This window comes from Dama dama, chromosome 3 (assembly GCF_033118175.1).
Source record: "Dama dama isolate Ldn47 chromosome 3, ASM3311817v1, whole genome shotgun sequence".
NCBI lineage: Eukaryota > Metazoa > Chordata > Mammalia > Artiodactyla > Cervidae > Dama > Dama dama.
This window is the reverse complement of record NC_083683.1, coordinates 6,361,066-6,433,154: the sequence shown is the minus strand read 5'-3', so window position 1 is coordinate 6,433,154 and position 72,089 is coordinate 6,361,066.

The window sequence follows — 72,089 nt, the reverse complement described above, 5'->3', positions numbered from 1 at the left end:
ATTTTTCACACCTTTTGAAGCTCTTCATATTTTTCACACCTTTTCAGGCTCTTCATGTTTTTCAACACCGCTTCATGCTCCTCCTATTTTTCAGACCGTTTCATGCTCCTCATATTTTTCACACCTTTTGAAGCTCTTCATATTTTTCACAACTTTTCAGGCTCTTCATGTTTTTGAATACCGCTTCATGCTTCTCCTATTTTTCAGAACGTTTCATACTCCTCATATTTTTGACATCTTTTTAACCTCTTCATATTTTTCACACCTTTTCAGGCTCTTCATGTTTTTCAACACCACTTCATGCTCCTCCTATTTTTCAGACCGCTTAATGCTCCTCACGTATTTCACACCTTTTGAAGCTCCTCATATTTTTCACACCTTTTCATGCTCTTCATGTTTTTGAACACGGCTTCTTGAACCTCGTATTTTTCAGACCGTTTCATGCTCCTCATATTTTTGAAACCTTTTGAAGCTCTTCATATTTTTCACACCTTTTGAAGCTTTCCATATTTTTCACACCTTTTCAGGCTCTTCATGTTTTTCAACACAACTTCATGCTCCTCCTATTTTTCAACCGTTTCATGCTCATGTAATTTTTGACAGCTTTTGAAGCTCGTCATATTTTTCACACCTTTTGAAGCTCTTCATATTTTTCACACTTTTTCAGGCTCTTCATGTTTTTCAACACAGCTTCATGCTCCTCCTATTTTTCAGACCGTTTAATCCTTCTCATGTATTTCACACCTTTTGAATCTCTTCATATTTTTCACACCTTTTCAGGCTCTTCATCGTTTTCAACACCGCTTCATGCTCCTCCTATTTTTCAGACAGTTTCATGTTCATCTCATTTTTGACACCTTTTGAAGCTCTTCATATTTGTCACACCTTTTGAAGCGCTTCATATTTTTCATATTTTTGAAGCTCTTCATATTTTCACACGTTTTCAGACTCTTCATGTGTTTCAACACCGCTTCATGCTCCTGCTATTGTTCAGACCGTTTCATGCTCCTCATATTTTTGACACGTTTTGAGGCTTTTCTATTTTTCACACCTTTTCAGCTCTTCATGTATTTGAACACCGCTTCATCCTCCTTCTATTTTTCAGACCATTTCATGATCCTCATATTTTTGACACCTTTTGAAGCTCTTCTAATTTTTCACACCTTTTCAGGCACTTCATGTTTTTGAACACCGCTTCATGCTCCTCCTATTTTTCAGACCGTTTCATGCTCCTCATATTTTTGACACCTTTTGAAGCTCTTCATATTTTTCACACCTTTTCATTCTCTTCATGATTTTCAACAGCATTTCATGCTCCTCCTATTTTTCAGACCGTTTCATGCTCATCTCATTTTTGACACCTTTTCAAGCTCTTCATATTTTTCAAACCTTTTGAAGCTCTTCATATTTTTTACATTTTTGAAGATCTTCATATATTTCACACCTTTACAGGCTCTTCTTTTTTTTCAACACCACTTCATGCTCCTCCTATTTTTCAGACCGTTTCATGCTCATCTCATTTTTGACACCATTTGAAGCTCTTCATATTTTTCACACCTTTTGAAGCTGTTCTTATTTTTCATATTTTTGAAGCTCTTCATATTTTCACACGTTTTCAGACTCTTCATGTTTTTCAACACCGCTTCATGCTCCTGCTATTTTTCAGACCGTTTCATCCTCCTCATATTTTTGACATGTTTTGAGGCTTTTCATATTTTTAACACCCATTCAGGTTCTTCATGTTTTTGAACACCGTTTCATAATCTTCCTATTTTTCAGACCGTTTCATGCTCCTCATATTTTTGACACCTTTTGAAGCTCTTCATATTTTTCAGACTTTTTCAGGCTCTTCATGTTTTTGAACACCGCTTCATGCTTCTTATATTTTTCAGACCGTTTCATGCTCCTCATATTTTTGACACATTTTGAAGCTCTTCATATTTTTCACACCTTTTGAAGCTCTTCATATTTTTCACACGTTTTCAGGCTCTTCATGTTTTTCAACACTGCTTCATGCTCCTCCTATTTTTCAGACCGTTCCTTGCTACTCATATTTTTGACACCTTTTGAAGCTCTTCATATTTTTGACACCTTTTGAAGCTCTTCATTTTTTTCACACCTTTTGAAGCTCTTCATATTTTTCACACCTTTTCAGGCTCTTCATGTTTTTCAACAATGCTTCATGCACCTCCTATATTTCAGAACGTTTCATGCTCCTCATATTTTTGACACCTTTTGAAGCTCTTCATATTTTTGACACCTTTTGAAGCTCTTCATTTTTTTCACACCTTTTAAAGCTCTTCATATTTTTCACACGTTTTCAGGCTCTTCATGTTTTTGAACACCGCTTCATGCTAATCCTATTTTTTAGACAGTTTCATGCTCCTCATATTTTTCACGCCTTTTGAAGCTCTTCATATTTTTCACACCTTTTCAGGCTCTTCATGTTTTTGATCACCATTTCATGCGCCTCCTATTTTTCAGACCGTTTCATGCTCCTCATATTTTTGACAGATTTTGAAGCTTTTCATATTTTTCACACCTTTTCAGGCTCTTCAAGTTTTTCAACACCACTTCATGCTCCTCCTTTTTGCAGATCTTTTCATGCTCCTCATATTTTTGACACCTTTTGATGATCCTCATATTTTTCACACCTTTTCAGTCTCTTCTTTTTTTTCAACACCACTTCATGGTCCTCCTATTTTTCAAACCGTTTCATGCTCATCTCATTTTTGACACCTTTTGAAGCTTTTCATATTTTTCACAACTTTTCAGGCTCTTCATGTTTTTGAACACCGCTTCATGCTCCTCCTATTTTTGAGACCGTTTCATGCTCCTCATATTTTTGACACCTTTTGAAGCTCTTCTACTTTTCACATTTTTGAAGATCTTCATATTTTTCACACGATTTCAGACTCTTCCTGTTTTTCAACACCGCTTCATGCTCCTGATATTTATCATACCGTTTCACACTTCTCATATTTTTGACACGTTTTGAGGCTCTTCATATTTTTCACACCTTTTCAGGCTCTTCATGTTTTTCAACACCGCTTCATGCTGCTCCTATTTTTCAGACCGTTTCATGCTCCTCATATTTTTCACACATTTTGAAGCTGTTCATATTTTTCACACCTTTTCATGCTCTTCATATTTTTCAACACCGCTTCATGCTCCTCCTATTTTTAAGACCGTTTCATGCTCCTCATGTATTTCACACCTTTTGAAGCTCTTCACATTTTTCACACCTTCTCAGGCTCTTCATGTTTTTCAACACCGCTTCATGCTTCTCCTATTTTTCAGACCATTTCATGCTCCTCATATTTTTGACACCTTTTGAAGCTCTTCATATTTTTCACACCTTTTCAGGCTCTTCATGTTTTTCAACACCGTTTCATAATCCTCCTATTTTTCAGACCTTTTCATGCTCCTCATAATTTGACACCTTTTGAAGCTCTTCATATTTTTCACACCTTTTCAGTCTCTTCATGTTTTTCAACACCGATTCATGATCCTCCTATTTTTCAGAAGGTTTCATGCTTTTCATATTTTTGACACCTTTTGAAGCTCTTCATATTTTTCACACTTTTCAAGCTCTTCATGTTTTTCAACACCACTTCATGCTCCTCCTATTTTTCAGACCGTGTCATGCTCATCATATTTTTGAGACGTTTAGAAGCTCTTCATATTTTTCACACTTTTCAGGCTCTTCACGTTTTTCAACACCTCTTCATGCTTCTCCTAATTTTCAGACCGTTTCAAGCTCTTCTCATTTTTGACACCTTTTGAAGCTCTTCATATTTTTCAAACCTTTTGAATCTCTTCATATTTTTCACATTTTTGAAGCTTTTCATATTTTTCACACGATTTCAGACTCTTCCTGTTTTTCAACACCGCTTCATGCTCCTGCTATTTATCATACCGTTTCACACTTCTCATATTTTTGACACGTTTTGAGGCTCTTCATATTTTCCACACCTTTTCAGGCTCTTCATGTTTTTGAACACCGCTTCATAATCCTCCTATTTTTCAGGCCGTTTCATGCTCCTCATATTTTTGACACGTTTTGAAGCTCTTCATATTTTTCACACCTTCTCAGGCTCTTCATGTTTTTCAACTCCGCTTCATGCTCCTCCTATTTTTCAGACCGTATCAAGTTCCTCATAGTTTTCACACCTTTTGAAGCTCTTCATACTTTTCATAATTTAAAGATCTTCATATTTTTCACACGATTTCAGACTCTTCCTGTTTTTCAACACCACTTCATGCTCCTGCTATTTATCATACCGTTTCATACTTCTCATATTTTTGACACGTTTTGAGGCTCTTCATATTTTTCACACCTTTTCAGTCTCTGCATGTTTTTGAACACTGTTTCATGCTCCTCATGTATTTCACACCTTTTGAAGCTCTTCATATTTTGCACACCTTTTCAGGCTCTTCATGTTGTTGAACACCGCTTCATCCTCCTCCTATTTTTAAGAGGGTTTCATGCTCATCATATTTTTGACACATTTTGAAGCTCTTCATATTTTTCACACCTTTTGAAGCTGTTCATATATTTCACACCTTTTCAGGCTCTTCATGTTTTTCAACACCACTTCATGCTCCTCCTATTTTTCAGACCCTTTCATGCTAATCTAATTTTTGACACCTTTTGAAGCTCATCATATTTTTCACACCTTTTGAAGCTCTTCATATTTTTCACACCTTTTCAGGCTGTGCATGTTTTTGAACATCGCTTGTGCTCGTCCTATTTTCAGACCGTTTCATGCTCCTCATATTTTTGACACCTTTTGAAGCTCTTCATATTTTTCACACCTTTTCAGGCTCTTCATGTTTTTCAACACCGCTTCATGAACCTCCTATTTTTCGGACCGATTCATGCACCTCATATTTTTGACACATTTTGAAACTCTTCATATTTTTCACCCCTTTTCAGGCTCTTCATGTTTTTCAACACCATTTCATGCTCCTCGTATTTTTCAGACCGTTTCATGCTCCTCATATTTTTGACACCTTTTGAAGCTCTGCATATTTTTCACACCTTTTCAGGCTCTTCATGATTTTCAACACCACTTCATGCTCCTGTTTTTCAGACCGTTTCATGCTCATCTCATTTTTGACATCTTTTGAAGCTCTTAATATTTTTTACACCTTTTGAAGCTCTTCATAATTTTCATATTTTTGAATCTCTTCATATTTTTCACACATTTTCAGGTTCTTCATGTTTTTCAACACCACTTCAGGCTCCTCCTATTTTTCAGACCCTTTCATGCTAATCTAATTTTTGACACTTTTTGAAGCTCTTCATATTTTTCACACCTTTTCAGTCTCTGCATGTTTTTGAACACCGTTTCATGCTCCTCATGTATTTCACACCTTTTGAAGCTCTTCATATTTTGCACACCTTTTCAGGCTCTTCATGTTTTTGAACACCGCTTCATCCTCCTCCTATTTTTAAGAGGGTTTCATGCTCATCATATTTTTGACATATTTTGAAGCTCTTCATATTTTTCACACCTTTTCAGGCTCTTCATGTTTTTGAACACCGCTTCATCCTCCTCCTATTTTTAAGAGGGTTTCATGCTCGTCATATTTTTGACATATTTTGAAGCTCTTCATAATTTTCACACCTTTTCAGGCTCTTCATGTTTTTGAACATCGCTTCATGCTCGTCCTATTTTTCAAACCGTTTCATGCTCCTCATATTTTTGACACCTTTTGAAGCTCTTCATATTTTTCACACCTTTTCAGGCTCTTCATTTTTTTCAACATCACTCATGCTCCTCCTATTTTTCAGACCGTTTCATGCAGATCTCCTTTTTGACACCTTTTGAAACTCTTCATATTTTTCAAACCTTTTGAAGCTCTTCATATTTTTCACACGTTTTCAGGCTCTTCATGTTTTTCAACACCGCTTCATGCTCCTCCTATTTTTCAGACCGTTTCATGCTCCTCATATTTTGACACCTTTTGAAGCTCTATATATTTTTCACACCTTTTCAGGCTCTTCATGTTTTTCAACACCGCTTCATGCTCCTCCTATTTTTCAGAATGTTTTATGCTCCTCATATTTTTGACACCTTTTGAAGCTCTTCATATTTTTCACACCTTTTCAGGCTCTTCTTGTTTTTGAACACCGCTTCATGCTCCTCCTATTTTTCAGAATGTTTTATGCTCCTCATATTTTTGACACCTTTTGAAGCTCTTCTAATTTTTCACACCTTTTCAGGCTCTTCATGATTTTCAATACCACTTCATGCTCCTGTTTTTCAGACCGTTTCATGCTCATGTAATTTTTGACAGCTTTTGAAGCTCTTCATATATTTCACACCTTTTAAAGCTGTTCATATTTTTCACACCTTTTAAAGCTCTTCATATTTTTCACAGGTTTTCAGGCTCTTCATGTTTTTCAACACCACTTCATGCTCCTCCTATTTTTTAGACAGTTTCATGCTCCTCATATTTTTCACACCTTTTGAAGCTCTTCATTTTATTCAAACATTTTCAGGCTCTTCATGTATTTGAACACCGTTTCATGCTCCTCCTATTTTTCAACCGTTTCATGCTCATGTAATTTTTGACAGCTTTTGAAGCTCGTCATATTTTTCACACCTTTTGAAGCTCTTCATATTTTTCACACGTTTTCAGGCTCTTCATGTTTTTCAACACAGCTTCATGCTCCTCCTATTTTTCAGACCGTTTAATCCTCCTCATGTATTTCACACCTTTTGAATCTCTTCATATTTTTCACACGTTTTCAGGCTCTTCATCGTTTTCAACACCGCTTCATGCTCCTCCTATTTTTCAGACCGTTTCATGCTCATCTCATTTTTGACACCTTTTGAAGCTCTTCATATTTGTCACACCTTTTGAAGCTCTTCATATTTTTCATATTTTTGAAGCTGTTTATATTTTCACACGTTTTCAGACTCTTCATGTGTTTCAACACCGCTTCATGCTCCTGCTATTGTTCAGACCGTTTCACGCTCCTCATATTTTTGACACGTTTTGAGGCTTTTCTATTTTGAACACCTTTTCAGCTCTTCATGTTTTTGAACACCGCTTCATCCTCCTTCTATTTTTCAGAACATTTCATGATCCTCATAATTTTGACACCTTTTGAAGCTCTTCTAATTTTTCACACATTTTCAGGCACTTCATGTTTTTGAACACCGCTTCATGCTCCTCCTATTTTTCAGACCGTTTCATGTTCCTCATATTTTTGACACCTTTTGAAGCTCTTCATATTTTTCACACCTTTTCATTCTCTTCATGATTTTCAACAGCATTTCATGCTCCTCCTATTTTTCAGACCGTTTCATGCTCATCTCATTTTTGACACCTTTTCAAGCTCTTCATATTTTTCAAACCTTTTGAAGCTCTTCCTATTTTTCACATTTTTGAAGCTCTTCATATATTTCACACCTTTACAGGCTCTTCTTTTTTTTCAACACCACTTCATGCTCCTCCTAATTTCAGACCGTTTCATGCTCATCTCATTTTTGACACCTTTTGAAGCTCTTCATATTTTTCACAACTTTGAAGCTCTTCATATTTTTCAAACCTTTTCAGGCTCTTCACTTTTTTGAACAACGCTTCATGCTCCTCGTATTTTTCAGACCGTTTCATGCTCCTCGTATTTTTGACACCTTTTGAAGCTCATCTAATTTTTCACACATTTTCAGGCACTTCATGTTTTTGAACACTGCTTCATGCTCCTCCTATTTTTCAGACCGTTTCATGCTCCTCATATTTTTGACACCTTTGAAGCTCTGCATATTTTTCACACCTTTTCAGGCTCTTCATGATTTTCAAGACCACTTCATGCTCCTGTTTTTCAGACCGTTTCATGCTCATGTAATTTTTGACAGCTTGTGAAGCTCTTCATATATTTCACACCTTTTAAAGCTGTTCATATTTTTCACACCTTTTAAAGCTCTTCATATTTTTCACAGGTTTTCAGGCTCTTCATGTTTTTCAACACCACTTCATGCTCCTCCTATTTTTTAGACAGTTTCATGCTCCTCATATTTTTCACACCTTTTGAAGCTCTTCATTTTATTCACACATTTTCAGGCTCTTCATGTATTTGAACACCGTTTCATGCTCCTCCTATTTTTCAGACCGTTTCATGCTCTTCATATATTTCACATCTTTTGAAGCTCTTCATAATTTTCACATTTCTGAAGCTCTTCATATTTTTCACACCTTTTCAGGCTCCTCATGTTTTTCAACACCGCTTCATGCTCCTTCTATTTTTCAGACCGTTTCATGCTCCTCATATTTTTGACACATTTTGAAGCTCTTCATATATTTCACACCTTTTGAAGCTGTTCATATTTTTCACACCTTTTAAAGCTCTTCATATTTTTCACATGTTTTCAGGCTCTTCATGTTTTTCAACACCACCTCATGCTCCTCCTATTTTTCAGACGGTTTCATGTTCTTCATATTTTTGACCCCTTTTGAAGCTCTTCATATTTTTCACAAGTTTTCAGGCTCTTCATGTTTTTGAACACTGCTTCTTGCTCCTCCTAATTTTCAGAGAGTTTCATGCGCCTCATGTATTTCACACCTTTTGAAGGTCTTCATATTTTTCACACCTTTTCAGGCTCGTCATGTTTTTCAACACTGCTTCTTGCTCCTCCTAATTTTCAGAGAGTTTCATGTGCCTCATCTGTTTCACACCTTTTGAAGCTCTTCATATTTTTCACACCTTTTCAGGCTCTTCATGTTTTTGAACACTGCTTCTTGCTCCTCCTAATTTTCAGAGAGTTTCATGCACCTCATGTATTTCACACCTTTTGAAGCTCTTCATATTTTTCACAAGTTTTCAGGCTCCTCATGTTTTTGAACACTGCTTCTTGCTCCTCCTAATTTTCAGACAGTTTCATGCGCCTCATGTATTTCACACCTTTTGAATCCTTTCCTATTTTTCACACCTTTTCAGGCTCTTCATGTTTTTGCACACCACTTCATGGTTCTCCTATTTTTCAGCCCGTTACATGCTCCTCATGTATTTCACGCCTTTTGAAGCTCTTCATATTTTTCACACCTTTTCAGGCTCTTCATGTTTTTGATCACCATTTCATGCTTCTCCTATTTTTCAGACCGTTTCATGCTCCTCATATTTTTGACACCTTTTAAAGCTCCTCATATTTTTCACACCTTTTCAGGCTCTTCATGTTTTTCAACAACACCTCATGCTGCTCCTATTTTTCAGAACGTTTCATGCTCCTCATATTTATGACACCTTTAGAAGCTCTTCTTATTTTTCACACCTTTTCAGGCTCTTCATGTTTTCAACACAGCTTCATGCTCCTCCTATTTTTCAGAACGTTTCATTCTCCTCATATTTTTGACACCTTTTGAAGCTCTTCATATTTTTCACACCTATTCAGGCTCGTCATGTTTTTGAACACCGCTTCATGCGCCTCCTATTTTTCAGACCGTTTCATGCTCCTCATATTTTTGACAGATTTTGAAGCTTTTCATATTTTTCACACCTTTTCAGGCTCTTCAAGTTTTTCAACACCAATTCATGCTCCTCCTTTTTGCAGACCTTTTCATGCTCCTCATATTTTTGACACATTTTGATGATCCTCATATTTTTCACACATTTTCAGTATCTTCTTTTTTTTCAACACCACTTCATGGTCCTCCTATTTTTCAAACCGTTTCATGCTCATCTCATTTTTGACACCTTTTGAAGCTTTTCATATTTTTCACAACTTTTCAGGCTCTTCATGTTTTTGAACACCGCTTCATGCTCCTCCTATTTTTGAGACCGTTTCATGCTCCTCATATTTTTGACACCTTTTGATGCTCTTCATATTTTGCACACCTTTTCAGTCTCTTCTTTTTTTTCAACACCACTTCATGCTCCTCCTATTTTTCACACCGTTTCATGCTCATATCATTTTTGACACCTTTTCAAGCTTTTCATATTTTTCACAATTTTTCAGGCTCTTCATGTTTTTGAACACCCCTTCATGCTCCTCCTATTTTTCAGACCGTATCCTGCTCCTCATATTATTCACACCTATTGAAGCTCTTCATATTTTTCACACCATTTCAGGCTCTTCATGTTTTTCCACACCACTTCATGCTTCTCCCATTTTTCAGACCGTTTCATGTTCCTCATAATTTGACACCTTTTGAAGCTCTTCATATTTTTCACACCTTTTCAGGCTCTTCATGTTTTTCAACACCAATTCATGATCCTCCTATTTTTCAGAAGGTTTCATTCTCCTGATATTTTTGAAACCTTTTGAAGCTCTTCATGTTTTTCACACTTTTCAGGCTCTTCATGTTTTTCAACACCACTTCATGCTCCTCCTATTTTTCAGACCGTGTCATGCTCCTCATATTTTTGACACCCTTAGAAGCTCTTCATATTTTTCACACTTTTCATCCTCTTCATGTTTTTCAACACTGCTTCATGCTCCTCCTAATTTTCAGACCGTTTCACTCTTCTCATTTTTGACACATTTTGAAGCTCTTCATATTTTTCAAACCGTTTGAATCTCTTCATATTTTTCACATTTTTGTAGCTCTTCATATTTTTCACACGATTTCAGACTCTTCCTGTTTTTCAACACCGCTTCATGCTCCTGCTATTTATCATACCGTTTCATACTTCTCATATTTTTGACACGTTTTCAGGCTCTTCATATTTTCCACACCTTTTCAGGCTCTTCATGTTTTTGAACACCGTTTCATAATCCTCCTATTTTTCAGACCCTTTCATGCTAATCTAATTTTTGACACCTTTTGAAGCTCTTCATATTTTTCACACCTTTTGAAGCTCTTCATATTTTTCACACCTTTTCAGGCTGTGCATGTTTTTGAACATCGCTTGTGCTCGTCCTATTTTCAGACCGTTTCATGCTCCTCATATTTTTGACACCTTTTGAAGCTCTTCATATTTTTCACACCTTTTCAGGCTCTTCATGTTTTTCAACACCGCTTCATGAACCTCCTATTTTTCGGACCGATTCATGCACCTCATATTTTTGACACATTTTGAAGCTCTTCATATTTTTCACACCTTTTCAGGCTCTTCATGGTTTTCAACACCACTTCATGCTCCTCGTATTTTTGACACCTTTTGAAGCTCTGCATATTTTTCACACCTTTTCAGGCTGTGCATGTTTTTGAACATCGCTTGTGCTCGTCCTATTTTCAGACCGTTTCATGCTCCTCATATTTTTGACACCTTTTGAAGCTCTGCATATTTTTCACACCTTTTCAGGCTCTTCATGATTTTCAACACCACTTCATGCTCCTATTTTTCAGACCGTTTCATGCTCATCTCATTTTTGACATCTTTTGAAGCTCTTCATATTTTTTACACCTTTTGAAGCTCTTCAGAATTTTCATATTTTTGAAGCTCTTCATATTTTTCACACATTTTGAGGTTCTTCATGTTTTTCAACACCACTTCAGGCTCCTCCTATTTTTCAGACCCTTTCATGCTAATCTAATTTTTGACACTTTTTGAAGCTCTTCATATTTTTCACACCTTTTCAGTCTCTGCATGGTTTTGAACACCGTTTCATGCTCCTCATGTATTTCACACCTTTTGAAGCTCTTCATATTTTGCACACCTTTTCAGGCGCTTCATGTTTTTGAACACCGCTTCATCCTCCTCCTATTTTTAACAGGGTTTCATGCTCGTCATATTTTTGACATATTTTGAAGCTCTTCATAATTTTCACACCTTTTCAGGCTCTTCATGTTTTTGAACATCGCTTCATGCTCGTCCTATTTTTCAAACCGTTTCATGCTCCTCATATTTTTGACACTTTTGAAGCTCTTCATATTTTTCACACCTTTTCAGGCTCTTCATTTTTTTCAACACCAGTTCATGCTCCTCCTTTTATTCAGACCGTTTCATGCAGATCTCCTTTTTGACACCTTTTGAAGCTCTTCATATTTTTCAAACCTTTTGCAGCTCTTCATATTTTCACACGTTTTCAGACTCTTCATGTGTTTCAACACCGCTTCATGCTCCTGCTATTGTTCAGACCGTTTCATGCTCCTCATATTTTTGACACGTTTTGAGGCTTTTCTATTTTTCACACCTTTTCAGCTCTTCATGTTTTTGAACACCGCTTCATCCTCCTTCTAATTTTCAGACCATTTCATGATCCTCATATTTTTGACACCTTTTGAAGCTCTTCTAATTTTTCACACCTTTTCAGGCACTTCATGTTTTTGAACACCGCTTCATGCTCCTCCTATTTTTCAGACCGTTTCATGCTCCTCATATTTTTGACACCTTTTGAAGCTCTTCATATTTTTCACACCTTATCATTCTCTTCAGATTTTTAACAGCATTTCATGCTCCTCCTATTTTTCAGACCGTTTCATGCTCATCTCATTTTTGACACCTTTTCAAGCTCTTCATATTTTTCAAACCTTTTGAAGCTCTTCATATTTTTCACATTTTTGAAGCTCTTCATATATTTCACACCTTTACAGGCTCTTCTTTTTTTTCAACACCACTTCATGCTCCTCCTATTTTTCAGACCGTTTCATGCTCATCTCATTTTTGACACCTTTTGAAGCTCTTCATATTTTTCACAACTTTGAAGCTCTTCATATTTTTCTAACCTTTTCAGGCTCTTCACTTTTTTGAACAACGCTTCATGCTCCTCCTGTTTTTCAGACCGTTTCAGGCTCATCTCATTTTTGACACCATTTGAAGCTCTTCATATTTTTCACACCTTTTGAAGCTGTTCTTATTTTTCATATTTTTGAAGCTCTTCATATTTTCACACGTTTTCAGACTCTTCATGTTTTTCAACACCGCTTCATGCTCCTGCTATTTTTCAGACCGTTTCATCCTCCTCATATTTTTGACATGTTTTGAGGCTTTTCATATTTTTAACACCCATTCAGGTTCTTCATGTTTTTGAACACCGTTTCATAATCTTCCTATTTTTCAGACCGTTTCATGCTCCTCATATTTTTGACACCTTTTGAAGCTCTTCATATTTTTCACACCTTTTGAAGCTCTTCATATTTTTCACACGTTTTCAGGCTCTTCATGTTTTTCAACACTGCTTCATGCTCCTCCTATTTTTCAGACCGTTCCTTGCTACTCATATTTTTGACACCTTTTGAAGCTCTTCATATTTTTCACACCTTTTCAGGCTCTTCATGTTTTTCAACAATGCTTCATGCACCTCCTATATTTCAGAACGTTTCATGCTCCTCATATTTTTGACACCTTTTGAAGCTCTTCATAATTTTGACACCTTTTGAAGCTCTTCATTTTTTTCACACCTTTTAAAGCTCTTCATATTTTTCACACGTTTTCAGGCTCTTCATGTTTTTGAACACCGCTTCATGCTAATCCTATTTTTTAGACAGTTACATGCTCCTCATATTTTTCACGCCTTTTGAAGCTCTTCATATTTTTCACACCTTTTCAGGCTCTTCATGTTTTTGATCACCATTTCATGCGCCTCCTATTTTTCAGACCGTTTCATGCTCCTCATATTTTTGACAGATTTTGAAGCTTTTCATATTTTTCACACCTTTTCAGGCTCTTCAAGTTTTTCAACACCACTTCATGCTCCTCCTTTTTGCAGACCTTTTCATGCTCCTCATATTTTTGACACCTTTTGATGATCCTCATATTTTTCACACTTTTTCAGTCTCTTCTTTTTTTTCAACACCACTTCATGGTCCTCCTATTTTTCAAACCGTTTCATGCTCATCTCATTTTTGACACCTTTTGAAGCTTTTCATATTTTTCACAACTTTTCAGGCTCTTCATGTTTTTGAACACCGCTTCATGCTCCTCCTATTTTTGAGACCGTTTCATGCTCCTCATATTTTTGACACCTTTTGAAGCTCTTCTACTTTTCACATTTTTGAAGATCTTCATATTTTTCACACGATTTCAGACTCTTCCTGTTTTTCAACACCGCTTCATGCTCCTGATATTTATCATACCGTTTCACACTTCTCATATTTTTGACACGTTTTGAGGCTCTTCATATTTTTCACACCTTTTCAGGCTCTTCATGTTTTTCAACACCGCTTCATGCTGCTCCTATTTTTCAGACCGTTTCATGCTCCTCATATTTTTCACACATTTTGAAGCTGTTCATATTTTTCACACCTTTTCATGATCTTCATATTTTTCAACACCGCTTCATGCTCCTCCTATTTTTAAGACCGTTTCATGCTCCTCATGTATTTCACACCTTTTGAAGCTCTTCACATTTTTCACACCTTCTCAGGCTCTTCATGTTTTTCAACACCGCTTCATGCTTCTCCTATTTTTCAGACCATTTCATGCTCCTCATATTTTTGACACCTTTTGAAGCTCTTCATATTTTTCACACCTTTTCAGGCTTTCATGTTTTTCAACACCGTTTCATAATCCTCCTATTTTTCAGACCTTTTCATGCTCCTCATAATTTGACACCTTTTGAAGCTCTTCATATTTTTCACACCTTTTCAGGCTCTTCATGTTTTTCAACACCGATTCATGATCCTCCTATTTTTCAGAAGGTTTCATGCTTTTCATATTTTTGACACCTTTTGAAGCTCTTCATATTTTTCACACTTTTCAGGCTCTTCATGTTTTTCAACAAAACTTCATGCTCCTCCTATTTTTCAGACCGTGTCATGCTCATCATATTTTTGAGACGTTTAGAAGCTCTTCATATTTTCACACTTTTCAGGCTCTTCACGTTTTTCAACACCTCTTCATGCTCCTCCTAATTTTCAGACCGTTTCAAGCTCTTCTCATTTTTGACACATTTTGAAGCTCTTCATATTTTTCAAACCTTTTGAATCTCTTCATATTTTTCACATTTTTGAAGCTTTTCATATTTTTCACACGATTTCAGACTCTTCCTGTTTTCAACACCGCTTCATGCTCCTGCTATTTATCATACCGTTTCATACTTCTCATATTTTTGACACATTTTGAGGCTCTTCATATTTTCCACACCTTTTCAGGCTCTTCATGTTTTTGAACACCGCTTCATAATCCTCCTATTTTTCAGGCCGTTTCATGCTCCTCATATTTTTGACACGTTTTGAAGCTCTTCATATTTTTCACACCTTCTCAGGCTCTTCATGTTTTTCAACTCCGCTTCATGCTCCTCCTATTTTTCAGACCGTATCAAGTTCCTCATAGTTTTCACACCTTTTGAAGCTCTTCATACTTTTCATAATTTAAAGATCTTCATATTTTTCACACGATTTCAGACTCTTCCTGTTTTTCAACACCACTTCATGCTCCTGCTATTTATCATACCGTTTCATACTTCTCATATTTTTGACACGTTTTGAGACTCTTCATATTTTTCACACCTTTTCAATCTCTGCATGTTTTTGAACACTGTTTCATGCTCCTCATGTATTTCACACCTTTTGAAGCTCTTCATATTTTGCACACCTTTTCAGGCTCTTCATGTTGTTGAACACCGCTTCATCCTCCTCCTATTTTTAAGAGGGTTTCATGCTCATCATATTTTTGACACATTTTGAAGCTCTTCATATTTTTCACACCTTTTGAAGCTGTTCATATATTTCACACCTTTTCAGGCTCTTCATGTTTTTCAACACCACTTCATGCTCCTCCTATTTTTCAGACCCTTTCATGCTAATCTAATTTTTGACACCTTTTGAAGCTCATCATATTTTTCACACCTTTTGAAGCTCTTCATATTTTTCACACCTTTTCAGGCTGTGCATGTTTTTGAACATCGCTTGTGCTCGTCCTATTTTCAGACCGTTTCATGCTCCTCATATTTTTGACACTTTTGAAGCTCTTCATATTTTTCACACCTTTTCAGGCTCTTCATGTTTTTCAACACCGCTTCATGAACCTCCTATTTTTCGGACCGATTCATGCACCTCATATTTTTGACACATTTTGAAACTCTTCATATTTTTCACCCCTTTTCAGGCTCTTCATGGTTTTCAACACCACTTCATGCTCCTCGTATTTTTCAGACCGTTTCATGCTCCTCATATTTTTGACACCTTTTGAAGCTCTGCATATTTTTCACACCTTTTCAGGCTCTTCATGATTTTCAACACCACTTCATGCTCCTGTTTTTCAGACCGTTTCATGCTCATCTCATTTTTGACATCTTTTGAAGCTCTTCATATTTTTTACACCTTTTGAAGCTCTTCATAATTTTCATATTTTTGAATCTCTTCATATTTTTCACACATTTTCAGGTTCTTCATGTTTTTCAACACCACTTCAGGCTCCTCCTATTTTTCAGACCCTTTCATGCTAATCTAATTTTTGACACTTTTTGAAGCTCTTCATATTTTTCACACCTTTTCAGTCTCTGCATGTTTTTGAACACCGTTTCATGCTCCTCATGTATTTCACACCTTTTGAAGCTCTTCATATTTTGCACACCTTTTCAGGCTCTTCATGTTTTTGAACACCGCTTCATCCTCCTCCTATTTTTAAGAGGGTTTCATGCTCGTCATATTTTTGACATATTTTGAAGCTCTTCATAATTTTCACACCTTTTCAGGCTCTTCATGTTTTTGAACATCGCTTCATGCTCGTCCTATTTTTCAAACCGTTTCATGCTCCTCATATTTTTGACACCTTTTGAAGCTCTTCATATTTTTCACACCTTTTCAGGCTCTTCATTTTTTTCAACATCACTCATGCTCCTCCTATTTTTCAGACCGTTTCATGCAGATCTCCTTTTTGACACCTTTTGAAACTCTTCATATTTTTCAAACCTTTTGAAGCTCTTCATATTTTTCACACGTTTTCAGGCTCTTCATGTTTTTCAACACCGCTTCATGCTCCTCCTATTTTTCAGACCGTTTCATGCTCCTCATATTTTTGACACCTTTTGAAGCTCTATATATTTTTCACACCTTTTCAGGCTCTTCATGTTTTTCAACACCGCTTCATGCTCCTCCTATTTTTCAGAATGTTTTATGCTCCTCATATTTTTGACACCTTTTGAAGCTCTTCATATTTTTCACACCTTTTCAGGCTCTTCTTGTTTTTGAACACCGCTTCTTGCTACTCCTATTTTTCAGAATGTTTCATGCTCCTCATATTTTTGACACCTTTTGAGGCTTTCCATATTTTTCACACCTTTTCAGGCTCTTCATGTTTTTCAACACCACTTCATGCTCCTCCTATTTTTCAACCGTTTCATGCTCATGTAATTTTTGACAGCTTTTGAAGCTCGTCATATTTTTCACACCTTTTGAAGCTCTTCATATTTTTCACACGTTTTCAGGCTCTTCTTTTTTTTCAACACCACTTCATGCTCCTCCTAATTTCAGACCGTTTCATGCTCATCTCATTTTTGACACCTTTTGAAGCTCTTCATATTTTTCACAACTTTGAAGCTCTTCATATTTTTCAAACCTTTTCAGGCTCTTCACTTTTTTGAACAACGCTTCATGATCCTCGTATTTTTCAGACCGTTTCATGCTCCTCGTATTTTTGACACCTTTTGAAGCTCTTCATTTTATTCACACATTTTCAGGCTCTTCATGTATTTGAACACCGTTTCATGCTCCTCCTATTTTTCAAACGTTTCATGCTCATGTAATTTTTGACAGCTTTTGAAGCTCGTCATATTTTTCACACCTTTTGAAGCTCTTCATATTTTTCACAACTTTGAAGCTCTTCATATTTTTCAAACCTTTTCAGGCTCTTCACTTTTTTGAACAACGCTTCATGCTCCTCGTATTTTTCAAACCGTTTCATGCTCCTCGTATTTTTGACACCTTTTGAAGCTCTTCTAATTTTTCACACCTTTTCAAGCTCTTCATGATTTTCAATACCACTTCATGCTCCTGTTTTTCAGACCGTTTCATGCTCATGTAATTTTTGACAGCTTTTGAAGCTCTTCATATATTTCACACCTTTTAAAGCTGTTCATATTTTTCACACCTTTTAAAGCTCTTCATATTTTTCACAGGTTTTCAGGCTCTTCATGTTTTTCAACACCACTTCATGCTCCTCCTATTTTTTAGACAGTTTCATGCTCCTCATATTTTTCACACCTTTTGAAGCTCTTCATTTTATTCACACATTTTCAGGCTCTTCATGTATTTGAAAACCGTTTCATGCTCCTCCTATTTTTCAACCGTTTCATGCTCATGTAATTTTTGACAGCTTTTGAAGCTCGTCATATTTTTCACACCTTTTGAAGCTCTTCATATTTTTCACACGTTTTCAGGCTCTTCATGTTTTTCAACACAGCTTCATGCTCCTCCTATTTTTCAGACCGTTTAATCCTCCTCATGTATTTCACACCTTTTGAATCTCTTCATATTTTTCACACGTTTTCAGGCTCTTCATCGTTTTCAACACCGCTTCATGCTCCTCCTATTTTTCAGACCGTTTCATGCTCATCTCATTTTTGACACCTTTTGAAGCTCTTCATATTTGTCACACCTTTTGAAGCTCTTCATATTTTTCATATTTTTGAAGCTCTTTATATTTTCACACGTTTTCAGACTCTTCATGTGTTTCAACACCGCTTCATGCTCCTGCTATTGTTCAGACCGTTTCACGCTCCTCATATTTTTGACACGTTTTGAGGCTTTTCTATTTTGAACACCTTTTCAGCTCTTCATGTTTTTGAACACCGCTTCATCCTCCTTCTATTTTTCAGAACATTTCATGATCCTCATAATTTTGACACCTTTTGAAGCTCTTCTAATTTTTCACACATTTTCAGGCACTTCATGTTTTTGAACACCGCTTCATGCTCCTCCTATTTTTCAGACCGTTTCATGCTCCTCATATTTTTGACACCTTTTGAAGCTCTTCATATTTTTCACACCTTTTCATTCTCTTCATGATTTTCAACAGCATTTCATGCTCCTCCTATTTTTCAGACCGTTTCATGCTCATCTCATTTTTGACACCTTTTCAAGCTCTTCATATTTTTCAAACCTTTTGAAGCTCTTCCTATTTTTCACATTTTTGAAGCTCTTCATATATTTCACACCTTTACAGGCTCTTCTTTTTTTTCAACACCACTTCATGCTCCTCCTAATTTCAGACCGTTTCATGCTCATCTCATTTTTGACACCTTTTGAAGCTCTTCATATTTTTCACAACTTTGAAGCTCTTCATATTTTTCAAACCTTTTCAGGCTCTTCACTTTTTTGAACAACGCTTCATGCTCCTCGTATTTTTCAGACCGTTTCATGCTCCTCGTATTTTTGACACCTTTTGAAGCTCATCTAATTTTTCACACATTTTCAGGCACTTCATGTTTTTGAACACTGCTTCATGCTCCTCCTATTTTTCAGACCGTTTCATGCTCCTCATATTTTTGACACCTTTGAAGCTCTGCATATTTTTCACACATTTTCAGGCTCTTCATGATTTTCAATACCACTTCATGCTCCTGTTTTTCAGACCGTTTCATGCTCATGTAATTTTTGACAGCTTGTGAAGCTCTTCATATATTTCACACCTTTTAAAGCTGTTCATATTTTTCACACCTTTTAAAGCTCTTCATATTTTTCACAGGTTTTCAGGCTCTTCATGTTTTTCAACACCACTTCATGCTCCTCCTATTTTTTAGACAGTTTCATGCTCCTCATATTTTTCACACCTTTTGAAGCTCTTCATTTTATTCACACATTTTCAGGCTCTTCATGTATTTGAACACCGTTTCATGCTCCTCCTATTTTTCAGACCGTTTCATGCTCTTCCTATATTTCACATCTTTTGAATCTCTTCATAATTTTCACATTTCTGAAGCTCTTCATATTTTTCACACCTTTTCAGGCTCCTCATGTTTTTCAACACCGCTTCATGCTCCTTCTATTTTTCAGACCGTTTCATGCTCCTCATATTTTTGACACATTTTGAAGCTCTTCATATATTTCACACCTTTTGAAGCTGTTCATATTTTTCACACCTTTTAAAGCTCTTCATATTTTTCACATGTTTTCAGGCTCTTCATGTTTTTCAACACCACCTCATGCTCCTCCTATATTTCAGACGGTTTAATGTTCTTCATATTTTTGACCCCTTTTGAAGCTCTTCATATTTTTCACAAGTTTTCAGGCTCTTCATGTTTTTGAACACGGCTTCTTGCTCCTCCTAATTTTCAGAGAGTTTCATGCGCCTCATGTATTTCACACCTTTTGAAGGTCTTCATATTTTTCACACCTTTTCAGGCTCGTCATGTTTTTCAACACTGCTTCTTGCTCCTCCTAATTTTCAGAGAGTTTCATGTGCCTCATCTGTTTCACACCTTTTGAAGCTCTTCATATTTTTCACACCTTTTCAGGCTCTTCATGTTTTTGAACACTGCTTCTTGCTCCTCCTAATTTTCAGAGAGTTTCATGCACCTCATGTATTTCACACCTTTTGAAGCTCTTCATATTTTTCACAAGTTTTCAGGCTTTTCATGTTTTTGAACACTGCTTCTTGCTCCTCCTAATTTTCAGACAGTTTCATGCGCCTCATGTATTTCACACCTTTTGAATCCTTTCCTATTTTTCACACCTTTTCAGGCTCTTCATGTTTTTGCACACCACTTCATGGTTCTCCTATTTTTCAACCCGTTACATGCTCCTCATGTATTTCACAACTTTTGAAGCTCTTCATATTTTTCACACCTTTTCAGGCTCTTCATGTTTTTGATCACCATTTCATGCTTCTCCTATTTTTCAGACCGTTTCATGCTCCTCATATTTTTGACACCTTTTAAAGCTCCTCATATTTTTCACACCTTTTCAGGCTCTTCATGTTTTTCAACAACACCTCATGCTGCTCCTATTTTTCAGAACGTTTCATGCTCCTCATATTTATGACACCTTTAGAAGCTCTTCTTATTTTTCACACCTTTTCAGGCTCTTCATGTTTTCAACACAGCTTCATGCTCCTCCTATTTTTCAGAACGTTTCCTTCTCCTCATATTTTTGACACCTTTTGAAGCTCTTCATATTTTTCACACCTATTCAGGCTCGTCATGCTTTTGAACACCGCTACATGTGCCTCCTATTTTTCAGACCGTTTCATGCTCCTCATATTTTTGACAGATTTTGAAGCTTTTCATATTTTTCACACCTTTTCAGGCTCTTCAATTTTTTCAACACCATTTCATGCTCCTCCTTTTTGCAGACCTTTTCATGCTCCTCATATTTTTGACACATTTTGATGATCCTCATATTTTTCACACGTTTTCAGTCTCTTCTTTTTTTTCAACACCACTTCATGGTCCTCCTATTTTTCAAACCGTTTCATGCTCATCTCATTTTTGACACCTTTTGAAGCTTTTCATATTTTTCACAACTTTTCAGGCTCTTCATGTTTTTGAACACCGCTTCATGCTCCTCCTATTTTTGAGACCGTTTCATGCTCCTCATATTTTTGACACCTTTTGATGCTCTTCATATTTTGCACACCTTTTCAGTCTCTTCTTTTTTTTCAACACCACTTCATGCTCCTCCTATTTTTCACACCATTTCATGCTCATATCATTTTTGACACCTTTTCAAGCTTTTCATATTTTTCACAATTTTTCAGGCTCTTCATGTTTTTGAACACCCCTTCATGCTCCTCCTATTTTTCAGACCGTATCCTGCTCCTCATATTATTCACACCTATTGAAGCTCTTCATATTTTTCACACCTTTTCAGGCTCTTCATGTTTTTCCACACCACTTCATGCTTCTCCCATTTTTCAGACCGTTTCATGTTCCTCATAATTTGACACCTTTTGAAGCTCTTCATAATTTTCACACCTTTTCAGGCTCTTCATGTTTTTCAACACCAATTCATGATCCTCCTATTTTTCAGAAGATTTCATTCTCCTCATATTTTTGAAACCTTTTGAAGCTCTTCATGTTTTTCACACTTTTCAGGCTCTTCATGTTTTTCAACACCACTTCATGCTCCTCCTATTTTTCAGACCGTGTCATGCTCCTCATATTTTTGACACCCTTAGAAGCTCTTCATATTTTTCACACTTTTCATGCTCTTCATGTTTTTCAACACTGCTTCATGCTCCTCCTAATTTTCAGACCGTTTCACTCTTCTCATTTTTGACACCTTTTGAAGCTCTTCATATTTTTCAAACCGTTTGAATCTCTTCATATTTTTCACATTTTTGTAGCTCTTCATATTTTTCACACGATTTCAGACTCTTCCTGTTTTTCAACACCGCTTCATGCTCCTGCTCTTTATCATACCGTTTCATACTTCTCATATTTTTCACACGTTTTGAGGCTCTTCATATTTTCCACACCTTTTCAGGCTCTTCATGTTTTTGAACACCGTTTCATAATCCTCCTATTTTTCAGACCCTTTCATGCTAATCTAATTTTTGACACCTTTTGAAGCTCTTCATATTTTTCACACCTTTTGAAGCTCTTCATATTTTTCACACCTTTTCAGGCTGTGCATGTTTTTGAACATCGCTTGTGCTCGTCCTATTTTCAGACCGTTTCATGCTCCTCATATTTTGACACCTTTTGAAGCTCTTCATATTTTTCACACCTTTTCAGGCTCTTCATGTTTTTGAACACCGCTTCATGAACCTCCTATTTTTCGGATCGATTCATGCACCTCATATTTTTGACACATTTTGAAGCTCTTCATATTTTTCACACCTTTTCAGGCTCTTCATGGTTTTCAACACCACTTCATGCTCCTCGTATTTTTGACACCTTTTGAAGCTCTGCATATTTTTCACACCTTTTCAGGCTGTGCATGTTTTTGAACATCGCATGTGCTCGTCCTATTTTCAGACCGTTTCATGCTCCTCATATTTTTGATACCTTTTGAAGCTCTGCATATTTTTCACACCTTTTCAGGCTCTTCATGATTTTCAACACTACTTCATGCTCCTATTTTTCAGACCGTTTCATGCTCATCTCATTTTTGACATCTTTTGAAGCTCTTCATATTTTTTACACCTTTTGAAGCTCTTCAGAATTTTCATATTTTTGAAGCTCTTCATAATTTTCACACATTTTGAGGTTCTTCATGTTTTTCAACACCACTTCAGGCTCCTCCTATTTTTCAGACCCTTTCATGCTAATCTAATTTTTGACACTTTTTGAAGCTCTTCATTTTTTCACATCTTTTCAGTCTCTGCATGGTTTTGAACACCGTTTCATGCTCCTCATGTATTTCACACCTTTTGAAGATCTTCATATTTTGCACACCTTTTCAGGCGCTTCATGTTTTTGAACACCGCTTCATCCTCCTCCTATTTTTAACAGGGTTTCATGCTCGTCATATTTTTGACATATTTTGAAGCTCTTCATAATTTTCACACCTTTTCAGGCTCTTCATGTTTTTGAACATCGCTTCATGCTCGTCCTATTGTTCAAACCGTTTCATGCTCCTCATATTTTTGACACTTTTGAAGCTCTTCATATTTTTCACACCTTTTCAGGCTCTTCATTTTTTTCAACACCACTTCATGCTCCTCCTTTTTTTCAGACCGTTTCATGCAGATCTCCTTTTTGACACCTTTTGAAGCTCTTCATATTTTTCAAACCTTTTGAAGCTCTTCATATTTTTCAAACGTTTTCAGGCTCTTCATGTTTTTCAACACCGCTTCATGCTCCTCCTATTTTTCAGACCGTTTCATGCTCCTCATATTTTTGACACCTTTTGAAGCTCTATATATTTTTCACACCTTTTCAGGCTCTTCATGTTTTTCAACACCGCTTCATGCTCCTCCTATTTTTCAGAATGTTTCATGCTCCTCATATTTTTGACACATTTTGAAGCTCTTCATATTTTTCACACATTTTCAGGCTCTTCATGTTTTTCAACACCGCTTTATGCTCCTCCTATTTTGCAGACCGTTTCATGCTCCTATATTTTTGACACCTTTTGAAGCTTTTCATATTTCTCACTCATTTTCAGGCTCTTCATGTTTTTGAACATCACTTCATGCTCCTCCTATTTTTCAGACCGTTTCATGCTCCTCATGTATTTCACACCTTTTGAAGCTCTTCATATTTTTCACACCTTTTCAGGCTCTTCATGTTTATGAACCCCGGTTCAGGCTCCTCCTATTTTTCAGACCGTTTCATGCTCCTCATATTTTTCACACCTTTTGAAGCTCTTCATATTTTTCACACCTTTTCAGGCTCTTCATGTTTTTCAACACCGTTTCATGCTCCTCCTATTTTTCAGACCGTTTCATGCTCCCCATATTTTTGACACCTTTTGAAGCTCTTCATATTTTTCACACCTATTGAAGGTGTTCATATATTTCACACCTTTTCAGGCTCTTGATGTTTTTCAACACCACTTCATGCTCCTTCTATTTTTCAGACCGTTTCATGCTCATCTCATTTTTGACATCTTTGGAAGCTCTTCATATTTTTCACACCTTTTGAAGCTCTTCATAATTTTCATATTTTTGAAGCACTTCATATTTTTCACACTTTTTCAGGCTCTTCATGTTTTTCAACACCTCTTCAGGCTCCTCCTATTTTTCAGACCCTTTCATGCTAATCTAATTTTTGGCACTTTTTGAAGCTCTTCATATTTATCACACCTTTTAAGTCTCTGCATGTTTTTGAACACCTTTACATGCTCCTCATGTATTTCACTCCTTTTGAAGCTCTTCATATTTTGCACAAATTTTCAGGCTCTTCATGTTTTTCAACACCGCTTCATCCTCCTATTTTTAAGAGGGTTTCATGCTCGTCGTATTTTTGACACATTTTGAAGCTCTTCATATTTTTCACACCTTTTCAGGCTCTTCATGTTTTTGAACACCGCTTCATGCTCCTCCTATTTTTGAGACCGTTTCATGCTCCTCATATTTTCGACACCTTTTGAAGCTTTCATATTTTTCACACCTTTTCAAGCTCTTCATGTTTTTCAACACCACTTCATGCTGCTCCGTTTTTGCAGACCGTTTCATGCTCCTCATATTTTTGACACCTTTTGAAGCTCTTCATATTTCTCAAACCTTTTCAGGCTCTTCATGTTTTTCAACACCGCTTAATGCACCTCCTACTTTTCAGACCGTTTCATGCTCATCTCATTTTTTACACCTTTTGAAGCTTTTCATATTTTTCACATATTTTCAGGCTCTTCATGTTTTTGAACACCGCTTGATGCTAATCCTATTTTTCAAACCATATCATGCTCCTCATGTTTTTCACACCTTTTGAAGCTCTTCATATTTTTCACACCTTTTCAGGCTCTTCATGTTTTTCCACACCACTTCATGCTTCTCCTATTTTTCAGCCCGTTTCATCCTCCTCATGTATTTCACACCTTTAGAAGCTCTTCATATTTTTCACACCTTTTCAGGCTCTTCATGTTTTTGAACACCGTTTCATGCTCCTCCTATTTTTCAGGCCGTTTCATGCTCCTCATATTTTTGACACCTTTTGAAGCTCTTCATATTTTTCACAACTTTTCAGGCTCTTCATGATTTTCAAAGCCTCTTCATGCTTCTCCTATTTTTCAGACGCTTTCATGCTCATCTAGTTTTTGACATCTTTTGAAGCTCTTCATATTTCTCACAACTTTTGAAGCTCTTCATATTTTTCATATTTTTGAAGCTCTTCATATTTTCACACGTTTTCAGACTCTTCATGTTTTTCAACACCGCTTCATGCTCCTCCTATTTTTCAGAGAGTTTCATGCTCCTCATATATTTCACACCTTTTGAAGCTCTTCATATTTTTCACACCCTTTCATGCTCTTCATGTTTTTTATCACCATTCATGCTCCTCCTATTTTTCAGAACGTTTCATGCTCTTCATATTTTTGACACCTTTTGAAGCTCTTCATATTTTTCACACCTTTTCGTGCTCTTCATGTTTTTCAACACCGTTTCATGCTGCTTCTATTTTTCAGACCGTTTTATGCTCCTCATATTTTTCACCCCTTTTGAACTCTTAATATTTTTCACACCTTTTCAGGCTCTTCATGTTTTTGAACACATCTTCATGCTCCTCCTATTTTTCAGACCGTTTCATTCTCCTCATATTTTTGAAGCCTTTTGAAGCTCTTCATATTTTTCACACCTTTTCAGGCTCTTCATGTTTTTCAACACCGTTTCATGATCCTCCTACTTTTCAGAACGTTTTATGCTCATCTCATTTTTGACACCTTTTGAAGCTTTTCATATTTTTCACAACTTTTTAGGCTCTTCATGTTTTTGAACACGGCTTCATGCTCCTCTTCTGTTTCAGAGTTTCATGCTCCTCATGTATTTCACACCTTTTGAAGCTCTTCATATTTTTCACACATTTTCAGCATCTTCATGTTTTTGAACACTGTTTCATGCTCCTCCTATTGTTCAGACCGTGTCATGCACCTCATATTTTTCACACCTTTTGAAGCTCTTCATATTTTTCACAGCTTTTCAGGCTCCTCATGTTTTTCAACACCGCTTCATGCTCCTCCTCTTTTTCAGACCGCATCATGCTCCTCATATTTTTCAGACCGTTTCATGCACCTCATATTTTTCACACCTTTTGAAGCTCTTCATATTTTTTACACCTTTCTCAGGCTCTTCATGTTTTTCAACAACTCTTCATGCTCCTCCTACTTTTCAGACCATTTAATGTTCCTCATGTATTTCACACCTTTTGAAGTTCTTAATATTTTTCACACCTTTTGAAGCTCTTCATATTTTTCACACGTTTTCAGGCTCTTCATGTATTTCAAAACCGCTTCATGCTGCTTCTATTTTTCAGACCGTTTCATGCTCCTCATATTTTTGACCCGTTTGGAAGCTGTTCATATTTTTCACACCTTTTCAGGCTCTTCAGGTTTTTGAACACCACTTCATGCTCCTCCTATTTTTCAGATCGTTTCATGCTCATCTCATTTTTGACACCTTTTGAAACTCTTCATATTTTTCACACCTTTTGAAGCTCTTCATATTTTTCACACCTTCTCTGGCTCTTCATGTTTTTCAACATCACTTCATGCTCCTCCTATTTTTCAGACCCTTTCATGCTAATCTAATTTTTGACACCTTTTGAAGGTCTTCATATTTTTCACACCTTTTGAAGCTCTTCATATTTTTCAAACCTTTTCAGGCTCTTCATGTTTTTGAACACCGCTTCATGCTCCTCCCTTTTTTCAGACCGTTTAATGCTCCTTATATTTTTGACATTTTTTGAAGCTCTTCATATTTTTCACACCTTTTCAGGCTCTTCATGTTTTTGAACACCGCTTCATGCTCCTCCTATATTTCAGTCCGTTTCATGCTCCTCCTATTTTTCACACCTTTTGAAGCTCTTCATATTTTTCACACCTTTTCAGGCTCTTCATGTTTTTGAACACCGCCTGATGCTCCTCCTATTATTCAGACCGTTTCATGCTCCTCATGTATTTCACACGTTTTGAAGCTCTTCATATTTTTCACACCTTTTCAGCCTCTTCATGATTTTGAACACCGCTTCATCATCTTCCTATTTTTCAGAATGTTTCATGCTCCTCATATTTTTGACAACTTTTGAAGCTTTTCATATTTTTCACAACTTTTCAGGCTCTTCATGTTTTTGAACAGAGCTTCATGCTCCTCCTATTTTTCAGACCGTATCATGTTCCTCATGTATTTTACACCTTTTGAAGCTCTTCATATTTTTCACACCTTTTCAGGCTCTTCATGCATTTGAACAACTTTTCATGTTCCTCCTATTTTTCAGACCGTTTCATGCTCCTCATAGTTTTGACACCTTTTGAAGCTCTTAATATATTTCACAGCTTTTCAGACTCTTCATGATTTCCAACACCGCTTCATGCTCCTCATATTTTTCAGACCGTTTCATGCTCATCTCATTTTTATCACCTTTTGAAACTCTTCATATTTTTCACACCTTTTGAAGCTCTTCATATTTTTCACACGTTTTCAGGCTCTTCATGTTTTTCAACACCACTTCTTGCTTCTCCTATTTTTCAGACCGTTTCATGATCCTCATATTTTTGACCCATTTTGAAGCTCTTCATATTTTTCACACCTTTTCAGGCTCTTCATGTTTTTCAACACCGCTTCATGCTCCTCCTATTTTTCAGACCCTTTCATGCTCCTCATAATTTTGACACCTTTTGATGCTCTTCATATTTTTCACACCTTTTCAGGCTCTTCATGTTTTTCCACACCGCTTCATGCTCCTCCTATTTTTCAGACCATTTCATGCTCCTCATATATTTGACACATTTTGAAGCTCTTCATATTTTTCACACCTTTTCATGCTCTTCATGTTTGTGAACACCGCTTCATGCTCGTCCTATTTTTCAGACCGTTTCATGCTCCTCATGTATTTCACACCTTTTGAAGCTCTTCATATTTTGCACAGCTTTTCAGGCTCTTCATGTTTTTCACAAACACTTCATGCTCGTCCTATTTTTCAGACCGTTTCATGCTCCTCATATTTTTGACAACTTTTGAAGCTCTTCATATTTTTGACACCTTTGAAGCTCTTCATGTTTTTGAACACCACTTCATGCTCCTCCTATATTTCCGTCCGTTTCATGCTCCTCCTATTTTTCACACCTTTTGAAGCTCTTCATATTTTGGACACCTTTGAGGCTCTTCATGTTTTTGAACACCACTTCATGCTCCTCCTATTTTTCAGACCGTTTCATGGTCCTCATATTTTTGACTCCTTTAGAAGCTCTTCATATTTTTCACACCTTTTCAGGCTCTTCATGTTTTTCAACACCGCTTCATGCTCCTCCTCTTTTTCAGACCGTTTCATGCTCCTCATATTTTTGACAACTTTTGAAGCTCTTCTTATTTTTCACACCTTTTCAGGCTCTTCATGATTTTCAAAACAGCTTCATGCTCCTCCTATTTTAACAGCATTTCATGCTCATCTCATTTTTGACACCTTTTGAAGCTCCTCTACTTTTGACCCCTTTAGAGGCTCTTCATATTTTTGACATCTTTTCAGGCTCTTCATGTTTTTCAACACCACTTCATGCTCCTCCTATTTTTCAGACCGTTTCATGCTCCTCATATTTTTGACAACTTTTGAAGCTCTTCATATTTTTGACACCTTTGAGGCTCTTCATATTTTTGAACAGCACTTCATGCTCCTCCTATTTTTCAGACCGTTTCATGGTCCTCATATTTTTGACTCCTCTAGAAGCTCTTCATATTTTTCACACCTTTTCAGGCTCTTCATGTTTTTCAACACCGCTTCATGCTCCTCCTAATTTTCAGACCGTTTCATGACCCTCATATTTTTGACACCTTTTGAAGCTCCTCATATATTTCACACATTTTCAGACTCTTCATGATTTCCAACACCACTTCATTCTCCTCATTTTTTTCAGACCGTTTAATTCTCATCTCATTTTTGACACCTTTTGAAGCTCTTCATATTTTTGACACATTTAGAAGCTCTTCATATTTTTTACACCTTTTCAGGCTCTTCATATTTTTCAACACCGCTTATTTCTCCTCCTATTTGTCAGACCGTTTCATGCTCATCTCATTTTTGACAACTTTTGAAGCTCTTCATGTTTTTCACATATAATGAAGCTCTTCATATTTTACACACCTTTTCAGGCTCTTCATGTTTTTCAACACCGCTTCATGCTCCTCCTATGTTTCAGACCGTTTTATGCTCATCGTATATTTGACACCTTGTGAAGCTCTTCATAATTTCCACACCTTTTCAGGATCTTCATGTTTTTGAACACCATTTCATGCTCCTCTTATTTTTTTTTTTTTTTAAATTTTTTTTTATTATTTTTATTTTTTTTTCCCAGTCGGTTTTGTCATACATTGATATGAATCAGCCATGGATTTACATATACTCCCAATCCCAATCCCCCCTCCCACCTCCCTCTCCACCCGATTCCTCTCCGTCTTCCCAGTGCACCAAGCCGGAGCACTTGTCTCGTGCATCCTACCTGGGCTGGTGATCTGTTTCACCATAGATAGCATGCATGCTGTTCTTTTGAAATATCCCACCCTCACATTCTCCCACAAAGTTCAAAAGTCTGTTCTGTATTTCTGTGTCTATTTTTCTGTTCTGCATATAGGGTTATCGTTATCACCTTTCTAAATTCCATATACATGTGTCAGCATGCTCTAATGTTCTTTATCTTTTTGGCTTACTTCACTCTGTATAATGGGCTCCAGCTTCATCCATCTCATTAGGACTGATTCAAGTGAATTTTTTAATGGCTGAGTAATATTCCATGGTGTATATGTACCACAGCTTTCTTATCCATTCATCTGCTGACGGGCATCTAGGTTGCTTCCATGTCCTGGCTATTATAAATAGTGCTGCGATGAACATTGGGGTGCACGTGTCTCTTTCAGATGAACCTATGGACACCTTATCTTTGACAAAGGAGGCAAGGATATACAATGGAAAAAAGACAACCTCTTTAACAAGTGGTGCTGGGAAAACTGGTCAACCACTTGTAAAAGAATGAAAATAGAACACTTTCTAACACCATACACAAAAATAAACTCAAAATGGATTAAAGATCTAAATGTAAGACCAGAAACTATAAAACTCCTAGAGGAGAAGATAGGCAAAACACTCTCCGACATAAATCAAAGCAAGATCCTCTATGACCCACCTCCCAGAATATTGGAAATAAAAGCAAAACTAAACAAATGGGACCTAATGAAACTTAAAAGCTTTTGCACTACAAAGGAAACTATAAGTAAGGTGAAAAGACAGCCCTCAGATTGGGAGAAAATAATAGCAAATGAAGAAACAGACAAAGGATTAATCTCAAAAATATACAAGCAAATCCTGCAGCTCAATTCCAGAAAAATAAATGACCCAATACAAAATGAGCCAAAGAACTAAACAGACATTTCTCCAAAGAAGACATACAGATGTATAACAAACACATGAAAAGATGCTCAACATCACTCATTATTAGAGAAATGCAAATCAAAACCACAATGAGGTACCATTATATGCCAGTCAGGATGGCTGCTATCCAGAAGTCTACAAGCAATAAATGCTGGAGATGGTGTGGAGAAAAGGGAACCCTCTTACACTGTTGGTGGGAATGCACACTAGTACAGCCGCTATGGAAAACAGTGTGGAGATTTCTTAAAAAACTGGAAATAGAACTGCCATATGACCCAGCAATCCCACTTCTGGGCATACACACTGAGGAAACCAGATCCTCTTATTTTTCAGACCGTTTCAAGCTCCTCATATTTTTTACACCTTTTGAAGCTCTTCATATATTTCACACCTTTTCAGGCTCTTCATGTTTTTGAACACATCTTCATGCTCCTCCTATTTTTCAGACCGTTTCATTCTCCTCATATTTTTGAAGCCTTTTGAAGCTCTTCATATTTTTCACACCTTTTCAGGCTCTTCATGTTTTTCAACACCGTTTCATGCTCCTCCTATTTGTCAGACCGTTTCATGCTCATCTCATTTTTGACAACTTTTGAAGCTCTTCATGTTTTTCACATATAATGAAGCTCTTCATATTTTACACACCTTTTCAGGCTCTTCATGTTTTTCAACACCGCTTCATGCTCCTCCTATTTTTCAGACCGTTTCATGCTCCTCATATTTTTGACACCTTTAAAGCTCTTCATATTTTCCACACCTTTTCAGACTCTTCATGTTTTCAACACCGCTTCATGCTCCTCCTATTTTTCAGACCTTTTCATGCTCCTCCTATTTTTCAGACCGTTTCATGCTTCTCACATTTTGACACCTTTTGAAGCTCTTCATATTTTTCACAACTTTTCAGTCTCTTCATGTTTTTCAACACCGCTTCATGCTCCTCCTTTTTTCAGACCGTTTGATGCTCCTCATATTTTTGGCACCTTTTGAAGCTCTTCATATTTTTCACACCTTTTCAGGTCTTCATGTTTTTGAACACCATTTCATGCTCCTCCTATTTTTCAGACCGTTTCATGGTCCTCATATTTTTGACACTTTTTGAAGCTCTTCATATTTTTCACACCTTTTCAGGCTCTTCATGTTTTTCAACACCGCTTCATGCTCCTCCTATGTTTCAGACCGTTTTATGCTCATCATATATTTGACACCTTTTGAAGCTCTTCATAATTTCCACACCTTTTCAGGCTCTTCATGTTTTTGAACACCATTTCATGCTCCTCTTATTTTTTTTTATTGTTTTTTTTTTAAATTTTTTTTTATTATTTTTATTTTTTTTTTCCCAGTCGGTTTTGTCATACATTGATGTGAATCAGCCATGGATTTACATGTATTCCCAATCCCAATCCCCCCTCCCACCTCCCTCTCCACCCGATTCCTCTCCGTCTTCCCAGTGCACCAAGCCGGAGCACTTGTCTCGTGCATCCTACCTGGGCTGGTGATCTGTTTCACCATAGATAGCATACGTGCTGTTCTTTTGAAATATCCCACCCTCACATTCTCCCACAAAGTTCAAAAGTCTGTTCTGTATTTCTGTGTCTATTTTTCTGTTCTGCATATAGGGTTATCGTTATCACCTTTCTAAATTCCATATACATGTGTCACCATGCTCTAATGTTCTTTATCTTTCTGGCTTACTTCACTCTGTATAATGGGCTCCAGCTTCATCCATCTCATTAGGACTGATTCAAGTGAATTTTTTAATGGCTGAGTAATATTCCATGGTGTATATGTACCACAGCTTTCTTATCCATTCATCTGCTGACGGGCATCTAGGTTGCTTCCATGTCCTGGCTATTATAAATAGTGCTGCGATGAACATTGGGGTGCACGTGTCTCTTTCAGATGAACCTATGGACACCTTATCTTTGACAAAGGAGGCAAGGATATACAATGGAAAAAAGACAACCTCTTTAACAAGTGGTGCTGGGAAAACTGGTCAACCACTTGTAAAAGAATGAAACTAGAACACTTTCTAACACCATACACAAAAATAAACTCAAAATGGATTAAAGATCTAAATGTAAGACCAGAAACTATAAAACTCCTAGAGGAGAAGATAGGCAAAACACTCTCCGACATAAATCAAAGCAAGATCCTCTATGACCCACCTCCCAGAATATTGGAAATAAAAGCAAAACTAAACAAATGGGACCTAATGAAACTTAAAAGCTTTTGCACTACAAAGGAAACTATAAGTAAGGTGAAAAGACAGCCCTCAGATTGGGAGAAAATAATAGCAAATGAAGAAACAGACAAAGGATTAATCTCAAAAATATACAAGCAAATCCTGCAGCTCAATTCCAGAAAAATAAATGACCCAATACAAAATGAGCCAAAGAACTAAACAGACATTTCTCCAAAGAAGACATACAGATGGATAACAAACATATGAAAAGATGCTCAACATCACTCATTATTAGAGAAATGCAAATCAAAACCACAATGAGGTACCATTATATGCCAGTCAGGATGGCTGCTATCCAGAAGTCTACAAGCAATAAATGCTGGAGATGGTGTGGAGAAAAGGGAACCCTCTTACACTGTTGGTGGGAATGCACACTAGTACAGCCGCTATGGAAAACAGTGTGGAGATTTCTTAAAAAACTGGAAATAGAACTGCCATATGACCCAGCAATCCCACTTCTGGGCATACACACTGAGGAAACCAGATCCTCTTATTTTTCAGACCGTTTCAAGCTCCTCATATTTTTTACACCTTTTGAAGCTCTTCATATATTTCACACCTTTTCAGGCTCTTCATGTTTTTGAACACATCTTCATGCTCCTCCTATTTTTCAGACCGTTTCATGGTCCTCATGTTTTTGTAACCTTTTGAAGCTCTTCATATTTTTCACACCTTTTCATGCTCTTCATGTTTGTGAACACCATTTCATGCTCCTCCTATTTTTTAAACCGTTTCATGCTCCTCATATTTTTCACACATTTTGAAGCTCTTCATATTTTTCACACCTTTTCAGGCTCTTCATATTTTACAACAAGTTTTCATGCTCCTCCTATTTTTCAGACCGTTTAATGCTCCCCATAATTTTGACACCTTTTGAAGCGCTTCATAATTATCACACTTTTTCAGGCTCTTCATGTTTTTCAAATTTGCTTCTGCTCCTCCTATTTTTCAGTCCGTTTCATGCTCCTCATATTTTTGACACCTTTTGAAGCTCTTCGTATTTTTCACAGCTTTTCAGGCTCTGCATGTTTTTCAACACCGCTTTAATCTCCTCATATTTTTCAGACCGTTTCATGCTCCTCATATTATTGACACCTTTTGAAGCTCTTCATATTTTTCACACATTTTCAGGCTCTTCATGTTTTTCAACACCGTTTCTTGCTCATCCTCTTTTTCAGACCGTTTCATGCCCCTCATATTTTTGACACCTTTTCAAGCTCTTCACATTTTTCAAACCTTTTCAGGCTCTTCATGTTTTTGAACAACGTTTCATGCTCCTCCTATTTTTCAGACAGTTTCATGCCCCTCATATTTTTGACACCTTTTCAAGCTCTTCACATTTTTCAAAACATTTCAGGCTCTTCATGTTTTGAACACCGTTTCATCCTCCTCCTAATTTTCAGACCGTTTCATGCTCCTCATATATTTGACACCTTTTGAAGCTCTTCATATTTTTCACAACTTTTCAGGTTCTTCATGTTTTCAACACCACTTCATGCTCCTCCTATATTTCTGACCGTGTCATGCTCCTCATATTTTTGACAAATTTTGAAGCTCTTCATATTTTTCACACCTTTTCAGGCTCTTCATGTTTTTCTACACCGCTTCATGCTCCTCCTATTTTTGACATCTTTTGAAGCTCTTCATATATTTCACACCTTTTCAGGGTTTTCATATTTTTGAACACCGTTTCATGCTCCTCATATTTTTCAGACCGTTTCATGCTCCTCATATTATTGACACCTTTTGAAGCTCTTCATATATTTCACACCTTTTCAGGGTTTTCATGTTTTTGAACACCGTTACATGCTCCTCATATTTTTCAGACCGTTTCATGCTCCTCATATTTTGACACCTTTTGAAGCTCTTCATATTTTTCACACCTTTTCAGGCTCTTCATATTTTTCAACAAGGTTTCATGCTCCTCCTATTTTTCAGACGGTTTCATGCTCCTCATATTTTTGACACCTTTTGAAGCTCTTCATATTTTTCACACCTTTCCAGGCTCTTCATATTTTTGAACACCGATTAATGCTCCTCCTATTTTTCAGTCCGTTTCTTGCTCCTCATATTTTTGACACCTTTTGAAGCTCTTCATATTTTTCACAGCTTTCCAGGCTCTTCATATTTTTGAACACCGATTAATGCTCCTCCTATTTTTCAGACGGTTTCATGCTCCTCATATTTTTGACACCTTTTGAAGCTCTTCATATTTTTCACACCTTTCCAGGCTCTTCATATTTTTGAACACCGATTAATGCTCCTCCTATTTTTCAGTCCGTTTCTTGCTCCTCATATTTTTGACACCTTTTGAAGCTCTTCATATTTTTCACACCTTTTCAGGCTCTTCATGTTTTTCTACACCGCTTCTTGATCCTCCTATTTTTTAGAGCTATTCATGCTCCTCATATTTTTGTCACCTTTTGAAGCTTTTCATATTTTTCACACCTTTTCAGGTTTTTCATGTTTTTCAACACCACTTCATGCTCCTACTATTTTTCAGACCTTTTCATGCTCCTCATATGTTTCACACCTTTTTAAGCTCTTCATGTTTTTTAACACATTTTCACGCTCCTCCTATATTTCAGACCGTTTCAAGCTCCTCATATTTTTGACACCTTTTGAAGCTCTTCATATTTTTCACATTTATCAGGGTCTTCATGTTTTTCTACACCACTTCATGCTCCTCCTATTTTTCAGACCGTTTCATTCTCCTCATATGTTTCACAACTTTTTCAGACTCTTCATGTTTCTCAACACCACTTCATGCCCCTCCTATTTTTCAGACCGTTTCATGCTCCTCATATTTTGACACCTTTTGAAGTTCTTCATATTTTTCACACCTTTTCAGGCTTTTCATGTTTTTCAACACTGCTTCATTCTCCTCCTTTATTTCAGACTGTTTCATGCTCCTCATCTTTTTGACACCTTTTGAAGCTCTTTATATTTTTCACACCTTTTCAGGCTTTTCATGTTTTTCTACACCGCTTCATTCTCTTCCTATTTTTCAGACATTTTCATGCTCCTCATATTTTTGACATCCTTTGAAGTTCTTCATATTTTTCACACCTTTTCAGGCGTTTCATGTATTTCAACACGGTCTCATGCGCCTCCTATTTTTCAGACCGTTTCATGCTCCTCATATGTTTCACACCTTTTTCAGGCTCTTCATGTTTTTCAACACCACTTCATGCTCCTCCTTTTTTTCAGACCGTTTCATGCTCCTCATATTTTTGACACATTTTGAAGCTCTTCATATTTTCGACACCTTTCAGGTTCTTCATGTTTTTCAACACCGTTTCATGCTCCTCCTATTTTTCAAACCGTTTCATGCTCCTGATATTTTTGACACATTTTGAAGCTCTTCATATTTTCGACACCTTTCAGGTTCTTCATGTTTTTCAACACCGTTTCATGCTCCTCCTATTTGTCAAACCGTTTCATGTTCCTCCTATTTTTCAGACCGTTTCATGCTCCTCATATTTTTGACACCTTTTGAAGTTCTTCATATTTTTCACACCTTTTCAGGCTTTTCATGTTTTTCTACACCGCTTCATTCTCTTCCTATTTTTCAGACATTTTCATGCTCCTCATATTTTTGACATCCTTTGAAGCTCTTCATATTTATCACACCTTTTCAGGCTCTTCATGTTTTTCAACACCATTTCATGCTCCTCCTTTTTTCAGACCGTATCATGCTCATCATATTTTTGACACAGTTTGAAGCTCTTCCTACTTTTCACACCTTTTGAGGCTCTTCATGTTTGTGAAAACAGTTTCTTGCTCCTCATATTTTTCAGACCGTTTCATGGTCCTCATATTTTTGACACCTTTTGAAGCTCTTCATATTTTTCACACTTTTTCAGGGTCTTCATGTTTTTCTACACCACTTCATGCTCCTCCTATTTTTCAGACCGTTTCATTCTCCTCATATGTTTCACAACTTTTTCAGGCTCTTCATGTTTCTCAACACCACTTCATGCTCCTCCTATTTTTCAGACCGTTTCATGCTCCTCCTATTTTTCAGACCGTTTCATGCTCCTCATATTTTTGACACCTTTTGAACCTCTTCATATTTTTCACATCTTTTCAGGCTCTTCATGTTTTAAACACCGCTTCATGCTCCTACTATTTTTCAGACCGTTTCCTGCTCCTCATATTTTTGACAACTTTTGAAGCTCTTCATATTATTCACACCTTTTCAGGCTCTTCATGTTTTTCAACACCACTTCATGCTCCTCCTTTTTTTCAGATCGTTTCATGCTCCTCATATTTTTGACGCCTTTTGAAGCTCTTCATATTTTTCACACTTCTCCAGGCTCTTCATGTTTTTGAACACCGTTTCATGCTCCTCCTGTTTTTCAGACCGTTTCATGCTGCTAATATTTTTGACACCTTTTGAAGTTCTTCATATTTTTCACACCTTTTCAGGCTCTTCACGTTTTTCAACACCACTTCATGCTCCTCCTATTTTTCAGGCCGTTTCATGCTCCTTATATTTTTGACACCTTTTGAAGTTCTTCATATTTTTCACACCTTACAGGCTTTTCATGGTTTTCAACACCACTTCATGCTCCTCCTATTTTTCAGACCGTTTCATGCTCCTCACATATTTGACACCTTTTGAAGCTCTTCATAATTTCCACACCTTTTCAGGCTCTTCATGTTTTTGAACACCGTTTCATGCTCCTCTTATTTTTTTTTTATTGTTATTTTTTTTAATTTTTTTTTATTATTTTTATTTTTTTTCCCAGTCGGTTTTGTCATACATTGATATGAATCAGCCATGGATTTACATGTATTCCCAGTCCCGATTCCCCCTCCCACCTCCCTCTCCACCCGATTCCTCTGGGTCTTCCCAGTGCACCAAGCCGGAGCACTTGTCTCGTGCATCCTACCTGGGCTGGTGATCTGTTTCACCATAGATAGCATACATGCTGTTCTTTTGAAATATCCCACCCTAACATTCTCCCACAAAGTTTAAAAGTCTGTTCTGTATTTCTGTGTCTCTTTTTCTGTTCTGCATATAGGGTTATCGTTGTCACCTTTCTAAATTCCATATACATGTGTCAGTATGCTGTAATATTCTTTATGTTTCTGGCTTACTTCACTCTGTATAATGGGCTCCAGCTTCATCCATCTCATTAGGACTGATTCAAATGAATTCTTTTTAATGGCTGAGTAATATTCCATGGTGTATATGTACCACAGCTTTCTTATCCATTCATCTGCTGACGGGCATCTAGGTTGCTTCCATGTCCTGGCTATTATAAACAGTGCTGCGATGAACATTGGGGTGCACGTGTCTCTTTCAGACGAACCTATGGACACCTTATCTTTGACAAAGGAGGCAAGGATATACAATGGAAAAAAGACAACCTCTTTAACAAGTGGTGCTGGGAAAACTGGTCAACCACTTGTAAAAGAATGAAAATAGAACACTTTCTAACACCATACACAAAAATAAACTCAAAATGGATTAAAGATCTAAATGTAAGACCAGAAACTATAAAACTCCTAGAGGAGAAGATAGGCAAAACACTCTCCGACATAAATCAAAGCAAGATCCTCTATGACCCACCTCCCAGAATATTGGAAATAAAAGCAAAACTAAACAAATGGGACCTAATGAAACTTAAAAGCTTTTGCACTACAAAGGAAACTATAAGTAAGGTGAAAAGACAGCCCTCAGATTGGGAGAAAATAATAGCAAATGAAGAAACAGACAAAGGATTAATCTCAAAAATATACAAGCAAATCCTGCAGCTCAATTCCAGAAAAATAAATGACCCAATACAAAATGAGCCAAAGAACTAAACAGACATTTCTCCAAAGAAGACATACAGATGGATAACAAACACATGAAAAGATGCTCAACATCACTCATTATTAGAGAAATGCAAATCAAAACCACAATGAGGTACCATTACATGCCAGTCAGGATGGCTGCTTTCCAAAAGTCTACAAGCAATAAATGCTGGAGAGGGAGTGGAGAAAAGGGAACCCTCTTATACTGTTGGTGGGAATGCACACTAGTACAGCCGCTATGGAAAACGGTGTAGAGATTTCTTACAAAACTGGAAATAGAACTGCCATATGACCCAGCAATTCCACTTCTGGGCATACACACTGAGGAAACCAGATCCTCTTATTTTTCAGACCGTTTCAAACTCCTCATATTTTTTACACCTTTTGAAGCTCTTCATATATTTCACACCTTTTCAGGCTCTTCATGTTTTTCAACACCGCTTCATGCTCCTCCTATTTTTCAGACCGTTTCATGGTCCTCATATTTTTGACACCTTTTGAAGCTCTTCATATTTTTCACAACTTTCCGTGCTCTTCATGTTTTTCAACACGCTTTCATGCTCCTCCGATTATTCAGATCGTTTCATGCTCCTCATATTTTTGACACATTTTGAAGCTCTTCATATTTTCGACACCTTTCAGGTTCTTCATGTTTTTCAACACCGTTTCATGCTCCTCCTATTTTTCAAACCGTTTCATGCTCCTCATATTTTTGACACATTTTGAAGCTCTTCATATTTTCGACACCTTTCAGGTTCTTCATGTTTTTCAACACCGTTTCATGCTCCTCCTATTTCTCAAACCGTTTCATGCTCCTCATATTTTTGACACATTTTGAAGCTCTTCATATTTTCGACACCTTTCAGGTTCTTCATGTTTTTCAACACCGTTTCATGCTCCTCCTATTTTTCAAACCGTTTCATGCTCCTCATATTTTTGACACATTTTGAAGCTCTTCATATTTTCGACACCTTTCAGGTTCTTCATGTTTTTCAACACCACTTCATGCTCCTACTATTTTTCAGACCTTTTCATGCTCCTCATATGTTTCACACCTTTTTAAGCTCTTCATGTTTTTTAACACATTTTCACGCTCCTCCTATATTTCAGACCGTTTCAAGCTCCTCATATTTTTGACACCTTTTGAAGCTCTTCATATTTTTCACATTTATCAGGGTCTTCATGTTTTTCTACACCACTTCATGCTCCTCCTATTTTTCAGACCGTTTCATTCTCCTCATATGTTTCACAACTTTTTCAGACTCTTCATGTTTCTCAACACCACTTCATGCCCCTCCTATTTTTCAGACCGTTTCATGCTCCTCATATTTTGACACCTTTTGAAGTTCTTCATATTTTTCACACCTTTTCAGGCTTTTCATGTTTTTCAACACTGCTTCATTCTCCTCCTTTATTTCAGACTGTTTCATGCTCCTCATCTTTTTGACACCTTTTGAAGCTCTTTATATTTTTCACACCTTTTCAGGCTTTTCATGTTTTTCTACACCGCTTCATTCTCTTCCTATTTTTCAGACATTTTCATGCTCCTCATATTTTTGACATCCTTTGAAGTTCTTCATATTTTTCACACCTTTTCAGGCGTTTCATGTATTTCAACACGGTCTCATGCGCCTCCTATTTTTCAGACCGTTTCATGCTCCTCATATGTTTCACACCTTTTTCAGGCTCTTCATGTTTTTCAACACCACTTCATGCTCCTCCTTTTTTTCAGACCGTTTCATGCTCCTCATATTTTTGACACATTTTGAAGCTCTTCATATTTTCGACACCTTTCAGGTTCTTCATGTTTTTCAACACCGTTTCATGCTCCTCCTATTTTTCAAACCGTTTCATGCTCCTGATATTTTTGACACATTTTGAAGCTCTTCATATTTTCGACACCTTTCAGGTTCTTCATGTTTTTCAACACCGTTTCATGCTCCTCCTATTTGTCAAACCGTTTCATGTTCCTCCTATTTTTCAGACCGTTTCATGCTCCTCATATTTTTGACACCTTTTGAAGTTCTTCATATTTTTCACACCTTTTCAGGCTTTTCATGTTTTTCTACACCGCTTCATTCTCTTCCTATTTTTCAGACATTTTCATGCTCCTCATATTTTTGACATCCTTTGAAGCTCTTCATATTTATCACACCTTTTCAGGCTCTTCATGTTTTTCAACACCATTTCATGCTCCTCCTTTTTTCAGACCGTATCATGCTCATCATATTTTTGACACAGTTTGAAGCTCTTCCTACTTTTCACACCTTTTGAGGCTCTTCATGTTTGTGAAAACAGTTTCTTGCTCCTCATATTTTTCAGACCGTTTCATGGTCCTCATATTTTTGACACCTTTTGAAGCTCTTCATATTTTTCACACTTTTTCAGGGTCTTCATGTTTTTCTACACCACTTCATGCTCCTCCTATTTTTCAGACCGTTTCATTCTCCTCATATGTTTCACAACTTTTTCAGGCTCTTCATGTTTCTCAACACCACTTCATGCTCCTCCTATTTTTCAGACCGTTTCATGCTCCTCATATTTTTGACACTTTTTGAAGCTCTTCATATTTTTCACACCTTTCCAGGCTCTTCATGTTTTTGAACACCGTTTCATGATCCTCCTATTTTTCAGACCGTTTCATGCTCCTCATATGTTTCACACCTTTTGAAGCTCTTCTGTTTTTTAACATCTTTTCATGCTCCTCCTATATTTCAGACCGTTTAATGCTCCTTATATTTTTGACACCATTTGAAGCTCTTCATAGTTTTCGCACCTTTTCAGGCTCTTCATATTTTTCAACACCACTTCATGCTTCTCCAATTTTTCAGACCGTTTCATGCTCCTCATATATATGACACCTTTTGAAGCTCTTCATATTTTTCACATCTTTTCAGGCTCTTCATATTTTTCAACCCGCTTAAGCTCCTCCTATTTTTCAGAGCGTTTCTTGCTCCTCATATTTTTGACACCTTTGAGGCTCTTCATATATTTCACACCTTTTCTGGCTCTTCATGTTTTTGAACACCGATTCATGCTCCTCCTATTTTACAGACCGTTTCATGATCCTCATATTTTTGACACTTTTTGAACCTCTTCATATTTTTCACACCTTTTCAGGCTCTTCATGTTTTCAACACCGCTTCATGCTCCTACTATTTTTCAGACGGTTTCATGCTCCTCATATTTTTGACACCTTTTGAAGCTCTTCATATTATTCACACCTTTTCAGGCTCTTCATGTTTTTCAACACCGCTTCATGCTCCTCCTTTTTTTCAGACCGTTTCATGCTCCTCATATTTTTGACGCCTTTTGAAGCTCTTCATATTTTTAACACTTCTCCAGGCTCTTCATGTTTTTGAACACCGTTTCATGCTCCTCCTGTTTTTCAGACCGTTTCATGCTGCTGAGATTTTTGACACCTTTTGAAGCTCTTCATATTTTTCACACCTTTAGAAGCTCTTCATATTTTACACACGTTTTCAGGCTCTTCATGTTTTTGAACACCGTTTAATGCTCCTCCTATTTTTCAGACCGTTTCATGCTCGTCATATTTTTGACACGTTTTGAAGCTCTTCATATTTTTCACACCTTTAGAAGCTCTTCATATTTTACACACTTTTTCAGGCTCTTCATGTTTTTCAACACGGCTTCTTGCTCCTCCTATATTTCAGACCGTTTCATGCTCGTCATATTTTTGACACCTTTTGATGCTCTTCATATTTTTCACACCATTTCAGGCTCTTCATGTTTTGGAACACCGTTTCATGCTCCTCCTATTTTTCAGACCTTTTCATGCTCCTCATATTTTTGACACCTTTTGAAGCTCTTCATATTTTTCACAACTTTTCAGGCTGTTCATGTTTTGGAACACAGTTTCATGCTCCTCCTTTTTTTCAGACCGTTTCATGCTCCTCATATCTTTGACACCTTTTGAAGCTCTATATTTTTCACACCTTTTCAGGCTCTTCATGTTTTTCAAAACCGCTTCATGCTCCTCCTTTTTTTCAATCCGTTTCATGCTCCTCATATTTTTCACACCTTTTGAAGCTCTTCGTATTTTTCACACCTTTTCAGGCTCTTCATGTTTTTCAAAACCGCTTCATGATCCCCCTATATTTCAATCCGTTTCATGCTTCTCATATTTTTGACACGTTTTGAAGCTCTTCATATTTTTCACACCTTTTCAGGCTCTTCATGTTTTTCAACACCACTTCATGCTCCTCCTATTTTTCAGACCGTTTCATGCTCCTCCTATTTTTCACACCTTTTGAAGCTCTTCATATTTTTCACACCTTTTCAGGCTCTTCATGTTTTTGAACACCACTTCATGCTCCTCCTATTTTTCAGATCGTTTCTTGCTCCTCATGTATTTCACACATTTTGAAGCTCTTCATATTTTTCACACCTTTTCAGGCTCTTCATGTTTTTCAACACCGCATCATGCTCCTCCTATTTTTCAGACCGTTTCATGCTCATCTCTTTTTTGACACCTTTTGAAGCTCTTCATATTTTTCATACGTTTTGAAGCTCTTCATACTTTTCACACTTTTTCAGGCTCTTCGTGTTTTTGAACACCGCTTCATGCTCCTCCTATTTTTCAGACCGTTTCATGCTGCTCGTATTTTTCAGACCGTTTCATGCTCCTCATAATTTTGACAATTTTATAAGCTCTTCATATTTTTCACACTTTTTCAGGCTCTTCATGTTTTTGAACACCGCTTCATGCTCCTCCTATTTTTCAAACTTTTGAAGCTCTTCATGTTTTTCACACCTTTTCAGGCTCTTCATGTTTTTGAACACAGCTTCATGCTCCTCCTAATTTTCAGACCGTTTCATGCTCCTCATACATTTCACACCTTTTTAAGCTCTTCCTATTTTTCACACCTTTTCAGGCTCTTCATGTTTTTGAACACCGTTTTATGCTGCCTCTATTTTTCAGACCGTTTCATGCTCCTCATATATTTTAAACCTTTTGAATCTCTTCATATATTTCACACCTTTTCAGGCTGTTCATGTTTTTCAACAACGCTTCATGATCTTCCTATTATTCAGACCGTTTCATGCTCCTCAAGTATTTCACACCTTTTGAAGCTCTTCATATTTTTCACACCTTTTCAGGCTCTTCATGTTTTTCAACACCACTTAATGCCCTTCCTATTTTTCAGACCGTATCATGCTCATCTCATTTTTACACCTTTTGAAGCTCTTCATATTTTTCACACCTTTTGAAGCTCTTCCTATTTTTCACACCTTTTCAAGCTCTTCAGGGTTTTGATCACCGCTTCATGCTCCTCATATTTTTCACACCTTTTGAAGCTCTTCATATTTTTCACACCTTTTCAGGCTCTTCATGTTTTTCAACACCGCTTCTTGCTCCTCCATTTTTCACACCCTTTCATGCTTCTCATGTATTTCACACCTTTTGAAACTCTTCATATTTTTCACATCTTTTCAGGCTCTTCATGTTTTTGAACAAGGTTTCATGCTCCTCCCATTTTTCAGACCGTTTCATGCTACTCATATTTTTCACACGTTTTGAAGCTCTTCATATTTTTCCCATTTTTCAGGCTCTTCATGTTTTTGAACACGGTTTCATGCTCCTCCTATTTTTCAGACCGTTCATGCTCCTCATATTTTGACACCTTTTTAAGCTCTTCATATTTTTCACACCTTTTCAGGCTCTTCATGTTTCTAAACACCGCGTCATGCTCCTCCTATTTTTCATATCGTTTCATGCTTCTCATATTTTTCACACCTTTTGAAGCTCTTCATATTTTTCACACCTTTTCAGGCTCTTCATGTTTTTCAACACCGCTTCATGCTCCTCCTATTTTTCAGACCGTTTCATGCTCATCTCATTTTTGACACCTTTTGAAGCACTTCATATTCTTCACTCCTTTTGAAGCTCTTCATATTTTTCACACCTTTTGAAGCTCTTCATATTTCTCACACCTTTTAAGACTCTTCATGTTTTTCAACACCGCTTTTTGCTCTTCCTATTTTTCAGACCGTTTCATGCTCCTCATATTTTTGACACGTTTTGAAGTTCTTCATATTTTTCACACCTTTTCAGGCTCTTCATGTTTTTAAACACCGCTTCATGCTGCTCCTGTTTTTCAGACCTTTTCATGCTCCTCATATTTTTCACATCTTTTGAAGTTCTTCTTATTTTTCACACCTTTTCAGGCTCTTCATGTTTTTAAACACCGCTTCATGCTGCTCCTGTTTTTCACACCTTTTCATGCTCCTCATGTTTTTGACACCTTTTGAAGCTCTTCATATTCTTCACAGCTTTTGAGGCTCTTCATGTTTTTCAACACCGCTTCATGCTCCTCGTATTTTTCAGACCGTTTCATGCTCCTCATATTTTCAACACCTTTTGAAGCTCTTAATATTTTCCACTCATTTTCAGGCTCTTCACGTTTTCAACACCGTTTCATGCTAATCCTATTTTTCAGACCGTTTCATACTCTTCATATTTTTGACACCTTTGAAGCTCATCATATTTTTCACACGTTTTCATGCTCTTCATGTTTTTCTTCACCGCTTCATGCTCATCCTATATTTCAGCCCGTTTCATGCTCCTCATATTTTGATACCTTTTGAAGCTCTTCATATTTTCCACTCATTTTCAGGCTCTTCACGTTTTCAACACCGTTTCATGCTTCTCCTATTTTTCAGACTGTTTCAAGCTCCTCATATTTTGACCCTTTTGAAGCTCTTCATATTTTTCACACCTTTTCAGGCTCTTCATGTTTTTCAACACCACTTCATGTTCCTCCTATGATTCAGACCGTTTCATGCTCATCTCATTTTTGACACCTTTTGAAGCTCTTGGTATTTTTCACACCTTTTGAAGCTCTTCATATTTTTCACACCTTTTCAGGATCTTCATGTTTTTAAACACCCCTTCATGCTCCTCCTATTTTTCAGAACTTTTCATGCTCCTCATATTTTTCAAATCTTTTGAAGCTCTTCATATTTTTCGCACCATTCCAGGCTCTTCATGTTTTTGAACACCGCTTCATGCTTCTCCTATTTTACAGACCGTTTCATTCTCCACATGTATTTCACACCTTTTGAAGCTCTTCCTATTTTTCACAATTTTTCAGGCTCTTCATGTTTTTCAACACCGTTTCATGCTCCTCCTATTTTTCAGACCGTTTCATGCTCCTCCTATTTTTGAGACCGTTTCATGCTCCTCATATATTGACACCTTTTGAAGCTCTTCATATTTTTCACAGCTTTTCAGGCTCTTCATGTTTTCAACACCACTTCATCCTCCTCCTATTTTTCAGACCGTTTCATGCTCATCTCATTTTTGAAACCTTTTGAAGCTCTTCATATATTTCACACCTTTTCAGTCTCTTCATGTTTTCAACACCGCTTCATGGTCCTCCTATTTTTCAGACCGTTTCATGCTCCTCATATTTTTGATACCTTTTGAAGCTCTTCATATATTTCACACCTTTTCATGCTCTTCATGTTTTCAACACCACTTCATCCTCCTCCTATTTTTCAGACCGTTTCATGCTCATCTCATTTTTGACACCTTTTGAAGCTCTTCATATTTTTCACACCTTTTCAGGCTCTTCTTGTTTTTGAACACCGTTTCATGCTTCTCCTATTTTTCAGACCGTTTCATGCTCCTCATATTTTTGACACCTTTTGAAGCTCTTCATATTTTTCAAACCTTTTCAGGTTCTTCAAGTTTTTCAACACCGTTTCATGCTCCTCGTATTTTTCAGACCGTTTCATGCTCCTCATATTTTTGACACCTTTTGAAGCTCTTCCTATTTTCCACACCTTTTCAGCCTCTTCATGTTTTAGAACACCGCTTCATGCTCCTTCTATTTTTCATAACGTTTCATGCTCCTCTCATTTTTCACACCTTTTGAAGCTCATCATATTTTTCGCACCGTTCCAGGCTCTCCATGTTTTTGAACACCGCTTCATGCTTCTCCTATTTTACAGACCGTTTCATTCTCCTCAAGTATTTCACACCGTTTGAAGCTCTTCCTATTTTTCAAAACTTTTCAGGCTCTTCATGTTTTTCAACAACTTTTCATGCTCCTCCTCTTTTTCAGACTGTTTCAAGCTCCTCATATTTTGACCCTTTTGAAGCTCTTCATATTTTTCACAGCTTTTCAGTCTCTTCATGTTTTACAACACCGCATCATGCTCCACCTATTTTTCGGACTGTTTCATGCTCCTCATATTTTTGACACCTTTTGAAGCTCTTCATATTTTTCACACCTTTTCAAGCTCTTCATGTTTTTCAACACTGCTTAATGCTCCTCCTATTTTACAGACCGTTTCATGCTCCTCATATTTTTCACACGTTTTGAAGCTCTTCATATTTTTCACACCTTTTCAGGCTCTTCATGTTTTTCAACACCGCATCATGCTCCTCCTATTTTTCAGACTGTTTCATGCTCCTCATATTTTTCACACGTTTTTGAAGCTCTTCATATTTTTCACACCTTTTCAGTCACTTCATGTTTTTGAACACAGCTTCATGCTCCTCCTATTTTTCAGACCCTTCATGCCCCTCATATTTTTGAAATATTTTGAAGCTCTTCATATTTTTCACACCTTTTCAGGCTCTTCATGTTTTTCAACGCCGCTTCATGCTCCTAGAGTTTTTCAGACCGATCATGCTCCTCATATTTTTGACACCTTTTGAAGCTCTTCATATTTTTCACACCTTTTCAGGCTCTTCATGTTTTTCAACACCGCTTCATGCTCCTCCTACTTTTCAGACCGTTTCATGCTCCTCCTATTTTTCAGACCGTTTTATGCTCCTCATATTTTTGACACCTTTTGAAGCTCTTCATATTTTTCACACCTTTTCAGGCTCTTCATGTTTTTCAACGCCGCTTCATGTTCCTAGAGTTTTTCAGACCGATCATGCCCCTCATATTTTTGACACCTTTTGAAGCTCTTCATATTTTTCACACCTTTTCAGGCTCTTCATATTTTTGAACACCGCTTCATGCTCCTCCTATTTTACCGACCGTTTCATGCTCCTCCTATTTTTCAGACCGTTTCATGCTCCTCATACATTTCACACCTTTTGAAGCTCTTCATGTTTTTCACACTTTTTCAGGATCTTCATGGATTTGAACACCACTTCATGCTCCTCCTCTTTTTCACATCTTTTAAGCTCTATATATTTTTCACACCTTTTCAGGCTCTTCATGTTTTTGAACTCCACTTCATGCTCCTCCTATTTTTCTAACAGTTTCATGCTGCTCATGTATTTCACACCTTTTGAAGCTGTTCATATTTATCACACCTCTTCAGGCTCTTCATGTTTTTGAACACCGCTTCATGCTCCTCCTATTTTTCAGACCGTTTCATGCTCCTCATATTTTTCACACCTTTTGAAGCTTTTCACATTTTTCACAACTTTTCAGGATCTTCATGTTTTTGAACACCGCTTCATGCTCCTCCTATTTTTCAGACCATTTCATGTTCCTCATGTATTTCACACCTTTTGAAGCTCTTCATATTTTTCACATCTTTTCAGGCTCTTCATGTTTTTGAACAAGGTTTCATGCTCCTCCTAATTTTCTGATCGTTTCATGCTCATCATATTTTTGACATCTTTTGAAGGTTTTCATATTTTTCACACCTTTTCTGGCTGTTCATGTTTTTTAACAACTCTTCATGCTCCTCCTATTTTTCTGACCGTTTCATGCTCCTCATGTATTTCACACCTTTTGAAGCTCTTCATATTTTTCACACCTTTTCAGGCTCTTCATGTTTTTCAACTTCGCTTCATGTTTCTCCAATTTTCAAACCATTTCATGCTCCTCATATTTTTGACACCTTTTGAAGTTCTTCATATTTTTCACACCTTTTCAGGCTCTTCATGTTTTTGAAGACCGATTCATGTGCCTCCTATTTTCAGACCGTTTCATGCTCCTCATATTTTTGACACCTTTTGAAGCTCTTTATATTTTTCACCCCTTTTCAGGCTCTTCATGTTTTTGAACACCTCTTCATGCTCCTCCTATATTTCACACCTTTTGTAGCTCTTCATATTTTTCACACCTTTTCAGGCTCTTCATATTTTTTAACACCAGTTCATGCTCCTCCTATTTTTCAGACCGTTTAATGCTCCTCCTGTATTTCATACCTTTTGAAGCTCTTCATATTTTTCACACCTTTTCAGGCTCTTCACGTTTTTCAACACTGCTTCATGCTCCTCCTATTTTTCAGACCGTTTAATGCTCCTCATGTATTTCACACCTTTTGAAGCTCTTCATATTTTCACACCTTTTCAGGCTCTTCATGTTATTCAACAACACTTCATGCTCCTCTTATATTTCAGACCGCTTCATCCTGATCTCATTTTTGACACTTTTTGAAGCTGTTCATATTTTTCACACCTTTTGAAGCTCTTCATAATTTTCACACGTTTTCATGCTCTTTATGTTTTTCAACACCGCTTCATGCTCCTCCTATTTTTCACACCTTTTGAAGCTCTTCATATTTTTCACTCCTTTTCAGGCTCTTCATGTTTTTGAACACCGCTTCTTGATCCTCCTATATTTCAGACCGTTTCATTCTTCTCATATTTTTGACACCTTTTGAAGCTCTTCATATTTTTCACACCTTTTCAGGCTATTCATGTTTTTCAACACTGCTTCATTCTCGTCTTATTTTTCAGACCGTTTCATGCTCCTTATATTGTTCACACCTTTTGAAGCTCTTCATATACTTCACACCTTTTCCAGCTCTTCATATTTTTCAAACCTTTTGAAGGTCTTCATATTTTTCACATTATTTCAGGCTCTTCATGTTTTTGAACACCACTTCATGCTCCTCCTATTTTTCAGACCTTTTCATGCTCCTCATGTACTTCACACCTTTTGAAGCTCTTCATATTTTTCACACCTTTTCAGGCACTTCATGTTTTTGAACACCGCTTCATACTCCTCTTATTTTTCAGATAGTTTCATGGTCTTCATATTTTTGACACCTTTTGAAGCTGTTCATAGTTTTCACACCTTTTCAGGCTCTTCATGTTTTTCAACACCGCATCATGCTCCTCCTGTTTTTCAGAACGTTACATGGTCCTCATGTATTTCACACCTTTTGAAGCTCTTCATAAATTTCACACCTTTTCAGGCTCTTCATGTTTTTGAACAGCAGTTAATGCTCCTCCTATTTTTCAGACCGTTTCATGCTCCTCATATTTTTGACACCTTTTGAAGCTCTTCATATTTTTCACACCTTTTCAGGCTCTTCATGTTTTTCAACACCGCTTCATGCTCCTCCTATATTTAAGACCGTTTCATGCTCCTTATATATTTCACAACTTTTGAAGCTCTTCATATTTTTCACACCTTTTCAGACTCTTCATATTTTTCAACACCGCTTCATGCTCCTCCTATTTTTCAGACCGTTTCATGCTCCTCATATTTTAGACGCCTTTTGAAGCTCTTCATATTCTTCACACCTTTTCAGGCTCTTCATGTTTTTCAACACCACTTTCTGCTCCTCCTATTTTTCAGACCGTTTCATCCTCCTCATATTTTTGACACCTTTTGAAGCTCTTCATATTTTTCACACCTTTTCAGGCTCTTCATGTTTTTCAACACCGCTTCATGCTCCTCCTATATTTAAGACCGTTTCTTGCTCCTTATATATTTCACAACTTTTGAAGCTCTTCATATTTTTCACACCTTTTCAGGCTTTCCATGTTTTTGAACACCGCTTCATGCTCCTCCTATGTTTCACACATTTTGAAGCTCTTCATATATTTCACACCTTTTCATGCTCTTCAGATTTTTGAACACCGCTTCATGCTCCTCCTATTTTTCAGATCGTTTTATGCTCCTCATGTATTTCACACTTTTGAAGCTCTTCATATTTTTGACACAATTTCAGGCTCTTCATGTTTTTAAAAACCGTTTCATGCTCCTCCTATTTCTCAGACCGTTTCATGCTCCTCATATTTTTGGCACCTTTTGAAGCTCTTCATATTTTTCACACCTTTTCAGGCTCTTCATGTTTTTCAACAGCACCTCATGCTCTTCCTATTTTTCAGAACTTTACATGCTGCTCATGTATTTCACACCTTTTGAAGCTTTTCATAATTTTCACACCTTTTCAGGCTCTTCATGTTTTTGAACACCGCTTCATGCTCCTCCTATTTTTCAGACCGTTTCATGCTCCTCATATTTTTGACACTTTTAGAAACTCTTCATTTTTTCACACTTTTTCAGGATCTTCATGTTTTCCAACACCACTTCATGCTCCTCCTATATTTCTGAACGTTTCATGCTCCTCATATTTTTCAAACCTTTTGAAGCTCTTCATATTTTTCAGAATATTTCATTCTCTTCATTTTTTTGAACAGCGTTTCATGCTCCTCTTATTTTTCAGACCATTTCATGCTCCTCATATTTTTGACACCTTTTGAAGCTCTTCATATTTTTCACACATTTTCACGCTTTTCATGTTTCTGAACAATGCTTCATGCTCCTCCTATTTTTAACAACTATTGAAGCTCTTCATATTTTTCAAACCTTTTCAGGCTCTTCATGTTTTTCAACACCGCTTCATGCTCCTCCTATTTTTCAGACCGTTTCATGCTCCTCATGTATTTCACACCTTGTGAAGCTCTTCATATTTTTCACACCTTTTCAGGATCTTCATGATTTTGAACACCGCATTATGCTCCTCCTAATTTTCAGACCGTTTCATGCTCTTCATATTATTCACAGCTTTTGAAGCTCTTCATATTTTTCACACCTTTTCAGGTTCTTCATGTTTTTGAACACCGCTTCATGCTCCTCTGAAATTTCAGGCCGTTTCATGCTCCTCATATTTTTGACACCTTTTGAAGGTCTTCATATTTTTCACACCTTTTCAGGCTCTTCATGTTTTTCAACACAACTTCATGCCTCTCCTATTTTTCACACTTATTCAGGCGCCTCATATTTTTGACACCTTTTGATGTGTTTCATATTTTTCACATCTTTTGAAGCTCTTCATAATTTTCACACATTTTCAGGCTCTTCATGTTTTTCAACACTGCTTCATGCTCCTCCTATTTTTCAGACCCTTTCATGCTCCTCATATTTTTGACATCTTTTGAAGCTCTTCATATTTTTCACACCTTTTCAGGCTCTTCATGTTTTTCAACTCCGCTTCATGCTCCTCCTATTTTTCAGACCGTTTCATGCTCCTCATATTTTTTTTTACACCTTTTGAAGCTCTTCATATTCTTCACAACTTTTCAGGGTCTTCATGTTTTTGAACACCGTTTCATGCTCCTCATATATTTTACACCTTTTGAAGCTCTTCATATTTTTCACACCTTTTCAGGCTCTTCATGTTTTTCAACACAGCTTCATTCTCCTCCTATTTTTCAGACTGTTTCATGCTCCTCATATTTTTGACACCTTTTGAAGGTCTTCATATTTTTCACACTTTTCAGACTTTTCATGTTTTTGAACATCGCTTCATGCTCCTCCTACTTTTCAGACCGTTTCATGTTCCTCATATTTTTCACCCCTTTTGAAGCTCTTCATATTTTTCACACATTTTCAGGCTCTTCATGTTTTTGAACACCGCTTCATGCTCCTCCTATTTTTCAGACCGTTTCATGTTCCTCATATTTTTGACACCTTTTGAAGCTCTTCATATTTTTCACACCTTTTCAGGCTCTTCATATTTTTGAACACCGCTTCATGCTGCTCCTATTTTTCAGACCGTTTCATGCTCCTCATATTTTTGACACCTTTTGAAGCTTTTCATATTTTTCACAACTTTTCAGGCTCTTCATGTTTTTGAACACCGCTTCATGCTCCTCCTATTTTTCAGACCGCATCATGCTCCTCATATTTTTCACACATTTTGAAGCTCTTCATATTTTTCACACCTTTTCAGGCTGTTCATATTTTTGAACACCACTTCATGCTCCTACTATTTTTCAGAGAGTTTCATGCTCCTCATGTATTTCACACCTTTTGAAGCTCTTCATATTTATCACACCTTTTCAGGCTCTTCATGTGTTTCAACACCACTTCAGGCTCGTCCTATTTTTCAGACCTTTTCATGCTCATCTCATTTTTGACACCTTTTGAAGCTCTTCATATTTTTCACACCTTTTCAGGCTCTTCATGTGTTTCAAAACCGCTTCATGCTCCTCCTATTTTTCAGACCGTTTCATGCTCATCTCATTTTTGACACCTTTTGAAGCTCTTCATATTTTTCACACCTTTTCAGTCTCTTCATGTTTTTGAACACCGCTTCATGCTCCTCCTATTTTTGAGACCGCTTCATACTCCTCTCATTTTTGACACCTTTTGAAGCTCTTCATATTTTTGACACCTTTTGAAGCTCTTCATATTTCTCACACGTTTTCAGGCTCTTCATGATTTTCAACACCGATTCATGCTCCTCCTCTTTTTCAGACCGTTTCATGCTCCTCATATTTTTCACACTTTTTGAAGCTCTTAATATTTTTCACACATTTTCAGGCTCTTCATGTTTTTGAACACCGTTTAATGCTCCTCCTATTTTTCAGACCGTTTCATGCTCCTCATATTTTTCACACCTTTTGAAGCTCTTCATATATTTCTCACCTTTTCCTGTTCTTCAGGTTTTTCAACACCGTTTCATGCTCATCCTATTTTTCAGATCGTTTCATGCTCCTCCTATTTTTCAGACTGTTTCATGCACCTCTTATTACTGACACCTTTTGAAGCTCTTCATATTTTTCACACCTTTTCATGTTTTTCAACAACATTTCATGCTCCTCCTATTTTTCACACCTTTTCATGCTCCTCATATTTTTCACACCTTTTCATGCTCTTCTTGTTTTTCAACACAGTTTCATGCTCCTCATATGTTTGACACCTTTTGAATCTCTTCATATTATTCACACCTTTTCAGGTTCTTCATGATTTTCAACACCGCTTCATGCTCCCCATATTTTTGAGACCGTTTTATGCTACTCATATTTTGACACCTTTTGAAGCTCTTCATGTATTTCAGACCTTTTCAGGCTCTTCATGTATTTCAACACCGCTTCTTGCTCCTCCTATTTTTCAGACTGTTTCATGCTCGTCATATTTTTCAGACAGTTTCATGATCCTCCTATTTTTCAGACCGTTGCATGCTCCTCATGTTTTTGACACCTTTTGAAGCTCTTCATATATTTCACACCTTTTAAGGCTCTTCATGCTTCTGAACACCGCTTCATGCTCCTCCTATATTTCACACTTTTTGAAGCTCTTCATATATTTCACACCTTTTCAAGCTCTTCATGTTTTTGAATACCGCTTCATGCTCCTCTTATTTTTGACACCTTTTGAAGCTCTTCATATATTTCACACCTTTTCAGGCTCTTCATGTTTTTGAACACTGCTTCATGCTCCTCCTATATTTCACACCTTTTGAAGCTCTTCATATATTTCACACCTTTTCAGGCTCTTCATGTTTTTGAACACCGCTTCATGCTCCTCCTATATTTCACACCTTTTGAAGCTCTTCATATATTTCACACCTTTTCAGACTCTTCATATTTTTCAACATCGCTTCATACTCCTCCTATTTTTCTGACCGTTTCATGCTCCTCATATATTTGACACCTTTTGAAGCTCTTCATATTTTTCACACCTTTTGAAGCTCTTCATATTTTTCACACCTTTTCAGGCTCTTCATCTTTTTCAACACCGTTTCATGCTCCTCATATTTTTCAGACCGTTTCATTCTCCTCATATTTATGTCAACTTTTGAAACTCTTCATTTTCTTCACACCTTTTCATGCTCTTCATGTTTTTGAACACTGCTTCATGCTCCTCCTATGTTTCAGACCGTTTCATGCTCCTCATATTTTTGAAACCTTTTGAAGTTCTTCATATATTTCACATCTTTTCAGGCTCTTCATGTTTTTAAACACCTCTTCATTCTTCTCCTGTTTTTCAGACCATTTCATGCTCCTCATATTTTTCACACTTTTTGAAGCTCTTCATATTTTTCACACTCTTTCAGGCTCTTCATGTTTTTGAACATCGTTTCATGCTTCTCCTTTTATTCAGACCGTTTCATGCTCCTCATATTATTAACACCTTTTGAACCTCTTCATATTTTTCACACCTATTCAGTGTCTTCATATTTTTCAACACCGCTTCATGCTCCTCCTATTTTTCAGACCGTTTCATGCTCCTCATATTTTTGACACGTTTTGAAGCTCTTCATTTATTTCACACCTTTTCAGGCTCTTCATGTTTTTCAACATCGCTTCATGCTCCTCGTATTTTTCAGACAGTTTCATGCTTCTCAAATTTTTGACACCTTTTGAAGCTCTTCATATTTTTCACACCTTTTCATGTTCTTCATTTTTGTCAACAAAGCTTCAGGCTCCTTCTATTTTTCAGACCGTTTCATGCTCCTCATCTTTTACACACCTGTTGAAGCTCTTCATATTTTTCACACCATTTCAGGCTCTTCTTGTTTTTCAACACCATTTCAAGCTCCTCCTATTTTTCAGACTGTTTCATGCTCCTCATATTTCTGACACCTTTTGAAGCTCTTCATATATTTCACACATTTTCAGGCTCTTCTTGTTTTTCAACAGTGATTCATGCTTCTCCTATTTTTCAGACCGTTTCATGCTCCTCTTGTTTTTGACACCTTTTGAAGATCTTAATATTTTTCAAGCTTTTTCATGCTCTTCATGTTATTCAACACCTTCTCATGCTCTTCATGCTTTTCAACAGCGCTTCCTGCTCTTCCTAATTTTCAGACCGTTTCATGCTCCTCATATTTTTCAGATCGTTTCATGCTCCACATATATTTCAGACCGTTTCATGCTCCTCATATTTTTGACCCCTTTTGAAGATCTTCATATTATTCACACCTTTTCATGCGCTTCATGTTTTTCAAAACTTTTCATGCTTCTCCTATTTTTCAGAGAGTTTCATGCTCCTCATATATTTGACACGTTTTGAAGTTCTTCATATTTTTCACACCTCTTCATGCTCTTCATGTTTCTCAACACTTTTTCATGCTCCTCCTATTTTTCATACAGTTTCATGCTCCTCATATTTTTGACACATTTTGAAGCTCTTCATATTTTTCAAACCTTTTCATGCACTTCATGTTTTTCAACAACGTTTCATGGTCGTCTTATATTTCAGACCGTTTCATGCTTCTCATATTTTTCAGACCGTTTCATGCTCCTCATATTTTTGACACCTTTTGAAACTCCTCATGTTTTTTCACACCGTTTCATGTTCCTCTTACTTTTCAGACCGTTTCATGCTTCTCCTATTTTTAAAAGCTTTTGAAGCTCTTCATATTTTTCACACCTTTTCATGCTCTTCATGTATTTTCAACACCGTTTCATGCTCCTCATATTTTTCAGACCATTTCATGCTTCTCATATTTTTGACACCTTTTGAAGATCTTCATATTTTTCACACCTTTTCATGCTTGTCATGTTTTTCAACAAAGTTTCACACTCCTCATATTTTGACACCCTTTGATGGTCTCCATATTTTTCACACCTTTTCATGCACTTCATGTTTTTCAACACCGTTTCATTCTCCTTCTATTTTTCAGACCGTTTCATGCTCCGCATATTTTTCACACCTTTTGAAGATCTTCAAATTTTTCACACCTTTTTAGACGCTTCATGTTTTTCAACACCGCTTCATGCTCCTCCTGTTTTTCAGACCGTTTCATGTTCCTCATATTTTTGACACCTTTTGAAGCTCTTCATAATATTCACACCTATTCATGCTCTTCATTTTTTCCACACTGTTTCATGCTTCTCCTATTTTTCAGACCGTTTCATGCTCCTCATACTTTTCACACCTTTTGAAGCTCTTCATATTTTTCACACTTTTTGAAGCTCTTCATATTTTTCACAGTTTTCAGGCTCTTCATGTTTCTGAACACCGCTTCATGCTCTTCATATTTTTCACACGTTTTCAGGCTCTTCATATTTTTGAACACCGTTTGCTGCTCCTCATATTTTTCAGACCGTTTCATGCTCCTCATATTTTTGACACGTTTTGAGGCTCTTCTTATTTTTCACACCTTTTCAGGCTGTTCATATTTTTGAACACCGTTTGCTGCTCCTCCTATTTTTGAGAACGTTTCATGCTCCTCATATTTTTTACACCTTTTGAAGCTCTTCATATTTTTCACACCTTTTCAGGCTCTTCATATTTTTCTACACCACTTCATGCTCCTCCTATTTTTCAGACCGTTTCATGGTCCTCATGTATTTGACACCTTTTGAAGCTCTTCATATTTTTAACACCTTTTCAGGCTCTTCATGTTTTTCAACACCACTGCATGATCCTACTATTTTTCAGACCGTTTCATGCTCATCTCATTTTTGACACATTATGAAGCTCTTCATAGTTTTCACACCTTTTGAAGCTCTTCATATTTTTCACACGTTTTCAGGCTCTTCATGTTTTTCAACACCGCTTCATGCTCCTCCTATTTTTTCAGACCGTTTAATGGTCTTCCTATTTTTGACACGTTTTGAGGCTCTTCATATTTTTCTCACCTTTTCAGGCTCTTCATGTTTTCGAACACCGCTTCATGCTCCTCCTATTTTTGAGACCCTTTTATGCTCCACATGTATTTCACAGCTTTTGAATCTCTTCAGAATTTCCCCACCTTTCAGGCTCTTCATGTTTTTGAACCCCGTTTCATGGTCTTCCTATTTTTCAGACCGTTTCATGCTCCTCATATTTTTGACACCTTTAGAAACTCTTCATATTTTTCACACCTTTTCAGGTTCTTCATGTTTTTGAACACCGTTTCATGCTCCTCCTATTTTTCAGACCATTTCATGCTCCTCATATTTTTGACACATTTTGAATCTCTTCATATTTTTCACACCTTTTCAGGCTCTTCATGTTTTTGAACACCGCTTCATGCTCCTCCTATTTTTCAGAACGTTTCATGCTATTCATGTATTTAATACCTTTTGAAGCTCTTCATATTTTTCACACCTTTTCAGGCTCTTCATGTTTTTGAACACCTTTTCATGCTCCTCGTATTTTTCTGACCGTTTCATGCTCCTCATATTTTTGACCCTTTTTAACCTCGTCATATTTTTCGCACCTTTTGAACCTCTTCATATATATCACATCATTTCAGGCTCTTCTTGTTTTTCAACACCACTTCATGCTCCTCCTATTTTTCAGACCGTTTCATGCTCCTCATAATTTTGACACGTTTTGAAGCTCTTCAAATTTTTCACACCTTTTCAGGCTCTTCATCTTTTTCAACACCACTTCATGCTCCTCCTATTTTCCAGAGCGTTTCATTGTCCTCATGTTTTTGACACCTTTAGAAGCTCTTTATATTTTTCACAACTTTTCAGGCTCTTCATGTTTTTCACAACCGCTTCATGCTCCTCCTATTTTTCAGACAGTTTCATTCCTCTCATGTATTTCACAGCTTTTGAAGCTCTTCATATTTTTCACACCTTTTCAGGCTCTTCATGTTTTTGAACACCACTTCATGCTCCTCCTATTTTACACACAGTTTCTTGCTCCAAATGTATTTCACACCTTTTGAAGCTTTTCTTATTTTTCACACATTTTGAGGCTCTTCATTTGTTTGAACACCGTTTCATGCTGCGCCTAATTTTCAGACCGTTTCATTCTCATCTCATTTTGACAGCTTTTGAAGCTCTTCATATTTTCACGCCTTTTGAAGCTCTTCATATATTTCACACCTTTTCAGGCTCTTCTTTTTTTTCAACACCACTTCCTGCTCCTCCTAATTTTCAGACCGTTTCATGATCATCTTATTTTGACAGCTTTTGAAACTCTTCATATTTTCACATCTTTTGAAGCTCTACATATTATTCACATCTTTTCAGGCTCTTCATGATTTTCAACACCGCTTCATGCTCCTCCTATTTTTCAGACCGTTTCATGCTCCTCATATATTTGACACATTTAGAAGCTCTTCATATTTGCACACCTTTTCAGGCTCTTCATATTTTTCATCACCGCTTCATGCTCCTCCTATTTTTCAGACGGTTTCATGTTGATCTCATTTTTAACACCTTTAGAAGCTCTTCATATTTTTCACACCTTTTGAAACTCTTGATATTTTTCACAGCTTTTCAGGCCCTTCATGATTTTCAACACCGCTTCATGCTCCTCCTATTTTTAAGACCGTTTCATGCCTCTCATATTTTTGACACCTTTAGAAGATCTTCATATTTTTCACACCTTATCAGGCTCTTCATGTTTTTCAACAACGCTTCATGCTCCTCCTATTTTTGAGACCGTTTCATGCTCCTCATATTTTTGACACCTTTTGAAGCTCTTCATATCTTTCACACCTTTTCAGGCTCTTCATATTTTTCAACACCGCATCATGCTCTTCCTATTTTTCAGACCGTTTCATGCACCTCATATTTTTCACACCTTTTAAAGCTCTTCATATTTTTCACACCTTTTCAGGCTCCTTATGTTTTTCAACACCGATTCATTCTCCTCCTATTTTTCAGACCGTTTCATGCTCCTCATATACTTGACACCTTTTAAAGCTCTTCATATTTTTCACACCTTTTCAGGCTCTTCATGTTTTTCAACAACGTTTCATGCTGCTTCTTTTTTTCAGACCGTTTCATGCTCCTCATATTATTCACACCTTTTGAAGCTCTTCATATTTTTCACACCTTTTGAAGCTCTTCATATTTTTCACAACTTTTCAGGCTCTTCTTGTATTTGAACACCGGTTCATGTTCCTGCTATATTTCAGGCCGTTTATTGCTCCTCATGTATTTCACACATTTTGAAGCTCGTCATATTTTTTACACCTTTTCAGGCGCTTCCTGTTTTTGAAAAACGCTTCATGATCCTCTTATTTTTCAGATCATTTCATGCTCTTCATATTTTTTACACCTTTTCAAACTCTTCATATTTTTCACACCTGTTCAGGCTCTTCATGTTTTTCCACACCACCTCATGCTTCACTTAATTTTCAGACGTTTCATGCTCCTCATGTATTTCACACCTTTTGAAGCTCTTCATATTTTTCACACCTTTTCATGCTCTACATGTTTTTCAACACAGTTTCATGCTGCTTCTATTTTTCAGACCGTTTCATGCTCCTCATATTATTCACACCTTTTGAAGCTCTTCATATTTTTCACAACTTTTCAGGGTCTTCATATTTTTGAACACCACTTCATGATCCTCCTATTTTTGAGACCATTTCATGCTCCTCATATTTTTGACACCTTTTGAAGCTCTTCATATTTTTCACACGTTTTTACGTTCTTCATGTTATTCATCACCGCTTCACGCTCCTCCTATTTTTGAGACGGTTTTACGCTCCACATATTTTTGACAACTTTTGGAGCTCTTCATATTTTTCACACCTTTTCAGGCTCTTCATGTTTTTGAACACCGCTTCATGCTCCTCCTATTTTTCAGACCGTTTCATGCTCCTCATATTTTTCACACCTTTTGAAGCTGTTCATATTTTTCACACCTTTTCAGGCTCTTCATGTTTTTGAACACCTTTTCATGCTGCTCCTATTTTTGAGAACGTTTCATGCTCCTCATATTTTTGACACTTTATGGGGCTCTTCATATTTTTCACACCATTCCAGGCTCTTCATATTTTTGAACACCGTTTCATGTTCTTCCTATTTTTCAGACCGTTTCATGCTCCTCATATTTTTGACAACTTTTTAAGCTCTTCATATATTTCAAACCTTTTCAGGCTCTTCATGTTTTTAAACACCGCTTCATGCTCCTCCTATTTTGCGACCGTTTCATGCTCCTCATATTTTTGACACCTTTGAAGCTCTTCATATTTTTCACACATTTTGAAGCTCTTCATATTTTTCACACCTTCTCAGGCTCTTCATGTATTTGAGCACAGCTTCATGCTTCTCCTATTTTTCAGACCGTTTCATGCTCCTCATATATTTGACACCTTTTGAAGCTGTTCATATTTTTCACACCTTTTCAGGCTCTTCATGTTTTTGAACACCATTTCATGCTGCTCCTATTTTTCAGACCGTTTCATGCTCCTCATATTTTTGACAACTTTTGAAGCTCTTCATATATTTCATACCTTTTCAGGCTTTCCATATTTTTGAAAACTGCTTCATGCTCCTGCTATTTTTGAGACCGTTTCATGCTCCTCATATTTTTGACACCTTTGAAGCTGTTCATATTTTTCACACATTTTCAAGCTCTTCATATTTTTCACACCTTCTCAGGCTCTTCATGTATTTGAGCACAGCTTCATGCTTCTCCGATTTTTCAGACCGTTTCATGCTCCTCTTATATTTGACACCTTTTGAAGCTGTTCATATTTTTCACACCTTTTCATGCTCTTCATGTTTTTCAACTCCGCTTCATGCTTCTCCTATTTTTCAGACAGTTTCAAGCTCCTCCTATTTTTCAGACTGTTTCATGCACCACTTATTATTGACACCTTTTGAAGCTCGCATATTTTTCACACCTTTTCAGGCTCTTCATGTTTTTCAACACAGTTTCTTGATCCTCCTAATTTTCAGACCGCTTCATGCTCATCTCATTTTTGACAGCTTTTGAAGCTTTTCATATTTTTCACACCTTTTGAGGCTCTTCATATTTTTCACATGTTTTCAGGCTCTTCCTGTTTTTGAACACCGTTTCATGCTGCTCCTATTTTTCAGACCGTTTCATGATCCTCATGTATTTCACACCTTTTGAAGCTCTTCATATTTTTCACTCGTTTTAAGGCTCTTCATGTTTTTCAACACTGCTTCATGCTCCTCCTATTTTTCAGAACGTTTCATAGTCCTCATGTATTTCACACCTTTTGAAGCTCTTCATATTTTTCACACGTTTTCATGCTCTTCATGTTTTTGAACACTGCTTCATGCTCCTCCTATTTTTCAGACCGTTTCATGCTCCTCCTATTTTTCAGACTGTTTCATGCACCTATTATTATTGACACCTTCTGTAGCTCTTCATATTTTTCACACCTTTTCAGGCTCTTCATGTTTTTCAACACCGCTTCTTCTCCTTCTATTTTTGAGACCGTTTCATGCTCCTCATATTTTTGCCACCTTTTGAAGCTCTTCATGTTTTTACACCTTTTCAGGCTTTTCATGTTTTTCAATACCGCTTCATGATCCTCCTATTTTTCAGACCGTTTCATGCTCCTCATATTTTTGACACCTTTTGTAGCTCTTCATATTTTTCACACCTTTTCAGGCTCTTCATGTTTTTCAACACCACTTCAGGCTACTCCTCTTTTTCAGGCCGTTTCATGCTCGTCATATTTTTGACACCTTTTGAAGCTCTTCATATTTGTCACACATTTTCAGGCTCTTCTTGTTTTCTACACCGCTTCATGCTCCTCCTATTTTTGAGACCGTTTCATGCTCCTCATATTTTTGACACCTTTTGAAGCTCTTCATATTTTTCACACGTTTTTACGTTCTTCATGTTATTCATCACCGCTTCACGCTCCTCCTATTTTTGAGACGGTTTTACGCTCCACATATTTTTGACAACTTTTGGAGCTCTTCATATTTTTCACACCTTTTCAGGCTCTTCATGTTTTTGAACACCGCTTCATGCTCCTCCTATTTTTCAGACCGTTTCATGCTCCTCATATTTTTCACACCGTTTGAAGCTCTTCATATTTTTCACACCTTTTCAGGCTCTTTATGTTTTTTAAAACCACTTCAAGCTCCTCGTATTTTTCAGACCTTTTCATGCTCCTCATATTTTTGACACCTTTTCAAGCTCTTCATATTTTTCACACATTTTGAAGCTCTTCATATTTTTCACACCTTCTTAGGCTCTTCATGTATTTGAGCACAGCTTCATGCTGCTCCTGTTTTTAAGACCGTTTCATGCTCCTCATATATTTGACACCTTTTGAAGCTGTTCATATTTTTCACACCTTTTCAGGCTCTTCATGTTTTTGAACACCTTTTCATGCTGCTCCTGTTTTTGAGAACTTTTCATGCTCCTCATATTTTTGACACTTTATGGGGCTCTTCATATTTTTCACACCATTCCAGGCTCTTCATATTTTTGAACACCGTTTCATGTTCTTCCTATTTTTCAGACCGTTTCGTGCTCCTCATATTTTTGACAACTTTTTAAGCTCTTCATATATTTCAAACCTTTTCAGGCTCTTCATGTTTTTAAACACCGCTTCATGCTCCTCCTATTTTTGCGACCGTTTCATGCTCCTCATATTTTTGACACCTTTGAAGCTCTTCATATTTTTCACACATTTTGAAGCTCTTCATATTTTTCACACCTTCTCAGGCTCTTCATGTATTTGAGTACAGCTTCATGCTTCTCCTATTTTTCAGACCGTTTCATGCTCCTCATATATTTGACACATTTTGAAGCTGTTCATATTTTTCACACCTTTTCAGGCTGTTCATATTTTTGAACACCATTTCATGCTGCTCCGATTTTTCAGACCGTTTCATGCTCCTCATATTTTTGACACGTTATGGGGCTCTTCATATTTTTCACACCATTCCAGGCTCTTCATATTTTTGAACACCGTTTCATGTTCCTCCTATTTTTCAGACCGTTTCATGCTCCACATATTTTTGACAACTTTTGAAGCTCTTCATATATTTCATACTTTTCAGGCTTTCCATATTTTTGAACACTGCTTCATGCTCCTCCTATTTTTGAGACCGTTTCATGCTCCTCATATATTTGACACCTTTTGAAGCTGTTCATATTTTTCACACCTTTTCATGCTCTTCATGTTTTTCAACTCCGCTTCATGCTTCTCCTATTTTTCAGACAGTTTCATGCTCCTCCTATTTTTCAGACTGTTTCATGCACCTCTTATTATTGACACCTTTTAAAGCTCGCATATTTTTCACACCTTTTCAGGCTCTTCATGTTTTTCAACACCGTTTCTTGATCCTCCTATTTTTCAGACCGCTTCATGCTCATCTCATTTTTGACAGCTTTTGAAGCTTTTCATATTTTTCACACCTTTTGAGGCTCTTCATATTTTTCACACGTTTTCAGGCTCTTCATGTTTTTGAACACCTTTTCATGCTGCTCCTATTTTTCAGACCGTTTCATGCTTCTCATATTTTTGCTACCTTTTGAAGCTCTTCATGTTTTTACACCTTTTCAGGCTTTTCATGTTTTTCAATACCGCTTCATGATCCTCCTATTTTTCAGACCGTTTCATGCTCCTCATATTTTTGACACCTTTTGTAGCTCTTCATATTTTTCACACCTTTTCAGGCTCTTCATGTTTTTCAACACCACTTCATTCTACTCCTCTTTTTCAGGCCGTTTCATGCTCGTCATATTTTTGACACCTTTTGAAGCTCTTCATATTTGTCACACATTTTCAGGCTCTTCATGTTTTCTACACCGCTTCATGCTCCTCCTATTTTTGAGACCGTTTCATGCTCCTCATATTTTTGACACCTTTTGAAGCTCTTCATATTTTTCACACGTTTTTACGTTCTTCATGTTATTCATCACCGCTTCACGCTCCTCCTATTTTTGAGACGGTTTTACGCTCCACATATTTTTGACAACTTTTGGAGCTCTTCATATTTTTCACACCTTTTCAGGCTCTTCATGTTTTTGAACACCGCTTCATGCTCCTCCTATTTTTCAGACCGTTTCATGCTCCTCATATTTTTCACACCGTTTGAAGCTCTTCATATTTTTCACACCTTTTCAGGCTCTTTATGTTTTTTAAAACCACTTCAAGCTCCTCGTATTTTTCAGACCTTTTCATGCTCCTCATATTTTTGACACCTTTTCAAGCTCTTCATATTTTTCACACATTTTGTAGCTCTTCATATTTTTCACACCTTCTTAGGCTCTTCATGTATTTGAGCACAGCTTCATGCTGCTCCTGTTTTTAAGACCGTTTCATGCTCCTCATATATTTGACACCTTTTGAAGCTGTTCATATTTTTCACACCTTTTCAGGCTCTTCATGTTTTTGAACACCTTTTCATGCTGCTCCTGTTTTTGAGAACTTTTCATGCTCCTCATATTTTTGACACTTTATGGGGCTCTTCATATTTTTCACACCATTCCAGGCTCTTCATATTTTTGAACACCGTTTCATGTTCTTCCTATTTTTCAGACCGTTTCATGCTCCTCATATTTTTGACAACTTTTTAAGCTCTTCATATATTTCAAACCTTTTCAGGCTCTTCATGTTTTTAAACACCGCTTCATGCTCCTCCTATTTTTGCGACCGTTTCATGCTCCTCATATTTTTGACACCTTTGAAGCTCTTCATATTTTTCACACCTTTTGAGTCTCTTCATATTTTTCACACGTTTTCAGGCTCTTCATGTTTTTGAACACCGTTACATGCTGCTCCTATTTTTCAGACCGTTTCATGCTTCTCATATTTTTGCCACCTTTTGAAGCTCTTCATGTTTTTACACCTTTTGAAGCTCTTCATATTTTTCACACCTTTTGAAGCTCTTCATATTTTTCACAACTTTTCAGGCTTTTCATGTTTTTGAACACCGCTTCATGTTCCTCCTATTTTTCAAACTGTTTCATGCTCCTCATGTATTTCACACCTTTTGAAGCTCTTCATATATTTCACACTTTTTCAATCTCTCATGCTTTTGAACACAGCTTCATGCTCCTCCTATTTTTCACGTCATTTCATGCTCCTCATATTTTTGACACCTTTTGAAGCTCTTCGTATTTTTCACACTTTTTCAGGCTCTTCATGTTTTTGAACATCGCTTCATGCTCCTCCTATTTTTCAGACCCTTTCATGCTCCTCATATTTTAGACACCTTTTGAAACTCTTCATATTTTTCACACCTTTTCAGGCTCTTCATATTTATGAACTCGACTTCATGCTCCTCCTATTTTTCAGACCATTTCATGCTCCTCTCATTTTTGACACCTTTTGAAGCTTTGCATATTTTTCACAACTTTTCAGGCTCTTCATGTTTTTGAACACCGCTTCATGCTCCTCCTATTTTTCAGACCGCATCATTCTCCTCATATTTTTCACACCTTTTGAAGCTCTTCATATTTTTCACACCTTTTCAGGCTCTTCAAGTTTTTTAACACCACTTCATGCTCCTCCTTTTTTCAGAACGTTTCATGCTCCTCATATTTTTGACACCTTTTGAAGCTCTTCATATTTTTCACACCTTTTCACGCTCTTCATCTTTTTCAACACCACTTCATACTCCTCCTATTTCTCAGACAGTTTCAGGCTCCTCATATTTTTGACAGCTTTTGAATCTCTTCATATTTTTCACACCTTTTCATGATCTTCATGTTTTTCAACCCCGTGTCATGCTCCTCCTATTTTTCAGATGGTTTCATGCTCCTCATATTTTTCACACCTTCAAACTCTTCATATTTTTCACAATTTAAGGCTCTTCATGTTTTTCATCACAGTGTCATGCTCCTCCTATTTTTCAGACGGTTTCATGCTCCTCATAATTTTCACACCTTTAAAGCTCTTCATATTTTGCACACCTTTTAAGGCTCTTCATGTTTTTGAACACCACTTCATGCTCCTCCTATTTTTCAGACCGTTTCATGCTCCTCATATTTTTGACACCTTTTGAAGCTCTTCATATTTTAACACCTTTACAGGCTCTTCATGTTTTTGAACACCATTTCATGCTCCTCATATTTTGACAACTATTGAAACTCTTCATATTTTTCAGACAGTTTCATGCTCCTCATATTTTTGACACCTTTTGAAGCTCTTCATATATTTCACAGCTTTTCAGGCTCTTCAGGATTTTGAACATCGTTTCATGCTCCTCCTATTTTTCAGACGTTCCATGCTCCTCATATTATTCACACCTTTTGGAGCTCTTCATATTTTTCACACCTTTTCTGGCTCTTCATATTTTTCAACACCACTTCATGCTCCTCCTATGTTTAGAAGGTTTAATGCTCCCCATAATTTTGACACCTTTTGAAACTCTTCATATTTTTAAAACCTTTTCAGGCTCGTCGTGTTTTTCAACACCACTTCATGCTCCTCCTCTATTTCAGATCATTTCATGCTCCTCATGTATTTCACACCTTTTGAAGCTCTTCATATATATCACACCTTTTCAAGCTGTTCATGTTTTTGAACACCGCTTCATGCTCCTCCTATTTTTCAGACCGTTTCGTGCTCCTCATGTATTTCACACCTTTTGAAGCTCTTCATATATATCACACCTTTTCAGGCTCGTCGTGTTTTTCAACACCACTTCATGCTCCTCCTCTTTTTCAGACCATTTCATGCTCCTCATATTTTTGTCACACTTTTGAAGCTCTTTATATTTTTCACACCTTTTCAGGCTCTTCATGTTTCTGAACACCGTTTCATGCTCCTCCTATTTTTCAGACCGTTTCATGTTCCTCATATTTTTCAGATCATTTCATGATCCTCATATTTTTGACACCTTTTGAAGCTCTTCATATTTTTCACACCTTTTCAGGCTCTTCATCTTTTTCAACACCACTTCATGCTCCTCCTATTTCTCAGACAGTTTCAGGCTCCTCATATTTTTGACAGCTTTTGAATCTCTTCATATTTTTCACACCTTTTCATGAATTTCATGTTTTTCAACCCCGTGTCATGCTCCTCCTATTTTTCAGATGGTTTCATGCTCCTCATATTTTTCACACCTTCAAACTCTTCGTATTTTTCACACAATTTAAGGCTCTTCATGTTTTTCATCACAGTGTCATGCTCCTCTATTTTTCAGACGGTTTCATGCTCCTCATAATTTTCACACCTTTAAAACTCTTCATATTTTTCATACCTTTTCAGCCTCTTCATGTTTTTGAACACCACTTCATGCTCCTCCTATTTTTGAGACCGTTTCATGCTCCTCATATTTTTAACACCTTTTGAAGCTCTTCATATTTTAACACCTTTACAGGCTCTTCATGTTTTTGAACACCTTTTCATGCTCCTCATATTTTGACAACTATTGAAACTCTTCATATTTTTCAGACAGTTTCATGCTCCTCATATTTTTGACACCTTTTGAAGCTCTTCATATATTTCACAGCTTTTCAGGCTCTTCAGGATTTTGAACATCGTTTCATGCTCCTCCTATTTTTCAGAACGTTCCATGCTCCTCATATTTTTCACACCTTTTGGAGCTCTTCATATTTTTCACACCTTTTCTGGCTCTTCATATTTTTCAACACCACTTCATGCTCCTCCTATGTTTAGAACGTTTAATGCTCCCCATAATTTTGACACCTTTTGAAACTCTTCATATTTTTGAAACCTTTTTAGGCTCTTCATGTTTCTCAACACCATTTCATGCTCCTCCTATTTCAGACCGTTTCATGCTCCTCATATTTTTGACACGTTTTGAAACTCTTCATTTTTTTCTCACCTTTTCAGGCTCTTCATGTTTTTCAACAGTGCTTCATTCTCCTCCTATTTTTCAGACCGTTTCATGCTCCTCATATTTTTGACACCTTTTGTAGCTCTTCATATTTTTCACACGTTTCCAGGCTCTTCATGTTTTTCAAAACCGCTTCATGCTCCTCCTATTTTTCAGAACGTTTCATACTTCTCATATTTTTGACACCTTTTGAAGCTCTTCATATTTTTCACAGCTTTTCAGGCTCTTCATGTTTTTGAACACCGCTTCATGCTCCTCTTCGTTTTCAGACCGTTTCATGCTCCTCATATTTTTGACACCTTTTGTAGCTCTTCATATTTTTCACAGCTTTTCAGGCACTTCATGTTTTTCAACACCGCTTCATGCTCCTCCTATTTTTCAGACCGTTTCATGCTCATCACATTTTTGACACCATTCGAAGCTTTGCATATTTTTCACAACTTTTCAGGCTCTTCATGTTTTTGAACACCGCTTCATGCTCCTCCTATTTTTCAGACCGTATCATGCTCCTCATGTTTTTCACACATTTTGAAGCTCTTCATATTTTTCACACCTTTTCAGGCTCTTCATATTTATGAACTCGACTTCATGCTCCTCCTATTTTTCAGACCATTTCATGCTCCTCTCATTTTTGACACCTTTTGAAGCTTTGCATATTTTTCACAACTTTTCAGGCTCTTCATGTTTTTGAACACCGCTTCATGCTCCTCCTATTTTTCAGACCGCATCATGCTCCTCATGTTTTTCACACCTTTTGAAGCTCTTCATATTTTTCACACTTTTTCATGCTCTTCATATTTATGAACTCGACTTCATGCTCCTCCTATTTTTCAGACCGTTTCATGCTCATCACATTTTTGACACTATTCGAAGCTTTGCATATTTTTCACAACTTTTCAGGGTCTTCATGTTTTTGAACACCGCTTCATGCTCCTCCTATTTTTCAGACCGTATCATGCTCCTCATGTTTTTCACACCTTTTGAAGCTCTTCATATTTTTCACACCTTTTCAGGCTCTTCATATTTATGAACTCGACTTCATGCTCCTCCTATTTTTCAGACCATTTAATGCTCCTCTCATTTTTGACACCTTTTGAAGCTTTGCATAATTTTCACACCTTTTCAGGCTCTTCATATTTATGAACTCGACTTCATGCTCCTCCTATTTTTCAGACCGTTTCATGCTCATCACATTTTTGACACTATTCGAAGCTTTGCATATTTTTCACAACTTTTCAGGGTCTTCATGTTTTTGAACACCGCTTCATGCTCCTCCTATTTTTCAGACCGTATCATGCTCCTCATGTTTTTCACACCTTTTGAAGCTCTTCATATTTTTCACACCTTTTCAGGCTCTTCATATTTATGAACTCGACTTCATGCTCCTCCTATTTTTCAGACCATTTAATGCTCCTCTCATTTTTGACACCTTTTGAAGCTTTGCATATTTTTCACAACTTTTCAGGCTCTTCATGTTTTTGAACACCGCTTCATGCTCCTCCTATTTTTCAGACCGCATCATGCTCTTCATATTTTTCACACCTTTTGAAGCTCTTCATATTTTTCACAACTTTTCAGGCTCTTCAAGTTTTTAACACCATTTCATGCTCCTCCTTTTTTCAGAACGTTTCATGCTCCTCATATTTTTGACACCTTTTGAAGCTCTTCATATTTTTCACACTTTTTCAGCCTCTTCATGTTTTTGAACATCGCTTCATGCTCCTCCTATTTTTCAGACCCTTTCATGCTCCTCATATTTTTGACACCTTTTGAAACTCTTCATATTTTTCACATCTTTTCAAGCTGTTCATGTTTTTGAACACCGCTTCATGCTCCTCCTATTTTTCAGACCGTTTCGTGCTCCTCATGTATTTCACACCTTTTGAAGCTCTTCATATATTTCACACCTTTTCAGGCTCGTCGTGTTTTTCAACACCACTTCATGCTCCTCCTCTTTTTCAGACCGTTTCATGCTCCTCATATTTTTGTCACACTTTTGAAGCTCTTTATATTTTTCACACCTTTTCAGGCTCTTCATGTTTCTGAACACCGTTTCATGCTCCTCCTATTTTTCAGACCGTTTCATGTTCCTCATATTTTTCAGATCATTTCATGATCCTCATATTTTTGACACCTTTTGAAGCTCTTCATATTTTTCACACCTTTACAGGCTCTTCATCTTTTTCAACACCACTTCATGCTCCTCCTATTTCTCAGACAGTTTCAGGCTCCTCATATTTTTGACAGCTTTTGAATCTCTTCATATTTTTCACACCTTTTCATGATCTTCATGTTTTTCAACCCCGTGTCATGCTCCTCCTATTTTTCAGATGGTTTCATGCTCCTCATATTTTTCACACCTTCAAACTCTTCATATTTTTCACACAATTTAAGGCTCTTCGTGTTTTTCATCACAGTGTCATGCTCCTCTATTTTTCAGACGGTTTCATGCTCCTCATAATTTTCAGACCTTTAAAGCTCTTCATATTTTTCACACCTTTTAAGGCTCTTCATGTTTTTGAACACCACTTCATGCTCCTCCTATTTTTCAGACCGTTTCATGCTCCTCATATTTTTGACACCTTTTGAAGCTCTTCATATTTTAACACCTTTACAGGCTCTTCATGTTTTTGAACACCATTTCATGCTCCTCATATTTTGACAACTATTGAAACTCTTCATATTTTTCAGACAGTTTCATGCTCCTCATATTTTTGACACCTTTTGAAGCTCTTCATATATTTCACAGCTTTTCAGGCTCTTCAGGATTTTGAACATCGTTTCATGCTCCTCCTATTTTTCAGACGTTCCATGCTCCTCATATTATTCACACCTTTTGAAACTCTTCATATTTTTGAAACCTTTTCAGGCTCTTCATGTTTCTCAACACCATTTCATGCTCCTCCTATTTCAGACCGTTTCATGCTCCTCATATTTTTGACACGTTTTGAAACTCTTCATTTTTTTCTCACCTTTTCAGGCTCTTCATGTTTTTCAACAGTGCTTCATTCTCCTCCTATTTTTCAGACCGTTTCATGCTCCTCATATTTTTGACGCCTTTTGTAGCTCTTCATATTTTTCACACGTTTTCAGGCTCTTCATGTTTTTCAAAACCGCTTCATGCTCCTCCTATTTTTCAGAACGTTTCATACTTCTCATATTTTTGACACCTTTTGAAGCTCTTCATATTTTTCACAGCTTTTCAGGCTCTTCATGTTTTTGAACACCCCTTCATGCTCCTCTTCGTTTTCAGACCGTTTCATGCTCCTCATATTTTTGACACCTTTTGTAGCTCTTCATATTTTTCACACGTTTTCAGGCTCTTCATGTTTTTCAAAGCCACTTCAATCTCCTCCTATTTTTCAGAACGTTTCATACTTCTCATATTTTTGACACCTTTTGAAGCTCTTCATATTTTTCACAGCTTTTCAGGCACTTCATGTTTTTCAACACCGCTTCATGCTCCTCCTATTTTTCAGACCGTTTCATGCTCATCACATTTTTGACACCATTCGAAGCTTTGCATATTTTTCACAACTTTTCAGGCTCTTCATGTTTTTGAACACCGCTTCATGCTCCTCCTATTTTTCAGACCGTATCATGCTCCTCATGTTTTTCACACCTTTTGAAGCTCTTCATATTTTTCACACCTTTTCAGGCTCTTCATATTTATGAACTCGACTTCATGCTCCTCCTTTTTTTCAGACCATTTCATGCTCCTCTCATTTTTGACACCTTTTGAAGCTTTGCATATTTTTCACAACTTTTCAGGCTCTTCATGTTTTTGAACACCGCTTCATGCTCCTCCTATTTTTCAGACCGCATCATGCTCCTCATATTTTTCACACCTTTT